Genomic DNA, 69633 nt, shown 5'->3' with positions numbered 1-69633 from the left:
AGAAGAACAAATCCCTAAGCTGAGGGTGGAGGGAAAAGACAAAAATAATGTGTCTGCTTGTATAGGGGAGGAGAGAAGATGAAAAGACATGGATCTTCTGTCACCTCTTTCATTGTGCTTTTGGATGCGTTCATTTTCCACCTGGGGCGGACCAAAAGCGATGTTCCTAGAGGAGGGAATCATTCGGTAGTAACTATCACCCACCTCATAGGAAGAAAAATCGAGAGGAAAGATGGGGTGGGGTGAAGTGTGTGCCTCCTAATAGAGGAAATTCTGCCCTATCGTAAAGAGTGAAAGGCACATCTGGGGACATCAAGTGTGGATGAGAGAACTTGTCTTCGTTGGTCCTCTTAGCTTCTCTTATCCCTAGAAAGAGAAATCTGAGCAACTGGCATGAAAGAGCTATAGAACCACCATAAACCCTTACTGAAGGGGGGGAGGAAAGGGGCATTAACTCAGAGCAGGGTACAACCATTCTCTCTCTGGGATCATTGCCTATGATCTCCCATGCTAGAGGTACAGAATAAAGAATAAAAGTCCTCTGCAGGGTTGGGCCTGAGAATCCTGGGTACACGGGATTGGAATAAAAAAGTGAGCTCCATATTGTAGAGACCCAAATCGGACTGCACACAATGGACCATACCGAATAAATTTCATTTTTAGTTCTATTATAGGATACATATCCTATAATGGATATGTCTTTCTGGACAGGCTACACTCAGAATCCGTTTCTAGGGTTCAACACATACATACATACATTTGGATGTGTGTCCCAATAATCCTACATCTGCAGCCTCTGCTCCTTCCATCACCATTTAATCGAGTGGAGCTTATTTGGAAATCAGTAGCTCCCAACAAGGAATGGGTGGAGGGGGAACTCCTTGAGCACTCTAGGAACAGGCCAGAATAAGGGGCACTGTGCCATTCTGTCCCAATGTCTAGACAGCAGGCATAGATAGGCATTGGTAAAGCAAAGGAGTTAGAGATAGCTTAGGGGACTAGGGGGCCTAGGGCGATGTGGCATTTTGGAGTTACGGGGAGACAAAGTAATCTTTGCAGATGAAAACCTCTGAAAAATAAAGCTTTAAAATTAAAAAAAAAAAACTAAGCAAAATTAAGACAATAATGGGAGATTTACTAAATGTTTGATTATAACATATAATGTAAAATTCAGTGTCTCAGCAGTTACATCTATGTAGCCATATATTATGTACGCATGCCATATATAATACATGTATGTAAATGTCTTGTGTATATGTGTATATATCGACATATATTATATGTAGTGCATTTGTATGTATAGATAACTAAATTGGTGGTGAATTAGTACAAAAGGAGATAAAGTAGATTAAATTCAAACGCATTTTTATCTTTAAATGTGTCTCCATCTTTTCCCCCAGGTCTTTAGACTTTTAAAATCCTTTAGAAGAACCAGGATTTAAAGGTTACTAATCGAGAGTATTGTTTGTTTAACCTATATTCAGGTATATACACAAAATTGTCTCTCGTGTATCTCTGACTGAATGGAAATTGATCTTATATAGAATGAGGTAGAAAACAGTAGACGATTAGTTTTTTTTTTTTAAGACATTATTGGGGGGTACGTTTCCTAGTGATTAAAAAAATTCTCTACTTGTGTAGAAAGACTTTTGCTGAGAGATCCGGAGGGAAAAAGAGGAAAAGAAAGAGAGGAGAGGAAAAGAAAGAGAGGAAGGAAGTGGAAAGAGAAGGAAAAGAAAAGGAGGGATAGAAAGAGAAGAAGCAGAAGAAAAGAGGGAAATGGGGGGAGGAGAGAAGACACTGAAGAAAGGGGGGAAGGTGAAAAAGAAAAAAGAAGAGAGAGGAGAGAATGGGGAAAGAGAAGCTATAAGGGAGGGAAGAAAGGAGAGACAGAGGAAAGTGGAAATGCTGGACTCCTGGATGTACTTGAGAAAAATCCCACTGACAAATACTTCAGTTTCTAGTGACCAAAGTCCTGATGCCACTGAGAATGTGGGAAAAGGGGCAAGACATGCCCAGAGTGAGATACGTGTGTCTGGGACTATACTGTATTTTGGTGAACTGAGAATGTTGGGGGTATGGGATGAGGGTACACAAAGATATGAATAGCTTTTGTTTTTATCGTTGAGTTCAGTGAAAACTGGAGAATTCTCTCATTTGATCCACAAACCGCATAGTTCAGGCTGCCAAGTGGATTTTGGAGGAGGGCATGAATACTTTGGCTTGGTCTTAGAATTAACTGGAGTGATGCCAGATTTGCCGACTTTTTGCTCTGTGGCGAGGAGACACAACTCTGGGGCTCCCATACCAGACGCCCCCCCATTTCTCCATCTGCAAACTCATCCTAGTTTCTAAAGAGCCCAGTTGAAATGAAGAAGGAGCTTTTTACAGGAAGCGGGAAAAAGGGCTGTTTTCTGTGGAGACCAAGACAATCCATTTGTGTTTTAAAAAGACAACCTTTCATCAAACCACTTCTTTCACAAAAATCTCTCAAAGGGTAGCTGTAACACTTAAAGAATGGGCTGCTCCAAGCTAAGCAGAAACTTGGTTGCAATTATTTGTGAATAATTATTTATCCAATCTACACACACAAAATGCTCCCCTTCTTCAACAGTAGCAATGTGTAGATGAGTTCCTATGCCAGTTTCTCCAATCATACAGCCAGCAATACTAATGTTGTGAATCTCAGGATGGAGATGGTTATTCATAGGGGAAAAAATTCATTAAATTAAGCAAGCCAGCTGATGCAAGGAAAAAGATATGTCGGATGTATGTTTTCCAAGCTGTTCAGCAATGTGCTAAAATTGGAGTTATGTAGACAGCTAAGTCATGTCCTTTTGATAGTCTACTCTTTACTTCCCATTCTTTCCTTTCCAGGGATTATTTTTTTTAATATTTTAGATAGTAACCCTACAGTAACCATCTAATCCCTGTAATACATAGGGCTTAAGTGACTATAGACAAGGGTTTGTGGGACTAGGAATGTGCCTTAGTGAGAAGAATAAGAGCCTGCTCTCCTGTGGAACTTTTCATGTCCTGCTCTTCTTACCAGAACTTTTGCCTACATTCCTGAGATCTATCTATATGGCAATAGAGTGGAGATACCTTGCCTTCCTGACTTATCCATTTCACAATACAATTCATCCTGAAATATCCACAAAATTGAATGCAAAAATTGGAGGGTTGTTTTTGATTATTGGGGGGAGGGGTTAGAGGATCTGAATGATTGCCCCAATTTTCCATTTCTTGTTGGAAGATCTTTAAGGCTTGTTGAAGGGCTGTGGGGTGTGGGTGGGGTGGGATGATTTGGTTTTGTGAGCTTGAAGAAAGGGAATATTGGGAGAATGGAAAGGGGTGTGTGTGTGTGTGTGTGTGTGTGTGTGTGTGTGTGTGTGTGTATGTGGACATGGAGTCTCTCAAACTGGGAAAGAGAAGGAGATTGAGTTAGGGTGCCTTAAAAAGAAGCCAGCACTTCTTTAATGATCTGTAGGGAGTTAGAAACAAAGTTTGGATCTTTAAGAAGCAAAAACTTGAAGAAAGAGCTGTTCCTCTGTCTTACCCAACAGGATGGGTTAGGGAGCTTCTTCTGACTCAGAAAAGCCATTGAAGACACGTGTTGAGTGGGGAGAGTATATCTGTGCCCCGGGAAACCTACTCAAAGAAGGCCACTCATGGGATGCCACAGCTGGGACTTTCTTACCTAAGACCAGTTTGTGGACCACCATTTATGGAAGGATTGTGTTCCTCTTCAATAATTTGCTTTATTTCCTCTTGCTAACAATACCTGTTTAATAAAAAGTACCCAATACCAGGAGGAGAAGGCAAAAGTGAACTTTCCCCATCATTATTTCAGAGTTTTAAGGCAGGAGTAGGAAAGTCTAATCTAGAAGGGGCAATGCAATAATAGTTTTTCCTTTCTTTCTTCCCCCCAGCTTTTGCCTTTTCCTTTGTCCTCCCTTCCCCCCCAAAAAATCAAAGAAAACATCAAGACTTCTTTTATTTTATTTGTCAGAATGAGGCAAAAATGTGTCAGGTTTGGGGCATGAATTTTCTAGCTCCTTGAGATAAATTCATGATTCTTGAATTACCCACATAATAAAAGCTAAAGTGAATTGGGGGGTTGAATTATTCAAATAATTGAGGTACAATGGGCTAGGAGAGAGCAGTTGAATTATTCAGATCACTTAAACCAAAAATTAGGGAAGGGGAAAGCTCTATGTGAATTACCCCATCATTAAGAGAGCTACATCTTTGGAGGGACTTTGTCCCAGATCTCAAGTTCCTGCCTCCTATACCTCAGCCATTTCCCACCGGGGAGGAGGTAAGTCTCGGGTGTTGACTTCATCTTACAGATTCTCTCCCGTGTTTCTCTCCAGACGTAGTCCCCCTGCAGCCCGAGGTCAGCAGCTACCGAAGGGGCCGAAAGAAGCGCGTGCCCTATACTAAGGTTCAGCTGAAGGAACTCGAGAAGGAGTATGCGGCCAGCAAGTTCATTACCAAAGAGAAGAGGCGGCGGATCTCAGCCACCACCAACCTCTCAGAACGCCAAGTCACCATCTGGTTCCAAAACCGCCGAGTCAAAGAGAAGAAGGTGGTCAGCAAAGCTAAGGCACCCCATCTCCACTCTACCTGACCTTGGAGCTCTGAGCCCCCTGTGCCTCCCCACCTATTTATATCCCGCTTTGTACCATAAAAAGAGCCCACCGATGGACACTTCGCCGGTGAACCGATTATTTAATATTAATACTAATAAGTAATATTAATGTGGAGAAAGAGGGGAAGGAAGGAAGAAAGGAAGGAAGGAAGGAAGGAAGGAAGGAAGGAAGGAAGGAAGGAAGGAAGGAAGGAAGGAAGGAAGGAAGGAAGGACAGACCCTGGCAGTGGGTGCAGAGAGGAGATGTGCACATTCTTCTTTCTCCACCTCACTACTGTTTCAGGTGAAAAGTAGAGCTTTGAATCCAGAAATATTTGGGCTCGTATAGGTTTTGGGGGCTGGATTCCAGTCAGTGGCTGGGGAGCAATTTAGGTACAATCTTCAAGAAGAAGATTGAACCTCCATTGTCCTCCTTTTCCTCACTGCGTCTTCCTTCCCAGCCATTCATAAATAGACCCTCACTTCCAGACCCCAGCAAAATATATGGAAGGTAGAGATGAAGTTTATAGTATCATTCCAGTAAAACCCAGGTTTTTGACTCTGCCCCCATATTTCTGGGAGCAATATAAACTCCCCCTAATGAAGGCTTGTGGGGTAGGATGTAGAGGGCTAACTTTCCCCTCTTGGATCTTCACCACTTCCTGTTGGGTGATTGTTTAGAAAGGTATCCCAATAAGTTGTGTGTGTATTTTAAAAGTCATATTAACATTAAGAATAATTATGAATTGGCCTGGGAAGTAGGGGGAGTCCAAGACCCAGTGTCTGGATCTGCCTTTTGTATCTATGTACTATATTCTTCCTTCCCAAGTTTCAAATCCTACTCCCTTGTGGGAGTACTTCATCCTGCTTCTGTGGCTCCCTCAAAAGTCCTAATCTGTAAGACCTTCAGATGTTAAGGCCCCAGCCCTGGATCACCCCATCGAGCTCTTGTTCTGAGCCTGTGTTAGACTATACACAATGCATTCTCTCCTCACTTTGCTAGTTCAAGAAAAACACAAAGATACCCAAGCTGCTAACATGTTTATTTCTCATTGAGAATTGGGGGAGGGGAGCCTAGGAATTCATTTTATCTTAAAGAAAAGAAAATAAAAATTTCACTTAAAAATAAACAAGAAAGAATTTCGTGCACCAGAGGTTTCCTTTCCTCTTTGCCTAGAAAGTTCAAGATGCTTTCCACCCCCAAGAAAACCATTTCTGATCCAAATCATTTTGTCCCCCTATACTTTCCTTGACCTCCTCCAAGATCCAGATTCTTCAAGCAAAATCAGTTTTCTTGGAGGGGGGTTGAATTAACCCTGCTTTATGGGACAAAGTAGACATGTCTTAATAATCCCTTCTATGATGATCAGCTCTGGGCTGTTGGGGTTCCAGACTTTTTCCCACTTTTCTCCCACCCCTCACTAGCACCTCACAAAACAGTGTTCTTTGGAAATGTCACTCTAAAATCTCTTTCTCTCTCTTTTTTAAAAAAAATGTCTTGTATCTGTATATAGTATTGTGGTGTCTGAATGACAATGTACTGAATGCAAAAAGAAAAAAGAATAACAAACCTGTTTTTAAAATAAAATATCTTTTTTTTTTGGCCTTGACCTCATTTCTCAGATTACTTAAAAATCCTGTGATGTCTCAGTAATGTCACTGAAGGCTCTTCCCTATCACTGCAATATCCACACAGTACAAAGACAGAAGCCTGGTTTCACTGGAACCCTGTTGGCAGCACATCTGACTGAATAGGGCCTAAACCTGCATTTCCTTTATAACAATAATCTAGGTTATTGTGGCTACGTGGACACAGTTTCTAAGATTAGAAATTGGAGAGTAAGGCAGGAAAAAGATATCAAGGGGGCATGATATGTGTTGAAGCAGTTTTGAGTACAATATAGTGGCTTTGTGGGATGATAAAAACCAGGAATCTTAAGTGATCAAGTGAGTGGTTATGAAAAGAACGTTTCAATTTGGATGTAGGTGGGGAAACTAAACTAGTTCGGATAGAAGTCTTCTCCAGGGTGAAGGAGAAGGCAAATATTCTGTTCGGGATTATATGGCTGTCAGAAGGCAATCATTGTCAACTGATTTCATGAAATTATCGGCAATCCCCATTTCTACACGTTTTCTCTTTCAATTAAGTATGGCTCCAAAGAGGATAGAGAGGAGGCCAGTGTCTGACAAATAGCCGGATTTCTTTCTGGAAATATCAGAGATCTCTCTCTCCAGTCCACATCCCCAAAACTAAGTGGAACTAAGAGCAGTGAGAGGACTTTTGAGACCCCTAGCCATTGGAGTCCTTCAGAACTCAAAAGCTGGTAAACTCTATCCATTTTCTCCCTGTAAATTCTTGAGGGGAGAGGAATCGGGGGACCAAATCACCGAATCAACCCACTCTTCTTTTACCTGTGTAGACGTGGCTGCTAATTTGTTTCTCTGGTCTCGTTCAGGTCCTATCTCCCTATCTAGCAGAGTTAATGAGATCGTTAAGTTGTCAGGTTAAAAGACTTTTAAAAAGCAATATAGCCTAAAACAATGTTATCTCAGATTAAATCTTTATTGCGGCAATTTTTATTTATATATAATATTTTCTTTTCTCCTGAGACGGCAGAAAGACCTGAGGCAACGGGTTGGAAATCGGAGAAGTTGACTTGACTCCTCATTGATTGCCGGGTGCCTCAAGGTTTTTCCAATTCAATTTAAATAAACGTGTCGGGGGTAACAAGATTCTTTTATCCCCAGCCTCAACCCCAAACCAAACATGCGAAATACCAACAGAATTATTTTCCTCCTTTTTACTTCCAGCACGTTCCTTTCCCCCCCATCCGGTCGGCGTTGTCTAAGTAGTCTCAACTTTCCGGAGGATTCGGAACTAGCTCTTTGCGTCTAAATGAACTGAGGAATTATAAAACTAAAAGCACGCTCCCCCAGGGAGAGAGTTTATTCTTACTATACTGTGTCCATCAGCCTACCTTTTCATCCAGAAATCATTTTGTTCTACTTTGAAGATAGAGATGATTGGGGGAAAGGAGCAAGTGAGTCCAATGGGGAGTTGGAGAGGCTTGTGAGGTCTTAAGCCCTGAAAGAGAGCATTCGATGAGGCTTTCCAATACTTTGAGAGCCCTCTCATTTTCTTTATCAAAAAAAGTATTGAAGACAGAGTAGAGTGATTTGTGAGAGGGCAAACTAGCAAATTGAGAATCTATGGAACAAGTAGTCCCTAGTTCCAGTAGAAGAGTTATCGTTCCATGAAATACAAGTATAGCCAGGGCTCATCCTGTAGCCCCTGCAAACGGTTAGGGAACCACTAAGTTGAGACTTTTAGTTTGGAAGAAACAGAGCGGTTCGTTGGAGTTTGTAGATATTCAAAGAGGCTGTGTCCCCTGCCTCCAAAAATGTATAATAGGAATGTATGGGGAGAAGGGGAAAAGGCAATGGAAAAATCTTATTTGGCTCCTAAGTTTGGGTGATTTTGCACTATAACTTTCCTCCCAAAAGGTACAATGGGTAATTTAGGAAGTATATGTGTGAATATATGTATGACTGGAAGACAAACAGACCAAGACACGTAGGGACTGGTGCTTTGTGGAAAAAATGTTTGTTTGTTACTGCATAGTGTTGTGAGAGGAAGTAGAAAAACACTTGCTTCCTCAATAACTTATGTTAGGGGTTTCTCCTCCGGCAAGTGTATGTGTTATTGTTGGGTAATTTAGATATATCCAAGTGTAAATTCATACAAATGTTCTTACGTGACTATGAGGAGTGTGTATAACCAAACCAGTATTCTTTCTTCATTTGATTCATACCTGAATGCCATATAGACATGTAAATTTCCGTGTGTGCCTGAAGTGAATGTATGAACGAATACTTATATTTTCTTCTAAATTACATCCACAAGTATTTTTCCCTCTCTCAGAAAGTTTCCATATTTGTGCTATAGCTTTTGTGTATGACGGTGTGGCTATATAGAAGTAAATCGTTGGTGTGGGTAAATGTGCTCAAGAATCTACTAAAGGTGTGGCTGTGAATATGTGAAATAAAGAAGACTGTATCTGAAAAAATGTAATATATGTAGTCACATAAAAATATCAAGGTAGGGGGAAATCTTTCTAGAAAATTGGGATCGTATTCATCCCCATCCTTTTTTCTTTTTAAATTCCTAACTCTTCAAATTCCAGGTGCTCTCAGCTTCGGCCTCTAAACCTTGCTCTCTTCATATCTGAGAGCCTTCCTTTATCCTCTATGATTAGCCTCCTTGAGAATGATTCCAGGACAAAGAAAGGGACATTCCTGGGAAAGTCTGGCATCCCTCACTCCACCGCACGATGCGGGATTTTGAGCAGAGTGCGCAGAGATATCCTGCAAAGGGAAATGGACGAACACACCTTGAGCCGATCAAGTCCACGACATTTTCCATGAGTTCGTTCCCTTCTTTGTCACTCTCTCCTCCACCCTACTCTCTCCGGTGGCCATTTTGCTGATCTATTGCTGCTAAAAGCAGGTTCAAGGGTGGGGAAGGAAGACTTCAGTACTCATTCAATTCAAAGGGAGCACAGCCTGTGTCCGAGGCTCACAGTAATCTTCCCAGCCTTCCCCTATTTATTGGGCTGTCTGCTCTGCCCAAGGGTCAGGTCCTGTGTGAAATTCATTCCTAAACTCTGTGAAAGAGGAAGTTAGGGAGAGAAAGGCGACAGACCCCCAATATTATTGTCCAGGACCCCGCCCCACATCCCTAGTTTAGTACTGAGCTCCTCCCTCTCCCCTCACCACATAGAGCAAAGTTCAGACATATGTGTCTGTTGACCACAATATCTAGGCACTTGGAGACACTTGGGAGGGAGAACTGGAGGCTTCAGAAGTGAAGGAACCGATGAGAAGGGGGAATTATGGGGGGAGAGAACCGGCAACCAACCAGGTCTTTTCCTCTTTTAGCCTTGACCGTGACTAGGTCTTTCTGACCTTGACATCACAGGGATCCGTGAGTGATGGAAAGGAGGAGGGCGGGGGGAAGGGGAGAAAGCCTTGATCTTCCGGTGGCCAGAGAGGGGGAGGGCCGACTCGCCGTCCCCCTTTTCTCTTCCATCCCCTCCTCTCTCCCCCCACCCTACCAGGGAACCCGCCCGCTTCTGTTTACAGATAGAGGAGGTGTCGTCTTCAGTCTAGACAGGGAAGCTAATAACACCAATAAAAGGAGGAGAGAAACTGTCCCTAAGTCTTCTTCCTATTCTTCAAGCCTTTGGCCCGGGCCCTTCCTCCCCCATCCTCCTCAGCCATCCCGGTTTTAACTTTCCAATTGGGATGGGGGGGGAGGGGGGCACGGGTGAAGAGAAAAGAGAATTCCGTGACGCTAACAGCATCCCCCCTCCCCCTCGGCGTTAATCACAGAGGTAAGTTCTCGCCGCGCTAGATCTGGGCCACACTCCAGGGTAACTGTCCATTTACTAGTCAGAGCGCAATTTGGGTTGTCTCTGCGGGTCTTGATCTCTCTTCCCCATTCCCATCCCGTCGTCAGCTTTCACCCCACCCCTCAACTTTCCCAGAAAAAGGAAGGATAAAGTTAGGATATCTACTCCTTCGATTGGAGTGAAAGGGAGAAGACTTGAGAGTCCACCATCCCAGGGGTTCCGAAATCAACCGAAGCCTGAAAGCTGGGCAAAAAAAGGGCGGATGTCTGGATGCTTTACCATAAGCCACGGTCATGGCCAGTCTGCTGAGACAGTAGTGTATAGGGCCAATCCTCCTCCACTATCAATACTACCACCATCACTTCATGCAGCTACCTTCATTCAGAAGGCAATGGTTCCCCATAGAAAAGAGCAAAGGGCAGAGGGGAGGGAAAGAGAGTGCCAGTGGCAGTGTGGCTATCAGAGAAGGGGGCAGTGGCTCGAGGATGGAGAGCTCTAGGAAGCACTAGTCTCTTATGGGGCCGTCTGTGATGGTGTGTGGGTGTGGTGTTCTGGAGTTTTTTTTTTTTTTTTTAAACCTGATCCCTGCACCTTTGTGGAGTCTCGGGCGTCCCTGACACTAATTCACTGGGCGGAGGAGATCCTCTACTGGCGATGGAGGGAAAAATGTAATACAACGAAAATATTTAACTGTTAGCTTGCCAATCCTGCTTCCTAGAGCAGGACTCCCATTTCTCTCTGGCATGAGAAGAGGGAGGGGGGGGAAATCGGATAATTTCTTTTCTATTCCTCTCTACTGAGAGGTGACCCTTGTAGTCTCTTGGACTGTGAAGATTCCCGCCCCCCCCCCCTGCCCATGCCCTCCCTTACTATCATTCTCTGAACAGTAGTCCGAAACTTTGAGGTGTGCCTCTGGGTTAGGGAGAGACTAAGACTAAGTCAGTTGATTTGTTGTTGAGTAGGATGGACTCCTAGGCCCTAAAGTCAAGTCCACACTGTCTCAGCCTTCCCTGGTTTTTCTCCCATTTAGGAGAGTCTCTCTCCATTCCATCTCCATCCCCATCTTAACCAATCTAGACCTGTAGAGATGAGTGAACCCATCAAATGATTGGCGTCATGAGTTCTCTCTGCCATTCTTCATTTGTACTCTCAGAGTCACCCACTTGATTTTCAAGACGATTTTTCCAAATGTGGGAGAACTGAGAGGAAAGAGAAAGGGATCCCTGATCCCCAGCTCCAGAAAAAACAAATGATACGTGAAGTGAGGCTCCTTAGAAGATTTCTCTTCTCCTACCTCCCCTTACCCTCACAGCACACACTCCTTCAATATCCACATCTCAAAAGTAAGTGCTATTTCCCCAGTTCCAAATATCCTAGCCTGGCATAACCAGGGAAGGATGGAGACTGAGGAGGTTCAGTTCAGGAGGGTCATCTCCATTTTCCATCCCTCATCCCAAATCCCCTTCCTCTTCTGCCCTCCTCCCTTTCCTCCCTAACTAACTTCCCTCCGGGGGTCTAAGTAAGTAGATCCATTTGCATAAATGGAAGACCTTGTTTTTTTTTTTTTTTTTTTTTTTTCCCCCTTTCCCCTCTGCAAACTAGACAGTGACCTTGAACTGAGCCTTCCAGGAAGCAAAAAATATAGCATCCCCAGTGATTCCAAACCGAAACCCAGCCGCAGGAAAGATGCGGTGGTGAGCAAACTGTGTCTGGGAAGCCCCTTTACCAATGGTAGGGGAGACGTAGGTCTGCTCGTAATGGTGAATGAAACACCTTCTGTAGAGTCCAGTGGGGCCAAGTGCCAGTGTGACTGCAAGCTGAGTCTAGAAAATGCGCCTCACACTGATTTAGGGCTGTGAATGGAAACAGAAACAAAAGGTGTGGTCATAGAGAGAGGCTCTGTGTGTGTGCGTGTGTGTGTCCCTTGAGTAGGTCCTCAGGAAGGTGTACAATCAAGATTTTTAAAAAAAAGATTTATCAGCAAGCATCCATTTCATCTATTTTAATTAATCCAGGAATTAATTAGTGAGGTAATTGCTGAATTTAGTTGAGCAAGGTTGAGAAGCTGATTTTTGTTTCTGCCTTTTATTGATTAATATCTCTCTGTATCTGTCGGCATCAGTCAATAAGTCCTGTAGGGTTCATGTTCTCAGTCCAAGGCTGTTTATCCATCTTTAAGGTTGAATGGCTTTTGTTTTACGCTTTAATCCTGCGTCGCGAAATTGGCTGAGGTAGAAGAATGATATTGTGTCTCTCGGTTTTCGGCTAGGGATCTAGCCTATGTGTGTCCTCGCTGTAGCTTCTCGGGAATGTGCTGCTCTGCGGCGTCTTTGGTGATGCCCGGAATCCGTGGCTTCTCTGCGTCTGTCACCACGATAACATGGGGCAAATCCGGGAATTTGAGTCGTATAAAGGGAGTGCTGCTTGGGTTCTGGGCAGATTGGGGGTAGATTGTCAAAGGCGTCTAGGGTCAACATAGATTGAACCTGGGTAGGAGCAAAGCAAAATAGGTTGGGGTGGGGGAGGGAACTTTGCGGAGATTGGGTGATTTGGGTTGCTTAGATCCGTAATTTCCACACAATGAAATATTCCATTTTCTGACATAAAGGGAAGAAAATGAAGGAAGAACTGAAGAGGCAGGCGTGAATTGAACCCAGACGAGGGGTATGGTATTCCCTACACTAAGTCCTTAGGCTCATTCTGCTTTCTGAGGAGGAAGAACGAAGAAAAAGGGAGGGGACGACATTCTCCAGTGTAGATGGAGATTTTTTTCTCCTTCTGGAGCGCTGATGACTTGGGAGATATGGCACATTTTGACTCCACCAATAATAATTGTATTCTTGTTAAGCCAACCCAGGGGGGAAAAATAGATCCCTGGGTGGAAAAAAAATCTTTCCCCTCCTCCGCCCCCCAACCCCATAATCTGTTTTCATCTATCAACAATTTATCCAGCTTTCTGCTTTGATTGGGTTCTGGTAGATCAGGAGAAAGGGGAGGGGGGGTTTCCAATTGCTTATTCAGAGGCAAAGAACCCTTCCTTATTCTCTACCTCGATGAAGAAAGGGAAGGGAAGAGAAAAGAAGGGAAGGAAGAATCTATTCCCTATATAGAAACTGCAATATGATTATACTAATAACTAATTTCTACGATAATATTATCAGAAACAAAAGCTTACTGCTAGGAATACTGTCTAACAAGGCCCTGTATGTCAGTGTGAATTTGCACCGGAGTCTCCTGATAAAAATAAAAATAATAATATATTGCTCACCTTACCAAAACAGCTTAAAATAAGAAGCGCCATTTAAAAGATTGACAGCAGTGTCTCTTGAAAGGAGAATGCTACCTTTAAAATAATGATATTAATTGTTATAGCAGGAACAGCTAACCACAATGATAATTGGAAATGGTAGGCTAGATGTGAAATTGGTTGTCCTGCGGACAGTTAGTAAAAAGACAGAGAATTGTCCCCGATTCTAGTCTCCTTTTCCTTAGGCTAGAAAAACGCTGTTGCCAATCGGAAAGGACTAATATTGAAATACAATCTTTCCATGGACCAGGCTTCTTCCCAAAGAGCTTCGATCTGAGGACTTCTGTAATCTCAGGGACAAAACGAGGATTTAACTGGGGATGGAAGGTGAGGTTGGGCAACCGAACTCGACCAACACCCCATCACTAGCCATAGGAGGACATGCATAAGGAAAAGAGTGAAATGGGTAGAAATGGTTCAAGAGTCGGATAGTTCGTCTGATCTAGTGGACAGACGGGCGGAATTTGGGGCAGGGGAGGGAGCACGTATTTCTGTCTGTCTCAGAGGCGACGGTTTTAGGATACGAAACCGTCCAGGGAACGGTGGAATTTGAGGAATCTGGATTTTTTTTTTTCGCCCATGAAATGTCCCTTTAGCAGAAAGACGACAAGGAGAATATTTACATATGAGTCTCCTTTTTCTTTTGCTAATTATCTAGTTATCAATTGGTGTGCATACGCGCGAGCACACGCGCCACACACACACACACACACACACACACACACACACACACACACAGAGCCTACAGATTTTTCTTTATCGATATGCTCAGTGTCTCTAGATTCTTCTGGGCCACTCTTTCTTTCTCACTTCCATTCTGCCTTTTGTCCCTTAATAGCTTGGGTCTACAGTATGCTAAGAATTTCAATGCTGCTTGAAATATTTAGCCCAAAGTATCCAAATACTTGGTATACACCGATTCTCAGCTCTAAGATATTATGAAATATCCAGATTTTTATTATGATTATTTTTAATCTGGAGTTTCAGTGCCCCGTAAACAAGGTCAAAATATATCTAATTTCCTGTTCCGCATTTAATTTCCCATTAGGTTAAAGCGGGAGCATATGTCCTTATTTGCAGTCAGCTAGGTGTTTAATTGGAACTATCAATACCCTTTTGGAGATAGAAACTGGTACAGATTTTTATTTTTATCCCCACTTTCACTTGAGGGTGCACAATGGTAGTTATTGGTATGGATTGGTGTGGGCTAGGATTGAATTCGGTACTACTCTTCAGCTCTACATCCGTACGAATCTTGGTCTCCCAGCTAAAAACCCTGAGCTCCAGCCGAAGCCGCGTCCTCTACTGGACTGGTTCCTTCTAGGGCATCCAATTGCCTCGATTCTTTGGGATCTTCTTGTCGCTCGCAAGCCTTCCTCCTCGTTTCTTCCCAGAGCAAGTCGAGAGCAAAGGAGGTAATCTGTTGCAAGCAATCTTTTAGGAAGCGGACCCTACTCAGTTTCGGGTAGAGGGAAGCATGTGGAGCCGGGTGTCCCCTTCCCTCCTGCCTTCCGCATTTGTCCTACGATACAGGGAGTGGAGGTAAATGAAAAAGGTGTGTTGTTGGAAAAGGGAGAGGAAAAGAGGTCTTGAGGTATCATTTCCCCTCCGGATGGGTTATTGAGTGGGAGGAACTCCCCTCTCCAAGAGTCTGTGGTGCCCTCTCCCAACTCTTGGAGTGAAACCAATGGAAAAGAAGCGAGAACAGGTCCCGGAGGCAGAATGGGAAAGAGAACCCAGAGAGAAACATGTTCTTACCCCTACTTCTCTCTACTGTAAATAAACCCTGTAGCCAAAGGGCTCATCCGTCTCCTTAAACAGCCAGTAAACTTTATATGACACAATATCTAATAGTAATTTATTGGGGAGATATTGTAAATTCCAACGGTTTTAGTTAATAAAGGAGCTAATTAAAGAAGGAAGGGCTGCGTACGGCCAGCTGTTGGCGAAAGGATACACGAGGGGGGGGAGGTAGGTGGAGAGGGTGTGGGGGTGTGCATATGTTATTGGTGTATGTATGATTTTTGTGTGTTCTTTTCCTATTCCTTCCTCGCCCCAGATTGAGTTACTGCTGCGTTCCTTGGGTTGGATTTTGTGTGATTTTTCTTTTTTAACAACTAGAATCTAATGAATTAGCTCCTTCCACAACGTAGAGTTCCCCGCCCCCCCCCCAAAAAAAAGAGAGAAAAGGGGAAGAGAAGTTGGTGTTGGCTGTGTGTATTGGGGGGGGGGGGTTGTCTCTTCATTCCCCACCCCCTCCTCCTCCTACCCCTCCTCCAGCAGGCACCCATGTGACCGTTCAGCGGCCAATGGGACGCGTCCGCAGGTTTAACTATGTTTAATGTCAGATAGCAATAAAGTAGAAGCTCTCGGTCGGGCCCCGCGGAAATGGGCGAACATAATCTCCTTAATCCCGGGTTTGTGGGGCCGTTGGTGAATATCCACACGGGGGACACCTTCTATTTCCCCAACTTCCGCGCCTCGGGGGGGCAGCTGCCCGGCCTGCCTTCCCTGTCCTATCCCCGGCGTGACAACGTCTGCTCCCTACCTTGGCCGTCTGCGGAGCCTTGCAATGGCTATCCCCAGCCCTACCTCGGCAGCCCGGTGTCGCTTAACCCATCCTTCGGCCGGACATGCGAGCTGGCCCGGGTGGAGGAGAGCAAGTGCTACTATCGCGAGGCGTGCGCCGAGGGCGGTGGGCTGAAGCGCGAGGAGCGAGGGCGGGAGGGGGGCGGGCTGCTGCAGCTCGAGCCGTCGGGGCCGCCGTCTATGGGCTTCAAGTACGACTACGCTGCAGGCGGCGGCGGCGGCGGCGGTGGCGGGGGGGACGGCACCGCGGGACCCCCCCACGATCCCCCCTCCTGCCAGTCACTCGAGTCCGATTCCAGCTCGTCCTTGCTCAACGAGGGAAACAAGGGCGGCGGCGCGGGCGATGGGGCCAGCCTGGTGTCGCCCCTAGGCCAGGGGAACGGGCTCTCTACCAGTGGTAAGGATCACACCTTCCATTTCAGCCAAGAACCTCTATTGCAACTAGCGGGCATTCTGTCGCGACAAGGGGGTTGGCGCGTGGGGAGTACAACTGACAGAATTCAGGAACTGGGTGTATTTTGAGAGGTTTGGGGTGGCAGAATGTTTCATTAGTGAGCGCTTCTTTCAAAAAAAGAAAAGAAAAGGGGAGGGGGGAGGCCTATAAACATGTAAATATCCCTATAAAATAAAATGAGAAATTCCCTTTCCGCCTGCCAGAGGATTGAAGGCCAGGAAGCTACAGGGGGTAGGAGTTAAGGGTTCATTTCCTCCCTCCCAATCTGTCCTCTTACACCCTATCCACACCACTCTTGCACCCTAAATGTTACTTCTCCTCTCTTTCTTTTTCTTCCTTCCTTCCTTTCTTTTTTTTTCCTCTTTCTTTTCTCCCTCTTTCCTCCTTTCGCTCTGTCTCAGAAAGCAAGTGGATATTATTTATTTTTTCTATTGATCCATGCAAGTCCATCCTGCCCAAGGCTCCCTGAGAGGGTTCCCCAGGAGAGGAGAGCAGAAGAGAATTGAGGAGAAGAAAGAAAGGGAAGGATTTGGGAGAAGAAGGAATGGGGAATGGGAAGGGCAGAAAGTATGGTTGGGAAAGAAGAGCAAAAGAATGAAGGGTTAAGAAAAGGAGAGGCAACAAACACCATGGAGAGTGTTGGGGAGCAGTAAAGAAAGGAAATAAGAGACATAGGGAAGAAGACAGGGGAGATTGAGGAAGGACTGAGGTTCTGTATTTTTTTTTCCTTTTCTGTATTGTCAACTCCTCACCTTCCAAAGCCAACTATCCTGTGCCCACTCCCTCCTCCCCAGGCGCCCCTTGGTATCCCATGCACACCCGGTCCCGGAAGAAGCGCAAACCCTACTCAAAGCTGCAGCTCGCGGAGCTGGAGGGAGAGTTCATGGTGAACGAATTCATCACCCGCCAGAGGAGGAGAGAACTCTCGGACCGCTTGAATCTTAGTGACCAGCAGGTCAAGATCTGGTTTCAAAACCGGAGGATGAAAAAGAAAAGACTTCTGCTCAGAGAGCAGGCCCTCTCCTTCTTTTAGGGGCATCAGAAGGAGGAGACATCAGACTTAAGCCGAGTCCCTGGTGAAGAGAGGGAGAGAGCCTCACTCCCTGACCGTCTGGCCACTTGACCGCCTGCATCAGACATTGTCACCCGCTTATAACGAGAGGCCCGGGGCTCTGCCCCGTCTGGGTATTTTTGTTATTGTCTGTTTTGATAATCAGTTCTTTTTCTACACATGCCATGCATCATTTTTGCCAGGCCAAGTGAGAGAAACAGAGAGAGGGAAAAATAGGAAGCCGATGGCTTCTGGTGGGGTGAAAGGAAGAAGTCAAAACTATTTCCAGAACGCTGATTTTCAGTTGTTGTTCCTATGTATGGAGGTGAGGGTGGAAACATTTTTGTGTACTACTCAATCTGATGCCTGAGTGAAGTGAAGGCATATTTCCTAGATATCAGGTTTTGACCCCCTTCCTTCTTCCACTATCTTCTGTCCTGTTGGACACTTCAACTAGAAATCCCTTGTCCCTGGTTCTTCTTTGGTGATAGATACTTAGGTGAGGATTGTTTAGGAAGCCTCTGAGACAAGGAGGCAACTAGAGTTTCCTCAAATTCTTAGACTGAAGGTCAAAGGGTGAGGCCACTTCAGCAAGAAAGGGGAATGGGGAGGATGAGAAAAATGGAGGAGATAGGTCCTAGGTGTGCTTGAAAGATGAGGAGAGCTGGCAGAAGGGGAAAGGAGAGACTTGGATCGGGTCTTCAACTCCCATATCTTCTCAATCAAGGCCTTCTCCTCTCTTTGGGTAGGGGTGACAACTGCTTTTGGCTTCAGTAAAAAATAACAACAACAACAACACACACACGCACACACACACACACAAACCCTAGTCTCCCCATCCCCCCCACCCCGTTTCTCAAAGACATGGGCAAGGCGGGCTTAATCGGAGGGATGGGGAAATCTGGTCTCCGATTGGATGACATACTTACCAGTGCATATTTAGATTGCATTCTACCTATCTCCAGTTTCCAATCTAGACCGTGGGACAAAGCAGAGTTTAGGATGTCTTGAGTTTGTTAGGTGAGAGCAAGAACCCCCTCCTTCCCCTACTCTTCCTATTTCTACTGAGGTATGTTATGGGGGGTCGGTGGGTGGAGGAAGGAGTACTTTGAAGATCAAAAGCTCTGCAGATGAGAATGGGCTGAGAAGTGGAAGAAAAATAGGTACCGAAGCTTAAATTTAGTAGCAAAAAGTGAAGACGTGAAGCTATGGGGTTTGGAAGGAAGAACCTGGTGATGTAGCTGGGACTAGGGAGGGAGGAGAAAGAATTTGAGGCGGGATTTCCCAACTATGGAGGCAGTCCAGTCTGGCTTTGCTTCTGGCGTTCATGGTCATGGCCGTAGGCTAGAACTTTGTAATTTATGAGGCTGGGAGGATTGTTCTTAAGGGAGCTACGGAGATACTGGAGCCTGTCTCCTCTCAACCCTAATTTCCCAGGCCTGTGACAATGAACTGGGGGCCCTAACGCCCTCCTCCTCTCCTCCTCCTCTTTACTTACCACTTTTCTTCTTCCCCCTTCTCTGGCTTTGCACTGTCCACCGCCCCCCCTTCTCACTCTCTCTCTCTCTCTCTCTCTCTCTTCTCTCTCTCTCTCTCTCTCTCTCTTCCCCCCCCTCCTTTCTTATTTCTTTTTTTCTCTCTCCATATTCTATTCTGTACTTCTCCTCTCTCCCCACAACCTCTGGCCCTCCAACGCTGCCCTTTGTCTCCATTTCTCTTTGCCTCCGCCCTCTCCCTAAGTGAACGTGATGGAGTAATGAAAGACAAGATCTCCCCCAGCAAGGGGGAGAACCTGGAAGAAGAGATGTCCTTGAAGAGACTAGGAAAGATTTTATATAATTTCCTCTTTGAAAGATTTCTATTAGAATGCCATTTTGATTCCATTAGAAAAAATTCCCTGTAAACAAACAAACTCAGAGCCCCAGCCTAAGGTCAGAATGAGTGAAATCTTAGATTGGCTTGAAAAAGTCTCCCATTTCTGGGTTGGATGAGGAGTTGTTTTTTGTTTTTTTAAATAAAGCTCCGTAGTTCAAGGAACAAGTCAATGGTTCAGGGTTTCTTCACCAAACTTTAGGGAAGTGTAAATCAATAGGCAAAGAGGAGGAAGGGAGAGTAACCAAGAGACATACCCAAGCAACTGTCCCCTTTCCAGAGAAAAAGACATTTTTTTCATCTGAGGTCTCCATCCATACCTCTATCAGTTTTTTTCAGGGCCAGGCAGTAACATCCACACTGGTATGTCTGACAACTTTCTACAGACTTACATATGCTTCCAAATAGATACGAATGCATTCATATGCACTCACCCTCAGATATATATATTCACAGAAAAGCCAAACACACACACACATACACACACACACACACACACACACCCTTTCTTACACCTGTTCTTTCTCCTTGTTGCATACAGATAAACACACACTTCTTTATACACATTGATTTACATACAGAAACACATGGAGAATATACACATTTATTTATACACACAATCATATTCTTACATGCACTTGCACCAGTACATTCACCCCCTGCACCCACAAACGGCTCTTTGCAATTAATCACCTCTCGAAAATCAAAACTTATCATCTGAGATTGGATTTCAAAACTAAATTTGTCCAAGAAACACAATTCCCAAATTGTGGAAATTGTGGGGAAGGGGCGGCATGCTGGTGGGAAGGACGACAAAGATATGCAATATCCTCTTCCCATTGCTTTAAATACTACTCTTCCGTGAGGTTCTGTCAGTCTGTGTCTCTGTTCTCGTGTCTGTCACCCCTATTCCTGCGTGTATTTCGTCTAGTTTTCTCGCTGTTGTTATTGCGCTCCCTGCTCCCCCTCCAATTCTCGCTAGTTCTCTGTAGGATCCCTATGCAAATGTCTGTCTCTAGCACGTTTCAGCTTTATATAGTCCTTGTACAAAGTCGCTTCACTATATTAATATTAATAATAATTAAACCATGAATGTATGACGATGTGATTTTCTGAGAACAATAAAAGTCACCGGCTCCTCTCCCCCCGTTGCCTCTCATCAGGGAGGGGGGAAGCCAGAAAACTCGCCTCCCGAGTCCGCTTCTTATTTCCACCTTTTTTTCTGACCAGGTAAATAATAAAAAAAAATAACGAATAATAAAAAAAATAACAGCGGCGGCATCAACAACAGAAAGAGCAAGCAGGCTAGATCTGTTGAAGCGTCTGTCATCTTTTGGCCCCAAATAATTAAAGGCAGAGATAAGATAGGAGCGGTAAACTCGTGTGTCCTAGGGGAAGAATGATGGCGATAAAAGGAAGACAGAAAATAGAATTAGGAAAGTGTCCAGGCAAGAGGGAGCATATGCTAGACTGGAAAGTGAAATCAGAGCCTGTAGAGATCCAAAGAAATCTATCACCTGCCGGAACGCCCTAAGGTGGGGGTTTTGTTGGAAAAAGGTGGAATTGTAAAGGGCAGGTTGGGAACAGTTCGATGTGTGTAATAGAATGGCTCTTGAACGGCTGATTCTGGAAAAAGAGGAGAAATTGCCGTTGGTAGTTGGAAAAACTTTTATTTACAGGATCCACATATTTTAAAAACACACACTTGTGAGTTTGTTAAATATACTTTATAGCCTTCTTTATAGCCTTCACCCGGGAAGAGCGAAAACTGAAGGCTGGAGTTTAATTCCTTAAGGGACTAATGCTCACAATTAGCCCAAAAGCTACTGGCCTCTTTCTCCAGTTTCCTTTGGACTGCCTCTGGGTTTCCTGCTGTCCTTTCTTCCTGAGCTCTAGGTTCTTTGATTTTCCTTCCTTATCCCAGCACTAGAGAGGTGTCCACTTTCCTACTACCCTATTCCTAAAGCAAAAACCATCTGTTCAAGGTTAGGACGTGGCCTACTGGTAGGGATAACTATTTTACAAAAATTCTCCGATAAGTGTATGAACATCCCAGTGTGTGTGTCCGTGTGTATGTAAAGTCAGGAGCAGGGGTGGGTGTGGAGGGAAAAATCTCTCTACTGCCCTCAACCTGCAATGGTCAAATCGTTTGGGTGGTTCTTTTATTGAAAACAAGACACATTTGGAAAAACAGCCGGTAGAGTTCAGGCCTGGTTGGGGAAAGTCCATCATACAGGGGAGTTTTGAGGGGAGGAGGTATGGGGCAGGAAAATGGAAATTATTTATTTATGGATCTTTGCCTTCAACAGGAGGATGCAAGACCTTCTCCTTACCTCCAAAGCTCTGAGCAAATGTCATTATTTTGATCATTAAAATAATACTTTGTTCTAATTCTTTTGGAGATTTAAGACCATTTCCCCTCTTTGTTTAAAATATCTGACTTACTGCCCCTATCTTTGAGTTATTTGATAACATTGTCGCCTAATTCTGGGGAACCAGGTGGAAGGAATAATGGGGATTTACAACAGCTAGGCTCTCCATAGGTTTGGGCTCCCTTGGAGGGACATTGCAGAATATCAGGAAAGGGTACAGACTTTTGTTTCCTCCCCACACCAAGCTCAGAAATAAGATTCCCCCATGAGCATCCTGGTGAGAGGGGGAAATTATTATTCTAGCCCCAAACAGATTTCTTTTGGGGACTCATTCTGAAAATTGCTTCTATTAGCGTCTCCTCATCATCAGAAAATATTACATTTACTGCAGAAAAAAAGTACAAATCTTTGTTCGGGATAGAGTTAAGCCTTGGAAGCCAAGGAAGTAAAGAGGAAAATTATTCAGAATATTCGGTGCAAAAATAATTCTATGCGTGGCGGTGGTGGGGGGGGGGGGTGGAGATAGGAGGAGGGGGAGAGAGAACGAGAATCACACTTTAGATGTAAATGATTCTGGTGAAACGATGAGATTTTGAAGCTAATAATTCTCACAACTGCTCATCTTTGTGTGAACAGCATTGGCCTCTGAGCTATTTAAGGAAGCCTAGTATTGAGCCGCCGCAGACAGGCCCCGGCGGCTCCACTGAGCCCAACCGATGCTAAAACACACGGCTTCCCGCTCGAAGCGGAGCCCGACAATCGATCCTTACTGATCCGGCTTCCAGGAGCTGGTACTTGGGGTCTTCATGCACACAACAAAAGAAAGTTCTCTCGTGTCTGTTTTATCTTCACTGCCCACTGCAGATTCCAGTATGAACTAGATTTAGATTAGAAAATATATTAGATTGTGTATTAGAAAATGCATTCCTTAACTCCACACCCCAACCAAAAAAAAACTGTCAATAGACTTGTCTATCTGGAAATGTTTCCGTATTCGTATGTCTATATGAATGTGTTTCTGAGCTCTAAGAGTGCTAGAATACGTACGCAAGTCTTTCGAGGTGTGTATGCAGATAAGTAGATAAATTTCCGCGAAATCTGGAAACATAAATCCTACGAGTGTAGGTTTTGTCATTCTCGGGAATCTTGCTATACCTTTGCCCAGTCGATTTTCTGATCCCCTAAACTCTCTTTCCAAGACGCCCCAGGGGCTCCACAGTGCCGCCCGCCGGCGCCCTACCCACTCAAGTGGCAGCTTCTTCCAGACAAAGGAAGTGTTGGGGCCGGTGATGGATGGGGCACCCAGAGGACGTTGAGAGCTGCTCTAGCCCCAGCAGCTATTTAGATTTCAGTCCCAGAGATTTAGACAGTAGCAGCTCCATCGAGGCGGGTGTGTTACCCACACAGTTCTTTGAGAGGCCAAAAAGCTATAATGTAGTCGAAGATGCGGGACTCTGGCTCTCTGTTCTCTACCTCGGCAGTCAGTCTGGTTCTCTGTTTTCTACCAGGCTGTCAGGTAATTTAATTCGACACATGCTTAAAATCGTGTGGAACGTAAGGACTAATCACAATTTATTCGCAGTGTAATGCATCACAATGCAAATTGATATGCTGTAATATGATAGCTAGGTATGGACTTCAAAGAGAAAGACACCGGAATCTTGTAGAAAAACTTAGTTTTAATCTTCAACAGAGAGAGAGAGAGAGAGAGAGAGAGAGAGAGGAGAGAGAGAGAGAGAGAGAGAGAGAACCTTTTGGGGCTGGCCTTGAGGGAGCACCTATTGAAGTCAGGAGGAGGGCTGGGAGGACCTATATTAACTAATAAGAATGTATATCTAGGCCATTGATAAATTCATCTTATTCTCCTAAAGCTCTGTAGATGGGAGATTTTAGATTTCTGATCATATCACAGGAATTTGCAATCAAATTCTAACCTCAGCTCAGCATTAAAGCTTTTAATGACCTGGAGAATCAATCGCTAGTCACCTTTCCCAGACTAGGAAATTACCTTGCAGGCTTTAGCCAAACCCAATTTGCCCCAGTTCCAAGTGTACTCGAATAGGATTGATATTTATTTCTCTCTGCTTGCATTTTTCATCATCCAGATATGCTTTTCCTTCTAATTCCAAAGACCAGTCCCTAGGCTCTGCCCAGGGAGTCCCAGAATTCAGAGTATCAATGGTATCACAAATCCCAGGACTCCTAGGTTGCCAGCACTGGGTTTTTGAGAAGGGAGATGGCTTGTAAGAATGTTTCCAATATATTTTGGAAGAGTAGAAATCATTTTCCTGACACCAGTTTCTAGCAGTCCATAAAGGAAGAAAAAAGCCTCGGGTCCCCGTGATATGTTATTTCTATCTACAATCATATAAGATTTTCCGGCTCTCTGTCTCTGACAGAGGCTTAGTAGAAGAACCAAGAATGGCCATGAGTAAGGCACTCTGTCCTGCTTAAGTTACCCTGGCCCTCACCAACAAGAGGGATAGATAAGAAAGCCTCTTTTTTCTGCTGAGAAAAAAAAAAAGAGGGGATGGTAGAGGAGAAAGGGGGAATCTCAGGGATAATCTCCCATTTTACATTAAGGTATTGAAATTTCATGCATCTCCACAAGTTAAATAAGATACTCTACCTTACATCTCTAATTAAATGTCATATACATGGATGGATGCAACATGCATTTTTCTGTATTTATAAAGTAGGGAATAAGGATGACCAGCGATTTATCTAATCTATTAGCATATCTGAGTCTTATTTCTGTATCTTACACCTCTTTTGATTGCCATAATTCTTATCTGCAGTTACTATGTCTTTTACACACACTATCTTTGTTTCTATGCTTAGTGCCTTTATCTTCTATCTTTGTTTTTTCTAAATCTTGTTTGCAGGTGTCAAAATGTATAATTATGTGGGCAAGTGTATTACATATAATTATATTCTGCTTGTATATTCATCATCACAACATTCTTGTCGAGGCCCAAGAATAGTAAATTATGGAAAGCTACGAAAAACGAGCAGAGGAACAGCCCCAGCTCCTTTCAGCCATTTTTCTCAACACAGGACAAATCTTGGCTCGGTGTCACTCACTGTTTTAACAAATACTGCACCATCCCACAATGTTCTCATAGATCAGGAAATGCCGAAGGGGTTTCCAGTGTTAGAAGAGGAGAAGAAAAAGCTTAAGCAGATGTATGGAATGTTTCAGGCCAGGCATCCAAAGTCTTTTACAATCCGATTCCAAAAGCTGCCGATTGATAGGCTTCCATTCCTGCACATGGGAATCAAGCAGCCCCAGTTTTTCTCAGACTTTGGATTAGGTCCTTGCCTGGAGGCGGGGGAGATCTACAAAAATAATTCACTCCTACCCCAAACCCGCTTCCAACGGTGATTTTTCTTTTATTACAGGATTTAATTAGATATTCAGTAAATTTTTAAATAAATAATCTTATTTGAATCCCCCAAATTATCCCACTTCATACATTCTCTTGAAGCAGTTAAAAATTGGGAATATATAAAATATGTGTATATATACCCATATATGCATATATGTATATATACCCATATAGAGAGATTATATATGGTATTATAACCAATCTTGCTATATACATATATAATATTACAGAAGTAAAATCAATATGGGGACATATATTTCATAATCGTTAAATTTATAAAGTATTTATTAAATATAAGAAGTATTTATTAAATACTTATAGACATATATGCATATTCTGGTGATATGTGTGTAAAGATATTTTTATGAGTTGGTGACTTTCTATGTAGACATGATGGTATTTTACTATCTGAGGGAATCAATTAATTAGTGCATTGGTAGTTACCTACAGCCGTCAGCTCCACGCCTGAGCAGGCTCAGCAGAGATATATATAGCCCGCTCGATGGTCTTGTTAACAAGCCTCATCATAAAGATGGAAAGGATAAGGGAGACAGGGAGAGACTGAGCGATTGGGAGGGAAGTTTAACGGGTCCCCAGCAATGATTGGGGGACAGGGAGGATGGGATGAATCTCTTTTGCTGGGAGGGAAATCAGGGAGCAGGACTCCAAAGTCTACTTGTCTGGGAACAGAAATATTAGTTGGAGATTTTGGTAGGCTTTTCCCCCTTCCTCTTCTGATTTTTTTCCTACTAATTTTGTTAAAGTCTTGTTTAGTAAAGTCTCCTCATTATTTCCTCTCCTTTCTGATGACTCAAAAATTCAAAATGTAAAAAATGAGATTAATAAATATATATACTCATATGTATATCTACATATAATTAGATGTCTTTCTAGCTCCATTTGCTCTCTCTTCTATTTGTGTATATTTTCTTCTTTCGGTATATCCCTATCTCTTTCTGAAGCTCATTTTTTTCCTCTTTCAGTTACCCTCTCTGATTCTCTTTTCATGTTGTTTTTGTTCACCTCTTTCTTTCTGTCTTAGTTTTAAGTTTTCTCTCAGAGCTAGGCACTGGCTCAGGTCCAAAGAGCTTGTAAAAAAAAAAAATCCCCCCTCCCATTGTAAAGTGAATACCCTCAGATAAACCTGGTTCAATGAAAATAATTTTTTTTAAAGTAGGTGTAATTTCAGCATTGGGCTAAAGCACTTAATTCTCTGTTTATTCTCGCCCATGATCGCACCTAATGGAGAGATATTGATATTAAAGGGCAGGGGGGAAATTAATTTTATTTTTATAGTCATCTATTAAGAGCAGGAGATGATCTGAGTCTCTTTTAAAGGACCAAAAAGGAGGGGGGCAGGGGGAAGGGAGAGTGAGAGTGAGAGAAAAAATATGACTAAAGGGAAACAAAAATCCTGGTCTGAAGAAACTGTAACACTAGATAGAATTTTAAAATCTGAGAATGTAAGATTGAAAATCTTGTTCAGTGTCTCCCATTTGAAATGCATTTTTCCTCTTCCCTTCCCCCTAAAAAAAAACACACTCTAGGGTTTCCTGGTTACATCCTGGAGTGTCTATATAGTCTTGTAAAATGTAGAATTCAGACAATTACCTGCATATTGATGTCTGCATATGTGTGTAGAGAAAACGTTTTTATTCCTATGGTCTGATCATTTCTTGGATATTTGCGGAGAGAGAGTAAGGAGCTAAGGAAGATATTAATATCTATGTGTATGAATTTATATGTGTGTATTATACATACATATACACACAAATACATACAACCTTTTGAAAATTTGAAATTTTTCCAACCCAAAATACAAATGTGTATTCAGAGGCAAACTGAAAAAAATACCAGTAATTCAAATCCTTCTAATCCCAAAATCTTCTCTTAAAGAAAGATGAGGGATTTGAGATCCAGGTAATCTCTAAATCCACTTTCCTCCCGCTCCATTCTCAATCTCTAGTTTGCCTTTGCCAGTGTAGACCTGGCCCCTGATGTTTTTTAATCATCACAATTAAGTGAATAATACATAATTATATGGGTGTTAATAATCTTATTTTATAGTTGCATAGGATATGATTAGAGTTTATTAGGCAAGAGATCTTCAAGATGAGGAGAGTATACAATCAAGCCAGAGAAACATAGCAGCCTTTCCCTTCTCTCTCTCTCTCTCTGTGTGTGTGTGTGTGTGTGTGTGTGTGTGTGTCTGTCTCTCTCTCTCTCTCTCTCTCTCTCTGTCTCTGTCTGTCTCTCTCTGTGTGTGTGTGGTTTCTGGAGGGGTTTCTGAAGAAACTCCTAATTCTCCACAATCCTTGGGAGTTGTAGGAAGAAGGAAAAGAGAATAAATATGCATCTAGGAAGCTGCTTTGGAATTTCTTCTCTCATATTTCCAAAGTTGGGGAGGGCAAATTGTGACAACAGAAAAAGGGAAAAGCTAATTCTGAGCCCCAAACTAAGAGGCTGCTGGTCTGGCAGGATTCATGTACAACTGCTTCCACTTCCTCATCTCTCTGTGTATACTTCTTTCCACCCCCACATCCCTCAAATGCTCCTCTATGTCTTGGTTCCAAGGCCTGAGTAGAAGGAATTCCCAGTTTAGGGAAGATAGGAGTGTAGGATAGGAGATAAAATGATCACATTATCGATAAGTTCATATCTATCCCCAGGTGGGTTTCTGGCCTCTGATTTTCCAGAAAAGTTCCTCTTCCTCAAATCTTTTTTTTTTTTTTTTTTTTTTTTTTTGGCACTTGACTCCCAAGTTAAGCCGCCCTCTGGGAACTTCTTTCCCCAAATGGGGATGGGAAAGGAGCATTGGAAATGTTTCTTCTTGTCTTTGAAATTGGAGAGTGAGGTGGAGATAAGGTGTGGGGTGGAGACAAAGACATAATAAACATGGATAAACAGGAAGGAAAGAGAGACAAGGGGAGAGAGAGATACAAAGAAAGAGAACAAAAGAATAAGGGAGAAAAAGAGGAAGAAGAAGACGAGGAGGAAGAGGAGAAGGAGGAGGAGGAGGAGGAGGAGGAGGAGGAGGAAGAAGAAGAAGAAGAAGAAGAAGAAGAGAAGAAGAAGAAGAAGAAGAAGAAGAAGAAGAAGAAGAAAAGAGGAAAAAGAGGAGGAGGAGAAGAAGAAGGAGGAAGAGGAGGAGGAGGAGGAAGAGGAGGAGGAGGAGGAGGAAGAGGAGGAGGAGGAGGAGGAGGAGGAGGAGAGGAGGAGAAGGAGTGTTTTAGTAGTTCTTTCTCAGCTGCCCCATTCCTCTCTCTCCTGTTTTGTCCAGCGACTTTGACTGCCCGCTGGCAGTCTGGGTGGGCGGGGGTGGGGGGTGGGGGGGAAGAGGGGAGGGGGCGCCATTACAAAGTGAAGGTCAAGTTAGCACCGTACCTTATAAGGAAGGCGTTAGTCCTCCATTTTCAGGGCTTTCTCTGGGCCAGGGACATGGCCGTGGCATTTCTGGTCGTGTAAACACTGGCCTCTTTGGGGCCTTTCCCCCTAAGGCCTCTCCCCTCCCTTTATTGGGGATGGGGGCACCGCAGTGCAGCCCCTAATCTCAGCGGAAGCGGCGGAAATGAAAGCAGAGGTAAAGAAGACTGAAAGACTGCCTGGAAACTTTTCTCTTTTTTCCCTTAGTGTCTCTTCCGTTCTGTCTCTTTCGGTAGCTCCTTCCTATTTCTCTTTCTCCTCCCTCCCTCCTCTCTCTCTCTCTCTCTCTCTCTCTTTCTCTTTCTCTTTCTCTCTCTCTCCCTCCCTCCCTCCCTTCCCTCCTCCCTCCCCTCCTCCCTCCGTCTTCTTTTCTCTCCTCCTTCTTTTCCTACTCCTCTCTCTTCCTCCCCCCCCCCCCTTTTGACTACAAAATCCATTCTATTCCTGCAAGATGCTGAGCAGGTCGTAAGAGTTGAAGAGGAAATTAAACGTCATAAAGAAAAGTCCATTTTCAGCTTAAATGTCTGAACATTACGATTTCCTTCAGAAAACAATGAAGCGCACTCGGTAAGGGGGAGAGGAAGAAGGGGAGGGAATGGAAGGGAGGAGATTTATTTATTTGTTTGTTCATTTATTAGCTCCGTAGTCTGGAAAGAAGGGAATGAGACCAAGAAAGAAGCATCTTAAACCTGAAATTAGCAAAGACTGGAAGACTGGGTGAATGGGGATGAAAGGAGAAAACCAAGGTCTCCGTCAAAATACCATGTATATATGGATCCCATTTCCTCGAGCCCGGATAAAGAAATAAAGAAGGGCTTAATGTGCTATCAAGGAGAGAGTAGATACTGGATTTAAGAGACAGAAGTGAGGAAGAAACAGAGAGGAGAGAATCTGAATCTGATTCAGGCTCATGAGAGACTAGATCGTAGCTCTTGAAATGGGCCTGTCGGGTGATGGCTACCGCGGTGGTTGGGAGGGAGGATAAGGAAGCAAAAGACTGAGCGTCCTCTGGGTAAAGAACAAGAGAGCATGGATGTTTTAAGGGAAGGAAAAGTGGGATTTCCTCTCTTGATCTTCTGAACTGAAGTTCTTTTCATTTTCTCCACATGGATATTTCCAACACCTTGCCTAAATATCTCCAACCTGCTCTTGGGCTCAAATCCAATTACATCTTTCAAAAATTATAATGAACCCACAGTGGAGAGGAAAAGAGAGATAACAAGGACAAGGGGGAGGAGGGGATTGGGGGGGGGGGGAGCGGAATGAAGAAAAGGCTCCTTGAATTGAAGCCAACTTTCTTCTGAAAATAACAGCGACATTTCTCCTTCCCTCCTCTCCACTTCTGAGATTTGACTTTCTTCCCCATACTCTTACCTCACTCCGGTATCCTCTCTTTCTTCCATTTATTCTCTTTACCTCCGTGTTTCCGCTGTGATTAGAAACTTAATCCCAAATTCAGGCCCCAGAGGCCAAGGAATAGACTGAGATCTCTGTTGTTCGGTCCCTATTTCCCTCAGTGCCCTCATCCTCCACGCACCACAAAGAAAACAAAGGAGAAGGATTTTATATTTCTTTGTTGTTCTTAAAGGCTCGTGACTTTAAAGCCAAGTTCCTGACTCCTTGGATATAAAGATAAACATGTCCCCCCAAGATGCCTCATCTAGGCAACAAGATCCCGACTTTCCGCAGCAGTCTCAGTTCCCCTTGCTTAACTGGAGGTGTGATTGAAAGAACTAAAGAGTTGAATAAGATAAATTTCACTTAAGAAACCCAGGACATCCATCCTCTTGGCTTCCATCCGTACCCATCTCTACCCTTTTGTAGGCATTCTGTAGTTTTCACAATCAGAAAGGACAAGTGTTGGGGTGAGGATGTGGGGAAGCCTTTTCTTTATCCTTCAGCCTTGGGACAAAGGAGAGTATCTGGGTGAGGGAATTTTGGCACCTTATCAGAATTAATGAGTCCTCACCTGTCCCCATTCTTTAAACTGACAGTGATATCATATTGAAACCTTAAATATTTCAGGAAGGCAGGATATCTCATCCTCAAACCAAAAGTTGAGGGAAAAAGTAGAGTGTAAAGGTGCAGATAAGCAAGAGATCAGGGAACTTCTGAGACTTACTTTTCCAGAGAAATCAAACTTATTACTGAGTGCGTACCCAGAAATAAGGATATACCATCCCTTCTGGGTACAAATACCTATACAAAGCACACACAAGCACACATGGATATAAAACATAGGAATATCCTGAAGAAGATCCTGCACTCTGATACAAATATCCCCATTTCAGACTTATTAAAAAAAGAATCATGCTCAAATCCTATTTTCCATGGACACAAATATATATTTAAGACACACAATAGAAGCACACACATCCATCAAAGCACATTAAACTATCCATTTATATATAACATATCCATGTTATTAGAAGATGTATAAGTCATACAAATAAATGCAGAAAACAAAATGATAAAATGATTAGGCGCACATACAAGCAAGTCTATTCACCATATTCATGCATACATGTACACATCATATACTCCCATGTACCCACTTCCATGCACATTAAGGTACAGAAGTCAAACATGCTCGCGAATACAACACTCACATACATAAGTACTTTCTCACCAACTTCAAATGTTCATGTACAAAGGTACACAACCATACTTACATGCAGCACATTCACACGGCCATACAAGAAGCCAGCACTCCCCTTTGCTTCTCAAACATATACGCTAAAAGTCTAAACAATGGACAGTCGTTTATGGCAACAAAGCTTTTAAAGTTTGGTGTCAGGAGATCAATCTCGGGGTATCTTCCTGATACAGAGCTTCTGAATGTAGTTACAAGAGACATAATGGAAAGTGCTCCAAAAGAGAAAAGTTGACTAAAATTAAAGAGGCTGGCTCAATAAGTAGTATATGATGGATGCAACACTCTTTCACACGCACTCACTCTTGCTCACAACCACACACACAGAGATTGAGTACCACAACTGGTACCTCTATATCATGCCTATGAATACAGGGTTTGTAGCTGTATCTCAGTATGTTCACCACCGCCACTTTGCAAAGAACAAGAAAATGAATTGTCACTTTGGAGATAGAGTCATTGGTGGAAGGATGGACTAACAGATTATTTCTTTCTAGAAACAGACAATTTGTAAACATTTTTGGTCACCAGAATTTTCTTGAAAAGTGTCCTGATTTTCCTCACTAAGTGACCTTACCACCACCACCTTTCTCATCTTTCTGGGGTTAGTTCTACCCTTCTCATTTTCGACCCAGGCGTTTGATTACACGTTAAGAGCCCCTGAAGTTGATCTCATAAAAATGCCGCCATCTCACTTTGATCATTGAGGACTGGGTAGGAGACTTAAGTGGGTGCTAAAAGCGGGGAATGGTATCCGGCCCTCACCTCTCCTCTTCTCCTCTTCCTACTCACCTCTCCCTCTCTCTGTCTCCTCTCTACCCCTTTCTTCCTCTCTCTGTGTCACTTTTATCTCCTCCACCCAGTCTGTCCTCATCTCTCCATTGGACTCTCCCTCATTTCCTTCAATCTCTTCTTGAATTAGGAGTTTCTGGATACTAATAAGGGCTACAGGCTGAGCTCAGGTGACACAGGAGAAAAGGGGAAGGGAAAGTCAGTTTTCCGTGCCAGTACAGCAAGTGATTCGGTCAGAGGAAGAATCATATATTCCTTCCTTCTGAAGTAGGAAGGCTTCTTTCTAAGCGACATGTTCCTATTTTCTTCATTTTAGGGCATTTGGCAAATGGGCCAATGAAATTAACTCGTAAAATGGGCTTTTTAAAATGGCAGATATGAACTTGCTCCACGCTTTTTGATCTCTCTCTCTCTCTCTCTCTCTCTCTCTCTCTCTCTCTCTCTCTCTCTCTCTCTTTCTTTCAACTAGGCATGTAGGCATGTGACATTGAGACTGAAAGAAGAAGTCGACTTTTCCAAACCCCAACTGTCCAGGCAATTCCTGATAGATTGGCTCCTTGCTGGCCACGGGGATGAAGCCTCGGCCCAGGTGGGGAGTGGGAGAACTAGAGTAATCTAAAGGAGAAACAAGAGTCTGAATAGTGTAGGCTCGGGTTGCTGTGCCACTTTATCTCGCTCTGTTCATTGCAGTTCCCCAGGGCCCCAAACTGACACTGAGACGGTCTCTGACCGGCCACTAGTCACTGGCCGCTGCATTAGATCTGGGCAGACTCTCTCTAAAAAGCCGAATAACTCACGTACAGAGAAATATAACCTTAACAGAAAAGACAGGATAAAATACCTCCACAAAGCAATGTAAAGAGAAAAGAAAACAAAGCAAAAGGAGGAAAAGAAAATAAATATAAACTAAATTACGGGTCCTTGCCATATTCGAAACAACTCCTCTGCATGATTCTAAGAGTATTCTCTCCTTTTATCTTTATTGATTCCACATGAAACTAAATTCATAGCTCAGATCTGAGGAAAGAAAGAAAGGGCTCCCTTTTCTTCTTGGAATTGTCCTCAATTAGTCCTCAGCTTAGTGTTATTCCAATGACACCGATCTCTGATAACTTGGGGCTGGCTCAGAGTATTCTCACACCAACACATACTCTTCTTACCTAAAGAAATTAGTCTGGGTTTTTCTCATCCCTAAAGAACCTGCGGGAATGATTTTGGGCAGAAGAAAGTGTTCTCCAACATATGGGAGAAACAAACACCACGGGGAAGGGGACTCGGAGAGCGAGAAGAGCCCCCTGAAATCATGGCCTCCCTGATTTCCTCAGACGTCGGATACATGGAAAGATCGTGAGAGGATCTTCTCCCCTCTTTTCTATAAAAGATGTCAGGGAAACAAGGGTGGGAGAGAAGAATCCGAGATGTTAGAAACCTGTTAAGAGATAGTCTAGACTAACCAAAGGAAACCGAAGAAATTGTAGCTGCCTGATTTGACATTTGCTGATAGAAGTCGACATCGTGAATGTGTGGTTCAGACAGGGAACTGAGGGTTGGGGCAGTACCTGTCCCAGGACTGGGAAGAATTTGCTTTTTATTTAATTGTTCAAGTTTTCCTGCATTATAACACCCTGCCTTCCCCTGTATGTGAGTGAGTGGAGGAAGAGGGAGGGTAAAGAAGGTTCTGGGGACATTGTCCCTCTTCTATCTCTGGAGGGAAAAGGTAAATCGGTTTATTCCCCAAGCCTGTCTCACTCCTGGTTCTGATACTTGGTTGTCGTGGTGGTGGAAGAGGAGGAAAAGGAAGAGGAGGAGGAGGAGGAGGAGGAGGAGGAGGAGGAGGAGGAGAGGAGGAGGAGGAGGAGGAGGAGGAAGAGAAGGAAGAGGTGCCCCCAGCAGAAATTTTCTGGAAGTTGAAATAAATGAACACTTTGGAACTCTCGGCTGTCCCCACTTCCTAGCCCCAAAACTAGAGACAGACACAGAGGGGCCATCGGCCAGGCCGGAGGGCTGCACTGGGAATTGCCTATGGACTGGATGGGAGGGGACATAGGAAGAACTTTCCGGTCTCTCTCCAGATGGCCCAGTCCCAGGACCAGGCTCCCAGGCAGGGCTCCCGAGCCAGAAAGAGAAGGCCAGGCCATTCCATGGGCATATTTGCCAATCAACGCCTCAGTGACCTCGGCTGCCTTAGCCATGTGTTTCTCACTCCCCTTCCCCTAAGTCTGAGAGATTGGGGCTGGAATGAAAGGAAAGGTTTTATTAATTTTTTTTATTATCATTTCCAACAAACAAAGATTAAATTTAAATAGGGAGATTTTAGCTAACTTTGGGAACTAATTTTTAGGGAAGATAGCAAGCAACCCTCTCCCTAAGCATTGAGTCGCCTGCTTCAGGCAAACTCGTAGTTTCATGGGGACAGACTCCTTTGACATTTTTTCCTCCTTTCTTTTCTCTCAAGGAAATGGAGCCGCCGGCAGCTCCCTCCAGTCGCTGGTCTCACTTTTATGGTGGCCCCGGAATAAACTTTGGTGGTCAAATTCAAGTGCTAAGCCTGCACAGCTGTCTCCTCACAGGAAGGCGGCAACTCCCCTCACCCCCCAAACACACACACTTTTACACTGGGTGTTCACAGCTATTTACTTCTTAGGCTATTGATCCTTAATTCGACCCATCTCTCTTTCCCCCTTCCCCCCTCCCCATCCACCTACACCAGTCCGCTCCCACCCTACCCCGACAGCCTAGGGGTCCTAGGATTGGGAAAGAAATTTGGCTAGGGGAAGGAAGGAGAGTCATAGCCTTGACCTATAGGAGCAACTCCCTTTGTCTCTCCTAAATTCCGTATTCGTAGAAGAGAGAGGAATCTCTAATCTTTTTCCCTACCCAAAGTCCTGTCCCAAAATGGAGAATCTTCTGATCTCCCATAGACAATAATATGGTGGGGTCCTAGTGGACCCTATAAAAGTTACAGTCTATACTTCTCTAACACGATAATTAAAAACTCTGACTCAAATCTCCCTATAAATGGGGCAGAGGGGAACACAGACAATATTTGGCTCCCTCTGAGCCATCTCTGACCTGTTCTTTCTTCTGAGGACTCCCTCACATTACCAATTTTATCATATATTTTAATTTATATATACATAAATGCGTATGCATATATATTTACACTGAATATGAAAATTCTCCCTTTCAACATATATTAGGAATTAAGGGGGGGAAATGTAATGAAAAGAGCATAAGAGAATGGGAAAGGGAATGATGGAAGCTGGGATTCTGGGTCTTGAATTATTCCTGGCTTAGAGAGCATATTAGGATATTAACAAAAACAATGGAATGCTGGTGTCCGAAGCAGCTTGCCCAGCCGCAAGGCTGGGACGGAGACCACCGCTGGCTCCAGATGTTGCTTTTAATGAAATACAAGTTTTTTTTTTTTTTCAAGCACCCACAAGCAGCAGCAGCAGCAGCAGCAGTCGGGCGCCAAAGAGTATATGAAGATTATTTAGTTTGTGAATAGAGACTGGAGTAAAGGGTCTCTAGATAGAGGCTAGAGAAATTCCTCTGACTATGGGTCTCCAATAAGTCCTGGATGGGCAAAACCTTGGGAAATGAAATAAAAATGAAAACAGAAGTTGCCTAGATAGAAACTCCGTATAGAAACGAAGATAACCCTGACAGCTTTTCCACCAGAAAAGGAAGCTAGTAAACGTCCTCTCCATCAATTAAGTCTGAATTGTTTTTAGGGATATTGCCATCTCTTTTCTTTAGGGGAAAAATGAAGAACACTGTTGGAAAAGTGTCATTTGCCATGTCCTTGTAGTGCCAAGCTGTGTTCTCTTCTCCCCGCCAAATGTATTGCTGACATTCTCTCAAATAAACTTCTTTTTTTTTCCTTGCTCAGTTGTGTCCAGTGTGATCAGAAAAAAAGGCAGATTTAAGAAGTGGTGGAATAGGGGAAAGTCCCACATTATAGCACCCCGATGCAGTTGTTGGTCCTTTCAGAAGATCAAAAATAAAAGAGAAGGGGGGTGGGGATCAATTCTGCCTGCCTGGGAGTGAGGGATAAACAACAACAACCAAAAAAAAAAATCAACCAAAAAAACTATTCTGTCCCCAAACCTTTCCCAACCCAGCAGCTCCTCCGAGGAAACGGGATGCGAGTCTGCAGCTGTCACCACCCTTGCCTTAGGAGATGGAATTTTTCCCTAAACGTGAGACCCGCCTACTCTAATGGAGTTGGGGGCCCCACCAGTCTAGATCAGCAGCTCTGATCAACCCCTGGCTGGCCTCGAAGCCTCTAATTTCCCAGCATTTCCAGGAAGAAGGAATTGGAGGAGAGGAGAACCCTAAAACTCAAGAAGTGGTCCCAGAACCCCAGCGTTTGCCCTCAGCGGGATCTGGATATGGGCGATGGGTCCAGAAAGGGGATAAGGAATTGGCAACGGATATGTGTGGGAGCCAGACTCAGAAAGGCAGGCGGGAGGGAGGGAAATATAAGATAAATGGCTTGGAGCAGTCTTTTTCTTTGGGGTTTGGGGGTTTGAATCCACAGTGGATCTAGCTTTCTCGGCATTGATTGACAATAAAGGCGGGTATGAAATATTCACCAGGGCCACTCTCTCTCACTAAATATTTAACACAACATTAGAAGAGGTTTTTCCCAGACTTAGCCAGGCACCGGCTGGACTCGTTGGCTGGCCCCTTTGATAAATGACTAATACCATAGCCCAAAGCCCTCGAGAAGGGAGCAAAGGAGTGAGAGAAAGTTAGGATGCTCAGAGCCGCTCAAGGACCTTTTGGAAACTTCTCCCATGTTGCTGTCCACCCAAAGAGAAAGAATAGGACTCTCCCCCTATTTTAGACCCCAGATCTCCAGGAATAAGAAGTTACCAAACTCTTTTTCAATCTGCCAAACAGGTTACTGTGTATAGTTGGGGGTGAAGGAGTAAATCATTAAAACCCTGAGGGAGAAAGAGGAATAAATCCACTTCTTCCCACATGGATTGAGGTAGAAATGAATGTCAACTCTTTCCCCCCTACCCCCTCACACACATCTAGTCCCTGTCTGAACAGAGGCAGAGGGAGCAAGACCCCTTCCCCATATGTGAGAACTTCCCTCCCCTTCCCCCAATCCTGAGGGGGGAAAGCGGTGGGGATAAGAAAATATAACTAGCCCCCCAAGCTCCCCCTCTCCACCCGCCCCCAGCCCACCCCCACCCTCTCTCCCATTTTGCTCGCTCCCTGGAATGGAGAGGAGGGGAGTGACGAGAGAACAGGAATACAAATCTGCAATTGATTTTCATAATGTTTCTGCGGTGTTCTCAAACCAATCGCCTGAACCTCCCCGGTCTTACCTAAGAGAGAACCCCTCCTACGTCTCTGAAGTGCTCCGAACTGATATATGACAATATCTACTTTGGATCACGTGCTCGGGGAGAGAGACTAAGACGGATAACGCGTCATCTCGCCTTCCCAAATTTTTCCCCCCTCGCTAGACTGGGTCCAAAACCTCCATCTAGAGCAAGCAGAAAAGGAGAACGATGTTTAACTCGGTTAACCTGGGTAACTTCTGCTCGCCGTCGCGCAAAGAGAGGGGCGCTGATTTCGGCGAAAGAGGGAGCTGCGCCTCCAATCTCTATCTGCCCAGCTGCACTTACTACGTGCCCGAGTTCTCCACCGTCTCTTCTTTCCTGCCCCAGGCCCCCTCTCGCCAGATCTCCTACCCTTACTCCACCCAAGTGCCCCCAGTGCGGGAGGTCTCCTATGGCCTGGAGACCTCGGGGAAATGGCATCACAGAAACAGCTACTCTTCCTGCTACGCTGCGGACGAGCTCATGCACAGGGAATGCCTCCCTCCTTCCACCGTGACCGAGATCCTCATGAAAAACGAAGGCTCCTACGGCAGCCACCACCACCCCAGCGCCCCCCACCCGGGCCCCGGCTTCTATTCGTCAGTCAACAAGAACAGCGTCCTGCCCCAAGCCTTCGACCGATTCTTCGACAATGCCTACTGTGGGAGCGACGGGCCGGCCGAACCCCCGTGCGTGGGCAAGGGAGAAGGCAAAGGGGAACCCGATCCCCCCCAGCCCGGGGTCCTAGCTCCCCGGCCCGAGTCCGGCGGAGACCCGGAGGACGAGGAGGAGAACACTAACCCCAGCTCATCCGGCTCGTCCCACTCAACCAGCAAAGAGGCTAGCAAGGGAACCAGTTCCAGTAGGTAGCGAGTCTCCTAGCCAGTAAACTGGGGGAGGTTAAGGGCGGAGGGGGGAAGCAGGCGGGGGGTGTTGACTCGTGTTTTGGGTCGGTCTGATTTTATGTGGAGTTTTATAAGCATTCAAAGGATTTTATTATAACCTACAAAGCCCTCTCTCCCAACGACTCGACTTTTTACGATGGAGAAAGGGTGGGGAGAGAGGGAAAAGGGCTCTTTGGAAATGCTCTGTGAACCCCCACCCCACCCCCGCCCCTTATCTCCCTTAGTCTGTGAAATTTTTAAAAGCGCCACCATCGCCGGCGATATTAACTTTGATCGTGAACTTAGAGGAGCATTTAAGGAAGGAAGGATCGGGGAGCTGGACTACTGAGGGGGGTGGGAGGGAGGGGAGGAGTGGAGGGAGAGAAAGGGGAGGGCGAGAGGGAGACAGAGGAAAGAGGGCTGGGGGGGCTAGAGAGGCAATTGAGCAGAACATTAAACAAGAGAAGCAATCGAGGTCTAGTTTGCGTCGTCTCCTTTTAGGTTTTCTTTAAAAATTGAAACGAAATGTCTGGGGGTCCTTAAGGCTAGGGCTAGGGGTAGGGCAGTCCATTGGTGGAAAGTAATGGTGAGGGGACAGTTATAGGAGGCTGTATTTTATCTTACTTCTGCGGGGTCTGGAGAAAATAATGGCGGCCCCCCACCCCTCCTGTCAGCAGCTCCAAGGCTTTACTGAACTGCAAAATTCAATAACTAAAAACCCAGGCTTCTGGAAAGAGGTGGCCTCATTGAAAAGAGTTCATTATAGCTTCCCACCGATCAGTTCCAGGGCCTGGATCGCTGGAGTGAGTTGAGCTCCTGAACCTAACAGTTTCCCCGCTTTCCGTTCCACTTCCTTTGGTCAGGAGGATGGCATGAAGGAACACCCGACAGGTCTATAGGAAATAGGCAACACAGAAGAGCTTAAACGGTAGAGAAGGCCCTTGGGTGGAGAGGATTTAGGGGAACACTAAGGGACGAAATAGGTAGGCAAATGTAAAGATGGTCACTGGTTTTCTTTCAGTCCCTCCTTTTAACCTCTGCCTGTGCCTCCCTGTTTCCACTCTTAATAATAGCTTACATTCAGGACATGCAAGCAAATATAGATGAGCCCTAGTAGTAACATAAGCAGGTCGAGCAATTCTGGGGGAAATGCACTTGCACAGCCTCTCGGTCCATATAAGCTGGAACCAGTGGGGTCGGGAGGCTGCCTGTGCCCTGCTTCCCTTGGATGCCCTGTCAGGATGGAAGGAAGAAGCCGGAGGTCAGAGCTAGGGCGGGTGGAGGGAGGCTCCTCCCCAGGTTTCTGGGGTCTTTGGCTTCTGACTTGTTTCTTCCCCTCTCCTTGTACTTCTCCCCCCTCCCTCCAGACGCCCCCCGCACCCGAAAGAAGCGCTGCCCTTATTCGAAATTCCAGATCCGGGAACTAGAGAGAGAATTTTTCTTCAATGTCTATATCAACAAAGAGAAGCGGCTGCAGCTGTCCCGGATGCTGAATCTGACAGATCGACAAGTGAAGATTTGGTTTCAGAACAGAAGAATGAAAGAGAAAAAACTGAGCAGAGATCGGCTGCAATATTTTTCTGGGAACCCTCTACTGTAAACCTTGGACTGGGCTCTACTGTAAACCTTGGACTGGGAGGGGGAGGTCAGGGGAGAGAGGAAGGTGTGAGGTTATTTTATTTTATTTTATTTTTATTTTATTATTTTTTTCTAACTCGCCTTCTCTCTGCGGGTGGAAAACTGGACTGTGTCAACTGGTGGGAGGCTATGGGGTTCCCCAGTTCTCCCATCCCTCCTTTCAGTCTCTCCCCAGAACTATCTGTCTCCACATTTCGTCTGTGACTGTCGCTGTGGATGTCAGGGATTTTGTGTATGGGGGAGTGGGGTGATCAATCGCCATTGGAAATCTTCTCTGGCCAAGATGAAAACTCTTTATTTAAAAAACACAAGCAAAGCAAAACCACACCACACAACAATTTATTCTAATAGTTGGATTTGGATGGGGAGCAGGAAAGGGGTAGTGGGCATTTGAGTCCAACCTGATACCAGTAATAATGCCTTTCCCCATTTCCAGTGAGAAAAAAAACCTGATAACGTCCCCTGTCTGAGAACTAGAGAGCCTCCAAACCTCCTCCAGCCCCTCCCCAATTTCTTTCCATCTCCTGACAAGAGTGGAATGGGGGGGAGCAGCAATTCGACCCTGCCATGTGTGAAATTCATGTACCTTCAATTTGGTGTTAGGTGTGCAAAGTCTGTGTCCTACCTCCGTCTGCACCTAGGTGCACAGCTGTGAACCTATGGAGCTGTCTTCTCCTGTACAGATGTTGAGCCCTCTTTTCTGGTGCGATATTCCTGACATTTTCTCCCAACCTTTCCTTTCTTCCTTACCAGGTCTTTTACATCTATATATCTATAGTCTATGCAGTTGTTACTTCTTTTTTTTTTTTTTTAAGAAAAAAAGAAAAAGAAAAATGGGGAGGTGTAGGAGGGAAGGAAAAAAAAAAAGGAAGGCTGGGGAGGGTAAGTTTACCACTTTCCTCACATTTTCCCTGCCATTTTTGTAAATACATTTCACAAGTATTTTTCCTCTCCTTCCCCCCTCCCCTTCTCATCTATGTCGAGGAGAGGAAAAAGAAAAAATGAAAAGTCTAAGAACTCATCTCTTCGTATGTGTGCGTGTGTGTGTGAGTACGTGTGTGTGCAATTCCCACCCATCCCCATCCTTCCAGGGGGATTTCTGTGAATTTTTGTGGAAAATAAAAAGATTCCATTCTGTTCAAAATTATTATTTCATTTAACCTTTTCATTAGATTTTCCTTTTCTCCAAATCCTCAGTGTAGCAACCATTCTATATATGGCATGACAGACATTATAGATAGATATGGACATTTCTGGATGGGAAAAGCAAAGCAAGACTCTAAAAGGTGGAAAACTAGAGGAGAGAAACAAGGGAGCAGGAAGACAAGAGAGATGCATGTGACATGTAATCTTTGTATACTTATGGAATACTATATGCCCTCTGTGCTCGTGTGTGGATGAATGTATGCGTGTAGCTTCCTCTTCAGGGTGAGGAAACGGAGACTCCATTTTCCCTCCTAATCCTCTCCTTTCTCATGTGTAGTTGGGGCCTGGTCCAAACTACCAGCAACGTTGTGCTTTTAAGCACATGTTTGTTGTGGAGTTAATTGTAACCATCATCGAATTGAAATTTATAGGAATTTTCTTGGCTCCGCCGCCCTCCCTCCAGATGTCTCCGTCTGTCGCACTTAAATTTGCAGGATTTCCTTCACCCTCTTCACGAGAAGACTGTATTGGAATTTTTATATATGGTGATTATTGGGAGAGGGAAGGAGAGAGGAGGAGGGAAGAGTCTTGGGGCCCTGAGATGGGGGAAAGGAGACATGGGGCACATTAATAATTACCCACAGCACCCCCTCCCACCCAAAGCACTATTGGAATACAAAGTCAAAGGCCAGTACACTCTCCTTCCTTCTCTACCTCCGTCTCTCCTTCTCTTCTCCCCATTTCTCCCCATTCCAACATAAAAGGCAAGGACACCTCATGGTTCTTTAGACATAACAAGTGAGAGCTAGGGCTGTCGGACCATCCATTGAGACCTTGTCTGCCTCCAACATTACTTGAGCCAGTGTATAAAATCAGCAAGATTTGTTTTATGAAGAGGGACATCGAAGTGAGGAGGGGGGTTAGGGCTGCCAGGGAGATGACTGGAATGAAGCAGGGAGAGAAGTTTCAACACCCAACTGTATTTGCATGTGAGGTTCTTGAAGATAGATGGTGGATTTCTCCCATGTGTCTTTTCACCTTCTCAGGCACTGATTCATGGGAGAGGGTCTCTCTAATTTGTGATATTACTATTCTACTCAATTTAATTAATATATTGGGGGGGTAATTAGGAGGATTCCTATCCCTCCTTCAAGCATTCTCTGTATTCCCACTTGTTTTTGTTCAATTCACAAAAAAACATTTTTCGATACAAGAATATTGAGAGCAAAGAGTTGTTTGGCTGACTTGGGAAGGGTGGTGTGTTTCCGATAAAATAAGATAGGGACAAATATGTGAAATACAGACAAAGAAAGAAAATAAATGAAACCTAGTGATTCGCGGGCACTCGACTGACTTTGGGAAAAATACAATTGAAACCCTAGGAAAATGATCGAAATCTCCTAGGAATTGAATGTAGGAGAATTGGTTGGGTTGGGGCAAGGATGGGGAGGGGGAGAGAAACGGGTACATTGGGGATTGCTGGTTTCAGTGTAAGGAGAAAACAATTCTTTCTGAAAATCCTAATGCTTCCCTCGTCGGAATCTACTACATAATACTGGCTCTTACTATTCTTAGTTATCTTACTCCCTGAGCCCCCCAAAAAAGAGAGAAAAAAAGGTTATTTCTCCACCTTTTAAGAAAATCCACCTTTGATTCCGTAAGTGCTGGACCAAATCAGAGCTGCTCGAACTGGAGCCCGCTCCGGAGTTTTGTAGCTTTGGTTAATCCCCTCGAACAGCGGCGCTTCTCGGGAACAAAAGATACTAGTCTAGACGCCGCCATAAAGCGCCCCCCGCGCCTCTAAAACCGACTTCATTTTGGCCTTAACGACCCAGTCTGGCCTGTGGGAGAAAGCTTCCGCACTAAACAGTAAACAAATCTGAGAGGGAATTTTCCTGAATCTTCCCTCCCCGATATCGACACACCCCAACCCCCTTTCCTTCCTTTTTTCCCGGCCTCCTTCCTTTCTCAGTTCTTCGTCTCCCCAAACCTTGTCCTCACTCTTCCCTCTCTCCCTCCCCCTACCCCCCCCCCCCCCCCCCCAGTAAATAAACCCGAGGCCTAGTTCAAAGTTTCCTGGAGCTAAAGAGGAATGCTGGTCGTAAAATCCAAGTTTATAGCGCACGTGGGAGTTTACAAGGGTATTAAGTGGTGTGGCCCAGGAGGGAGAGCCCGCTGGGCCCCTTGCCCTGTCCGGGTTCCTCCCCCTACCTTTTTTGGGAGAGAGGGCAAGGGAGACTCGGGGGGCTTGAAAATATAGGGGGGTGAAAAAGAAAGAGTGAGGATATATGTGTGGGGGGAAGAATCTTGCAAGTCCGGATGTCTATCCCAGGACACAGAAGAATTCGTAAAATATGCTTAATCTGAACTCTAGTTCTTCATCCCTCCCATTCCTCCCAAAGCGCATTTTTGGAGAAGAAACGTAGAGCACAGAGAGAGGTGGGAGCATCGGATAAATGGGACATTTTGGAAAGAGGCGAAAAGGGTGTAGCTATTAGGTTCTACTGCCAGCACAAGCCCGGAATATAGATAACCCTCCCCAGACTGAAGGAAAGACTAAGGGTGATTTTTCACGTGGGGAGTTCTGGGTTTTTCTCACCAAGGAAAGGAAGAACTTTGAACTTCAAGGGAGTCAAGGGCAAAACGTCTAACCCCTCCCCTCTTAGAGAAGAGTCCGAAAGACTAGGCCTGCTCAGGCCTGGGGTGGGGAGTGGTGTATCCTTCCTGGGGGCAGTCGTTCTCGGTGTCTGGAGAGAATATTCCCGTTCATTCTCATATCTTTCTATCCCTTAACCAACCTCCCATCAGTCCACACCAGTCCACGCGACAACACTTCTTTATTATTCTTATAAACCTTTTGAAAAGGCAACACTGGGGAAGTTTTCAAAACTTTGTTTGGTATAAAAGTTTTACAAGATTTTCCCCTCCCCTTTTTTCCCCCCTCCCTTTTATTTCTGTCCACGCCCAGAGTTAGATCCTGGATCCATGCCCGATGTTTCCCTAAGGGATAGGGCGTCAGTGCTGGTTGGGGGGCCTAGATTTTACTCCCTTTCAGCTCATAACCCCAGAGCACTCCCTAGAGCAAAGGTGGAGGAGGTTGTAATGAATATATCACAGAGTTCCCACCTTGGTCCTGCGTTCCCAGACAGGACTCAGAAGTCCAATGTAATTTTCTTTTTCTGTTCTCAAGATACCCTCCCTCAAAGTTTTACAAAATGAAGATATCTTCTAGGATTACCTCGAAGAGGAGAAATCTATATAAGTGGGACAATCTTATCCCTACACTCACCCACACCCACCCACCCACCACAAAGCAATTGTGCTCATGGTCTCACTTAGGCGGTATATTTCTCTCTCTCTCTCTCTCTCTCTCTCTCTCTCTCACACACACACACACACACACACACACACACACACACACACACCCCACACATATACACACACACAATCACTCACTCATTCACTCACTCACTCGCAGCCCTGAAGTAGAGAAACATAACCTTGACTCCAATCCAGGAAGCGATTTGGGTAGGGTCGAAGTACAGAGATCTTACCAGCCGGGAGCCCCAGGCTGGGGAGCAGGGCCAACAATGGCTTTGAAGAGGCTTTGAGAGGAGAGACAGAGAGACTGAGAAATCAAGAAACACAGGGTCCTCAGCAGTCGCTTCTGGAGAGTTGTCGACCTCAGGACCCGGCGGAGAACTGAGAACAAAGGCTCCAAGCGTTGGGAAATGGACTTGAAACTGCAAACCTAGGAGCTCTCTCTCTGCCCGTAGGTCTTTGGGTGAATTATCTGATCCAGTTCGCCACTAACTTTCAGGATGCCAGAACGAGAGGGAAAGGGGAGAAATGATAGTAAGATAGCCACCTACTTCTATTGCCCAACCAGCTAAATCTTTCTTTTCCATCTCCCAGTTCTACTGACTTTGGGCAAAGTGTCCCTAAATTCATATCTGTCCTAGGGTGACCACCAGGTTGAGAATGCTAAATATGGTGTGACCTGGGGGCGGGGGGGGGGGGGGAGCCATTTAGAGCTGGTAGAGAGTATTAGAATCAGTTATCAACTTTTTTGGAGATTATTTAAACATAGAGTGGGGGATCTATAAAGCCCTTCTAAAGATGAAGAAACTTTCTTGTTTTCTACATTCTTTATGTCAAATGGCCTTTTCTGGGGCCTGGATGATGGCACCCCTGCCCTTTACCTTTTTTCGAAGGAGAGCTCTCAGTCTTCCCTGGTGCCACCCTCTGGGAGCAACCTGAGAAGGTCAACAGCAAATCTACTGGGCTTGGGGTGTTTGGTGGGGAGCCCCAGAGCTTCCATAAAAATACTACAGTTTTTTCCCCTTAGAGAGAAGCAGACAGAAAGGAGAGGTAAGAGCTGCTGCAACATTGACTTTGTCAAGGAAAATTATAGAGGATGATTAAAAAGGAAGAAAAATGCAAAAGGAAATAAGGAAAGAGAAATAAAGAAACAAATGAGAAAGGGAAAGAATGAAAGAAAGAGACAAGAAAAAGATAATTGAAAGGAAAGAGTAAAAAGTTAATTTTCTAAATTACTCTTGCTCTGGGCTGGAGAAGCAGTGGATTAAGAAACTTTGGGATTCATTTCTAGAAGAGGAATTAAGATGAAAGAAAACCGACTTTCTGACTTTTCTGTTTCCAAAATCCTAGCCCTCCTGCCCCACTCAACCTTAACTCAGGCCTCCCAGAAGCCAGGGATGGTTGGAGAAACAAATTCAGGAATTGAGAGACAGGGGCTTTAGGGAAATAAACCATAAAAACCAAAGGGCTGGGGTGACTTGTGGTCCTCACCCCCTCCTCCCCAATTGCTTGCTTTCTGCTGTTTTTCTTCGAAGCTTTTTGTTGGGGGGTGGGGGGAAGAATTCAAGTAAGAAGTAAGAAAGTAATTGGCAGCATTAGCTTTTCATACTGAGAAGGAGCTGCTGTTCCTGTGAACCTAGTAAGAAACGGAGGGTGTTTATCTGTATACATTAGAAGAATATCAGACCGGTGTGTAGTGATCTTTTGATCGCTACTCTCTCCTAAAGGTTTCTTTGCTCTGTGTGTATTTGTGTTTTCATCTGTGTTATCAGATACAAACATGTGCATTGTAAATAGCCAAATACCTATGTGTGTATGAAATATAATACATAAATGTGTATATATATAAATACACATTCAAATATGTAGTGAAGTTTGCTGTTTATTTTACATATATTGAAACACGGCAGCTAAATACATAAGTGATTGGATTTCTTTATAACCAAATAGATTTCAAAAGCTGTATTAGTGTATACACTCATGTTTAAGGCCTCCAAAAATATCTATTTTACTTTTCAGTCTTTCTCCGGTTAGTCAGTTTTTCTTAGATTTCACTAAAGATCCTCATGGCCGGCAGCTATACCCAGGACTGAGCGAAGAGAACAAAATCTTTTTTTTCCCCCCAGAATGAGGGGATGGGAAGAGAAAGTTGGATTTTTATATGATTGCAAATTTGGGGAACTCAAAAATACTGTAATTTAGATCCCTGGATACCGCCTGTGCCCTACGATCTTCCTTTCGTTGGAAGCGATTCCAACACATTCACAGGCATAAATTCACGTGCTTGCAAGAGCAAGTTTGGGAGCGGAATAACCTTATATTTTAAAACTTTCTCTGAAATTAAAAAAAAAAAAGGAATTCCTGTCCTTGTGGAAAGTCTCTCCCCCCTTTACCCCCCGAGGAGTAAATGGAAATATCCTTCAGTCTCTTTTTGAGGTCTCCTGACCCTATATATTTTTCAGTCTTTTCATCTCATTCCCTGCTTTAAAATTAAGGAATTTTAAACTGCTCTGGCCCAGTCCCCGGACCCTAGTTCTTTCTATCCACATGGTCAGACCTAGTCTACACAGAAAAGCTATATTCCCCACCATAGAGCAGAGTCCTCCCAATTAGTGGAGTCCGGTTTTAGTGAATATAGCGTTGATAAGGAATTTCCTTGCTGGAGAGCAGGATCCCTTAACAAGCAACTCTGAGAAAGGTTTAGACGAATGATCCAGAGCTACCTCAAGAAAAAGGTCTCCTTTTTGGCCCTATAATTATGGGGGAAGGGGAAACAACGAAATAAATCAGGAAACTGGAAAGGATTATTGTTATATGTGCAAAGAAGCAGCCGGGCCTATGCCCAGATGAGGCACATGGATCTCTTAGATAGCTGAAAGATTTTCCCCCACACACCCCCAATTTTTACCCGCACCAAATCAAGGGGAATCCCTGGCTTTACAGGTCTTACAGGGAACGAACGTAAAGTAGCAACTAAAAGAAAAAAAAAAGGAGAACAATTTCTGAAAAGAAAAATGTAGAGGGCATTGATGGGATATATACCATAGTAAAATTCCTTCTCTTTCCCCCTCCCTTTGAATATTTATTCAAAGTAAACTTTTGAAATTCCGGAAAGGGATTTGTCCCGGTTCGACTGACTGAGCAAGCGGACAGAAACCCCGGGGAAGGGAGTAGAACGACTTGGAGTGTGTGATCGAGAACTTCCATTCCCTCAAGACAAGGGCCTAGGACCTAAGTCGAGAGCCCTTAGGCAGGGGGGACGCGACCGCCGCTTTCTGGGTGTCTTTGAACGCCAGGGCCGGGACAATAGGATGGAATCTGTCTTTGCTCATGGCCTAGAGAAAGGGAGAGTCAGGAAAGAGAGGGCGGAGGCCCAGGGAAAATCTTGAATTTTCTCCAAATTTCAAACTCTAAAAAGATAATGCCTCCAGGCGCACTTCCCCTTTCCCCCCACCCAGTTATTTAATTCTTTTCCTATTCCCGGGGCACTCTGAGGTCCGTGTTCCTCACCCATGTCCTCTCCCTGAAGTCTGTGACTCCCCCCCAATAAGTTATTAAAGTCCTCCTTGCTCGCTGTCTCCTGCTTTAATAGAGCCGCGTTCGCTTTTATCCTGCGTAATTAGAGGAGAACATTTGTCCCACCGGGGGTCCCACTTAAGCTGATGAATTTGATTTCTTTTTTCATTAATGGACCGTGTTTATCATACTTCTAATTATTTCAACTTTAAACACTATTTGTTCTGGTGAGGAGGTGGGAGGCAAAGGCAAAGTCTCCACCTTCTTCTAAGGGGTATTCTTAATGACTCTAAAGAACTTTTTAATGAACAACGCTCCCTCCCCCTCCCCCCTTCCCCAAACTCTGAGGTAAGGGTAGAAGTAGGGATGGATATTTTTATGGGGAAGGCAGGATAGAAGGAAGAAAATTGTAAAGCGGGAACTTTACTCCCTTTGCTTTTTTTTTTTTAAATCCAGGTTGGGTCTGGATGGAGTTTTTGTTTGGCTTTGAGGGGGAATCTGGATTTTCTCTCCAGCCCTTCTGCTCCCCCCACCCAGACACTTTTCCAAGAGAGCTTTGGGTCCAAGTGGCTGCTGACTCAGCACAACCACGTAGTCCAGGGGTCTCACGGATGTAGTGGCAGAAAGGGCTCGGTTTCCCTTCAGTTCGGAGGCCCAGGGAACCGCCAAGCCCCAGACAAGCCCGAAAGGATAATGGGACTGGGGAGCTGGGATGGAGGGGGTGAGACACAAATTCCTAGGCGAATTTGGGGGCCGTGGATGATAAAGACAGGGGAGAGGGCCCGGAAGGAAGGAAAATAAAAGTTCAGCCAAAGAGGGGGAGGAAGAGCCCCCCAAAGCCATATAATTCTCAATTGCTTTGGTCTTTAATTTCATCGCCCTATAAATGAGGAAATATCAGTTCCCATACTAAATTTTTATCCTCCGCTGATAAATATGACGGGGGAATTTTCGTTGGGTCCTCGTAAAAGCGAACGGTTTCGATCAAACTGGTGGGAAAGGACTATGCAGATAATACAAACAGACTGGCCGTAAAGCGTCGGGTCGCTTTCGAAGGGGGGAGGGGATGGGGAAGGCTTGAGGTGGGGGGACAAATGGTTCTTTGCTTGAAGCCGGCTAAGGCTCTTCTGCTGCCTAAAGCCTTTAACCTTGTCCAAGAAAAAGGCGCGACATGGCTCGGCTGGCCACAGAGCTATTTTCTCGGCCAAGCAAGTCCAGAGACGCCTGTAGAAAAGTCTTGGCCCAAACCATTTCCAAACCAATTCCACCTCTGGGAATTGGGGGCCGGGAAGGAGGGAGACCAGTCACCCCTCCTCGTTTTCCGCTGGGTCGGAGCCTTTTGCCGCAAAGCATTCCGAATCTTGTTTCTTTCTGACCTGGAGGACGGAAAATTAAATTTATTTTCTCAAACCCCGCCACCCTTCACGTTTCCTTAGTTGACCCCAGGATCTGGGCACTACTCTTGTTAGGCAGGGCCGGGCTGCCTTTCTGGCCCGGCTTGCTCCTTCAAACACCAGCGGATGGCGTTCAGCCCTACTGCTTTCTTTTGCCCCAGCCCAGCGGGTTCGGGCCAAGAGTGAACCGTTGGGGAAGCAGGAACCCAGGAAAAGGATCAGATAGCCAGGGAAAAAATGTGGGGCTACCGGAATGACCAGTTATTCTTCGGTCCCGTTTCTAAAGGTGGGGGGGAGGAGAAACAGGGGGAGAATTGTATGTAGTTCGCTTTGGGAGAAAAGCAAGCGGAAAATGGAAAAATAATTACTTCCAACTTGTATGGCTCCTGTTTCTCTCCTTTGTATTCATGATCCACACTGCCCTACATCCAACCCCCTAAAAAATATCCTTAGGCCTTCGTTTCAATTCCTACATTAGACTGTCCTGAACTAGGTTCTGTTTCTTAGACTTGTCTCCTTGGGTTTCTGTCTCGGCCGTTGGCTCCTGAGGAGCAGTACTATTTTCGTGGTTTTTTTTTTTTTTTCCCCATTCTTTCTTTTTTCCAGGTATATATCTCCATACTTTGGGAAAGGGTAGGGAGAGCAAGTTCACGAATCATATAGAGAATTTTCCTCCCCACCTTGCAAGTGGAGACGAACCCGGATATAAGGCGAGCCTCCTAGAGAATGACATTTACAAACTCATCCGGCTAGGATAGAGAAGTGAAAAGGGGGTGGGGGGAAGAATGAGAGGCAATAATAATGAGATTCAAACAGTATTGGTGGGGAAAGGAAAGGAAGAAAATACTTTCTTGTTCTGGGAGTGCCTGATCTCCTATCAGAAAGTCTTTCGGGTGGAGCCACCAAGTTACGGTAACTCTCCTTTCCCCCCAAAATGGATGGGAATCCCAGCTGGAACCTGACCTCATCTGTTCTCTGATAAACATTACTCTTAGTCTGTCCCAATCTCAAATTACCACCCGGAGAGATCTAGAAGAGAAGAGGAGGAAAGGAGAAAAGTTTAATTTATTTTGAGGTCCTTTTTGGGTCCCCCCATGACTCAAAGCTTCTCAGACACCGTCCCTCATACACACATACGCTGAGAAAAAGAATGAGGTTGGGGAAGAAGAGAAAAGGAAAAGGGGGAAAGAAATAAGTACCTGAAGCATATCTTGACCTTTTAATTTGAATTTGACTTTGTTTTTATTTCCAGTTGTCTTTCTCTTTCTCCCTCACTCCCTTCCCTCCCCCTATTCCCAGCAAATACACTTTAACTATTGGTAAATAAATCCACTCTCCCCTCTACCCTACATCCCCTTCAACCCTATATCCTTCACCTTCTCCCCTCCCTCCCCGCTCCTCCCCGCCCGCCCCCGCCCTTTGGTCCACCAGTACTCAGGTCTCTTCCTTTGTTCAACGTGAAGGTCTCTGACGTTCTTACCCAGCGGTGACTGCTAGGTGGCGCTGTTACTCCACGATGCGCTCTCTCTCTGCCTACAACTTGACCCCGCTGACGTCACGGCCGTCTGAATCGTCAAGGCCATTTTCAAATCCCATTGGTCTAGCGGTCACATGGTGAGGACCGGGTGCTTGGATAATTATGGAGCTGATATTTTCTCCGAGGCCCTCCCCCCTCCCTCTCTGGTCGCTCCCTGCACTCCCCCTCCACCCCCCACCCCCGGATGGGGAAAAAAAAAAAAAGATGTCAGCTCCTCGGCTGTAGTATTGCTCCTTAAAAACCCCTCTCTCTGAAAATGACATGCCCTCGCCATGTAACTCCTAACTCGTATTTGGAGCCCCTGGCTGCGTCTTGCAGAGCGGAGACCTATACGTCCAACCCAGGGATGTACATGCAATCCGGGAGTGACTTCAACTGTGGGGTGATGAGGAACTGTGGGATTGTGCCCTCTCTCTCCAAGAGAGACGAGGGCGGCAGCCCCAGCCTCTCTCTCAACACCTACCCGTCTTACCTTTCGCAGCTGGACTCGTGGTGCGATCCCAAAACCGCGTACCGTATAGAACAACCTGTTGGCAGACAGCTGTCGTCCTGCTCCTACCCAACTAGTGTCAAGGAGGAGAATGTGTGTTGCATGTATAGCGCCGAGAAAAGGGCAAAAAATGGTCCTGAGACAGCCCTTTACCCTAACCCCTTACCCGAGTCCTGCCTCGGGGAGCACGAAGTCCCTGTCCCCAGCTATTATAGAGCCAGCCAGAGCTACCCCACCCTGGAGAAACCGCCCCATTGCTCTGGAGCGACCGAGTTCGAGGCGAGTTTCGAACCCCGGGCTAGCCTCCATTCCCGGAGTGAACATCTGGAATCGCCTCAGCTTGGGGGGAAAGTGAGTTTCCCCGAGACTCCCAAGTCGGACAGCCAGACCCCGAGCCCCAACGAAATCAAAACGGAGAAGAGCCTGGTGGGACCCAAAACTAGCCCTTCGGAAAGCGAGAAGGAGCTGAGTAAGACTACCGACACAAGTACCGATAATTCTGATAACGAAGCAAAAGGTAAGTCCGGGCTAGAGGGAAAGGGGTCCCGGCTGGGACCAGTAGGAACTTGGTCTTCGTAACCTTGGTGGGGGGGAGGGGGAGAGATGAGGAGTGGATCAAAAACTCTGTGGCAGGAAGCGGATTCTTCCCCCCATCCCGAAATTAATAATAACAGCACTAATATTAATAAGACTGTACTGGACTATGTGGCTTGTTATTATTAATATCGGATAGGACATTGCGGAACCGGAACGGGCTAGGTTGAAAAGCGCAGGGTTGGGCGTCTGCCCGCAGAATGGTTGGGGGTGGGGTGCTCCTTTCTATTGGGGGCTAACTGTTAGTTACCCAGTGTTTTCGTTTCCGCTTCTTTGGGGCTGTCGATGTGGAAGCTTATTAATTTTATTTATTTATTCTCCCCACCCCCCTAAAGTCAGAGGCTTGAAAATAGCTTAAAATGGCGATCTGCAGGCAGTGAGTGGCCCGGCAGAGCACTTAGGGAAGAGAACGAGAATTTAGTTGGTTGCGTCCTCCGGATTGAAAGTTGTTTCCGTGGTTGTTTTCGTTAGAATATCTGGTGCATATTTCTGACTGGTTTTTATACTGGCTTTCTGGGCTGCGAGGGTTCTGGGGGAGAGAGGCTACTATGGGCTGAAGGTGCTCTCAGACTCTCTTTCCTCGATGCTCCAGTTCAGCTACTGCTAGGATTTGGGACTGAGAATTGAGCTTGGTTATCTTTTGGTTTGGAGTTTGAGATTTTCTTTTTCTTTCTTATTCCTATTATTATTATTATTATTATTATTATTATTATTATTATTTGAATTTTGGCTTCTAGGATAAATTGCAAGTGAGGGCTTGAGAGCTATGTGGGCGTGTAGCTTGTCGAGAGCGATTTCCTTTTTGTCCGAGGTGAATGTGGCTTTGACTGGGTATGATTGTGATTTTGGTTGGAGGGCCAGAAGCTTCCTTGCGCTGGAGCGCAGGGTTCAAGATTCACTTGTGTTGAAGGAATCTGCATCTCTTTGATCATAATCATTCTCTGGCTCCCTAGAAATGATTCGGAGGAAATGGAGCTGGAATGAAGGGGGAGGGGGGCTAGATGAGTGGGGGAAATGAATTTCTCAGAAAAGTTGGAAAGAAATGCATTGGAATAGGACAACAGGGAGGAATAAACCCGCTCCCCACGCCGCTAGTGAGCTTGAGGATGTATATAAGGGGTACTCATTTGGGTATAAAGGCTGATGAAATATTGAGTGCCCAAGGAGCCATGGTGGTTATGTTGCTTTGTATATGAATGAAAGCTATACATGTATGTCTGGAGAACCGTATGTGTTTTACACAGATACACACACAGAGAGACACACACTCCCTCAAACATATGCTTTTTGGAGGGTTATGGTAAGAGACTTTCAACCTTCCCGTCCCACTATGCAAAGACATTCTAACATCACCTTGTGAATTGGCCTTTACAAAGCCCAACTCTCCAAGGCTACAGAATCCATCCCTTATCCCCAAAGGAAGAGAGTGTGAAGGATTTGTGCGTGTTTGCGTTATTCACGCAATATATAGGTTTGGGGAGTCGATATAATATTTACGCGCTTGTTAAATACAGTTCACAGATACACACATGCATTTGAACACACTGGAAGATGTACTTTGTTGGGAGATGCATCGAAACTCTACACAATGCAAAGTCAAGGTTAACAAAAACCAAAATCAAAAGCAATACCCCTCTCCCCTCCTCCTTCTCCACCTACTCTAAAGGCTCCCCTTTCCTTTTTAGCTCATGATTGTGTGGATATATTCCTTGCAATCAATTGGTTTTTTATCTGTAGACATTTCCTTTATTCCAGCTTCTTCACCTGGATTGTGGTAGAGGGCAGAAAAGGCCATTCTCTTGTTTTAATCATTCCCCCCCCAAACAAAAACAAAAACAAACACCCTCCAATATCGAAATTAAAATAGCCAGGATATTGGTTGGGCTTGGTGGCCCTCTTTCTCGTGAAACAGGTCGAGGTGGCAAAGTACAGGGGATAAATGATTTTTGGTCTTCGGCTCTTTTCCCTGCATATTCAAGTTTGCATTTCCCCCCCCCCCTTATGACTAGTCATTCTCCTCAATTCCTTCAAACAATGGCAGAGCTGATATGAGCTCTACTAGGTGCAATGAGGGAGTCCAGAACATGTAACTTATGGAAGCCGATACCTTAGCAATAGACATCCTTTCCAGAAAACTACTTCTGAATTTGCCAATAGCCAAGCTAAAGAGCCAAGTTTTCTCCCAAACCTTCTCTTCCTTTTTGTTAGGCAATATATTAAGGAATAAGATGTGTATGGATGTGTATGTACATGCACATATATACATATGCATATATGCACATATCCATATATCTGTATATTTTGTATTTACACACACATGCAGGAGAAGGATTTGGAGATTTGATTGGTGAGGAAGCTCCATAAATTCAGTTATAGTGGATTAATAATGATCTATTTTGTTAAGATGTATATGGCTAAGGTACAATGTTCTCTAAACTGCAGATTCCCTTCACTGAATCAAATAAAGCTCATAAAAGATATATATTGTCCTGTTATGGAGCCACAAACACATACATTTTAATCTAATCTAAATTACTAAATATGCACAGCATATTTTGAAACATAATGTATATAAATATAATCATTTAATCGAATTAAAGTACATAATACATTCATATATAACTTTTAATGTAAACATATATATAATTCATGTAAATATAACTTAATGAATCTATGTTGTAGACACAACAATTTTTTTCTTTATATGTATAAAAATTTATGTTTGTTAAGTATTTCTATTGCATAAATATATATTTACACATTATACATATACACATATATCTGTACACACATTTTAATATGTGTATTGTGTGTGCCGTTTGTATATATGGGCATACACACATGTGTGTGTACATATACATACATATAGTTTCTGGGACTATAAATTTGAGCTTGTTTTTAAGCCAAATTTTCCTCTTCCTCTACCTTAGATCCTCTCAGTTAAGGACGTTTGTAAACGAATGTTTCTTGTTTAACACAGAGGTGTTAATATGTGGGACTCAATAGTCTCCATTCCCTCTTTCTCCTCCAACACACCTTTGGGGGGGGTGTAGCTGGAGAAGAGTTAAGAAAGTGTTGTTGAAGAAAGTCAGGGTGCTATATGAGGCTGCTGGGGGGCTCACAGGAGAAAGGGAGGGTAATGGAGGATTAGTGGAGAAAAGTGATCTGGAGGTAACCAACCCGAAAGTACTCGGGCAAGTTCCCTTGTTAGAGTCTGAAAAGGCCACTGGAGGCCAAAAACTCATTGCAGTTAGTTGTCTCTTGGATTTTAGCAAACCAGACCTCCTCAGCTCAAACCAGGACAGGACTTTTTTTTTTTTCCTTTCTTTTCTTTTTGTTTTTTCTTTTAGTAATTTTCCCCAAGTGAAATAGGGCCAAGGGAAAGTTACACAGCTAGGGGTGACCCATAATCAGTCTTAGAAGAAAACATTTAGAAAAATCTAGTTCTCTTGGGTTCTTCTAGTTGATTTGGTGTCCTAAAAATGAGAACGAATTAACCCACCGGAAACTCGAAATCGTCCCCTTCCCCTCGGTCCTCTCACGAAAAGGGACAAAACCCTAAGGATACTGTTCAATCCTAAAGTCAGAGCCACGGACACCTTATCTTTGGGAGGGGGAGGGGGGTAGGGAGCAATTCCTCTCCCCTCTTAGTTCCTACTCCCCACCGCAGTCCATGTAACTCTATAGTGAGCTGCGATGTTTTGAGTCTTAGTGGGATACTTATATCAATAATGTTATTTTTAACAGAGGATATAAAGGCAGAAAACACGACAGGAAATTGGCTGACAGCAAAGAGCGGAAGGAAGAAGAGGTGCCCCTATACTAAACACCAGACGTTGGAACTGGAGAAAGAGTTTCTGTTCAATATGTATTTGACCCGAGAGCGCCGCCTGGAGATTAGCAAGACGATTAACCTTACAGACAGACAAGTCAAAATCTGGTTTCAAAATCGCAGAATGAAACTCAAGAAAATGAACCGAGAGAATCGAATTCGCGAACTGACCTCCAATTTTAATTTCACCTGAGCGCGCAGGCTCCCCGCCCTCTCCCGCCCCCCTCTCTGTCCCCGCCCCCTCCTTCCCCTTTGTGCGGGCTGAGTTTTTTCCTCGAGTATAAATGCACTGTGTATGCAAAAAGAAAAAAAAAAGATCTCAGACTCTCCTTCGGAGGGACTTCTTGTTGGTGCAGCGAAGAAGCCTCAATATAAGCAAGAGAAGATCTATATCTATACCTGTGACTATATATGTGTGTGCATACACTCATTTAGCATCCTTGTAATCCATGTAGCGTTAAGATTAAATCCATTCAGATCGCTCAAAGAGAGAAAACCCCACCAAATTATATATCTATATCTATATCTATGTCTATAGATATAGGTATATAGATATAGGTTAGTATCCCCAGAAGCACGATAAGTATCGCTCCTTCTTCTGCATTGTATATTTAGGGTAATAGACGTTTTGGAAAGTTTGACTAGTGTTGTGTGTTTGCTGTAGCCACCCAGCGCTTCCGACTCCCCCCACTCCAATTCCTACCCCACCCATGAGTGTAGCGCTAAGTCAAGCTGAGAAATCTGCTCCATGTCTTGTACTTGTAAAGCTTTTGTCCCCCACCTCCCCCCAGTCCCCAGCCCGACACCCCCATCTCCATCCCTACTCTGAGAAATGACATCTCAGAGAGTCTCTTCAGAGGAATAATTCTGAAGAAAAGCAAAGGGGTATAGATAGAATTACTGTCCCCCCCCCACACTCCCCAAGACTGAATAAGTCCAGCTCTGATCGTCGTGTTATTTAAAGATATTCTGTATGTTGTATCTTTTGCATGTAGCTTCCTTAATGGAGAAAAAAAAATCCTAATAAATTTCCAGAATCTTACTCCTCAAATGGGTATATTTTTTAAAAGTGATTTTCAGCTCCATTTTCCTCCTCCCAGGGAGCTTGTGTGTGTGTGTGTGTGTGTGTTTGTGTTTTGTGTGTTAGGCTCATCTTTTAAAGGCTTTCTAGAACGTCTCTTGGCGGGTTTAATATAAGTGAGAGGCCATAACGCTGATTTAAATATTATCCAGGTGACCACAATAAGTCAAGGTCATAAAACAGTAATGTCAGGACGGTCTTGGTACGCGCGAGAGGTGGATTTTATGATCTGCAAATATAATGTGGTGCCGCAGTAAAAGATGCATTTAAAGGTGACTGGAGGAGGGAAAGAGAGGCAGAGACGAAGCTGCAATCTTGAGAGGCAGACGGATCTGCTTGCCTGGGGTGCTGGGACTGGGAGCCGTTCCCCAGTGCTCCTGGGGGGGGACCCGGAGAGGCACCCCCCCCGCACCCACCCACCTAAGGAGAGGAATAAACTTAACCGCCTGAGGGGGGTGAGGAAGCCAGTCTCCCCCCCCCCCACACCCACCCTCGCCTTCCTCCACCTCGACACCACTAGCAGAAGGCACCAAGGTAAGAGAAGAGATTTCTTTCTCTCCTTTTCGAAGCTGAGTGGGGGGACTCGCCGAGCTCCCCAGGTGAAGGAGCAAGGTGGGAAGGGAAGAGGCTAAGGTGTCTCGATTGAGCTGTGTAAGGGCGCCATCGGAGGACTTTTCTATCCGCTTCTACCAGCGAAGGGGGAATACGGTGAGCAGCTGAGTTTCCACCTTTCCTCCTCTCGTCGGAAGAGCAATGAATGGGGGGTTAGGAGGCAAGGACTGGACAGCTTTGGGAACAGATTGTTCGGGTTTCTCGAGGGCATGAGGGGTTTCCTCTGTCTCGCTATTCTCTCTGTCTAGGTGTTTGCTGGGTCTGATCGCCTGTTGAGGATGGACTGAAGGAGTAGAGAGTGTGGCAGAACGGTTTAAGATTTAGTGTTTGGGTATCTTTTGGTCGACTTGGTGTTTCCTGACGTTTTCCCTTTCCCTCTGTCCTCACTCCTGTGGCCGCTGTGGTTTGGAAACCGAGTGGCTAGAGGGTTGGAGCGGCCCTGGGCGCTTTGGTCTCCAGCCCACGCGCCTGCAATTGAACAGCAAAATGAGGACAAATCAGTGTGTGTGCCCTGAAGGAAAAAAAGATAGAGGGGGAAAAGAAGCCAAAGGTAGAGAGGGAAGAGTGGGGGGAAGGGAGACAGGCGGACAGACAGATGGAAGAGCAGACAAGCAGAAGATCAGACAGACAACTCTAGGTACTGGGTTCTGTGGATGAAGAGAAGACAACTGTCCACCTCTTCTTATGGATGGCTAGAGACAGACAGAACAATCTCTCCACTGCAATGTGTGTGTCTTGGGGCCGTTGGGGGTAGAAAGGAAGCTATTTTCTCCCCATTATTTTCTCGGGGATATTTTCTTATATCGGGAATTTTGTCTTATATCAGGATGCTCGGACCCCCCCACCCCCAAACTAGTCTTTCTTCTCCACAAAAGGATAAGGATAGGGAGGTTATTGGGGGGGTGGAAAGGGGGGACCGGGGGCGAATTTCTTCCTTTTTTCCCCCTTCCCTTCTTCTCCTCCGGAGAGCCGAGTCTCCCGCCCTACTCGCTCAGCTGATCTGTGGCTTAGGTAGTTTCATGTTGTTGGGATTGAGTTTTGAACTCGGCAACAAGAAACTGCCTGAGTTACATCAGTCGGTTTTCGTCGAGGGCCCCCACCCCCATTCCCGCCCCCTACCTTCCCTAGGGGCTCACCCCCATACCACCAATCCACCAGGGCTCAAGCTGGTGGAAACTGAGGAGGATGAGGCATAAACGGGGGAGAAGCCCAGGACGGCAGATGGAGGTCTTGGGGAACCCCTCTTTTATACCAGTCCCTCCCCAGGCTTACCCAATCCTAGTTGTTTAGGTAGATGAATCCCCCCCAGCTATTGTCTCCAGTCCCCCATATGATCTAACAAGACAAAGAAACTCTTGCTGAATTTCTATGAAATTGTAGAGACTGGTGCCCAGTTTAGCTCAGATGGGGAGGGGGGCAAAGGGGGAGAATAAGATAGGGAAATAAGGAGTAGAGTTTCTCCTGCATGGTTTCTCTCTCTCTCTCTCTCTCTCTCTCTCTCTCTCTCTCTCTCTCTCTCTCTCTCTCTCTCTCTCTCTCTCTCTCTCTCTCTCTCTCTCCCTCCCTCCTCCCCTCCAATCTATGTTCCTAGGTAAGCATCTGTTTGAAGAGAAGAAAGGATTTTGATATAATTATACAGGGAAGGATCCTTTAGAAAGTTGGGGGTGACTTGGGGGAAAAACAGATGAGAGCTCTGGATTCTAGCCAAACTACTCCCCCCTCTTTCTGTTTGATCTCTGAATCAAAGAATGTGGGTTGATTTGGGGAATGTTGCATTCGAAGGAAGCCATCAAGTCCAAGTAGAAGTAACAGCGACCTTCTCCAATCCTACTGGACAGTAAGGGCCAATGTTTCCTGGAAATTGGCTGTCTTCTGTCTCTTTGAAACTGAGAGTCCATCTGACCCACTTTCCTAAAAGAAATGTCTAGGCAATAAATGCTTCTTCATCTATTAACCATCCAGATAATGGAAAGTGGTGGGGAAAAGGGCACTGAAAGATATAAAAACTTTGCAAAGACTCCTCCTCAAGTCACTTGCCTCTATCTCCCCCAGTTTGGCTTGGAGCCCCTAGGTCACTTCCGAGGCCTCAAAGCAATAGACTCCCTGTTAAGCAGTAGAGTAGGCAGAGAAAATGAGGCTGATGAACCCCCTTTTCCCAGGGAGATAGGGACAAAATCAAGAAAGGGAAGCTCAATTAATTAATTTAATTTTTTACATGCTATATAAACTTCCCAGTGAGAAAGAGAAAAGATATAAAATTTTTTACATGCTATATAAACTTCCCAGTGAGGAAGAGAAAAGATATAAAACTAGGTTTCTCCTCAATACACACATATAATGCAGATACTCATATATTGATCTATATATACACATCTGTATGTATGTGGGGGGAATGTGTGTTTGAGTGTGTGTGTGTGGGTGCTATTTACATCTTATAGGTCTTCTTTGTGTATATGCGTGTAAATGTATTAATGAAACACATACATATATTTCTTGTGATGCACCTACACATTTATTTTTATCGCTAAATTACAAAGGGATCTATTATGAAACTCCTAAGAAACCAAATGGAAGCTGGAGAGGAAAATAAAAGTCTTTCCTTTCACAGCCTGAGCTTGCCTGTCTGTCTGTCTGTCTCCTCTTCCTGCCCAGGAATCCCACTTCCCTTTTTGGAATTTGGGGGATCACCTCTGGCATTTGGATGGATTCTTAGGAAGGAAGTGGGGGCAGGGAGGAATTTTGGAAAGTGAACAGAAGCCCGCCTCAGCCTGGGGGGAATCGAGGGGCTCTCCTGGCCTGAGAGTTTTGCATGCTGACTCTGCTAGTTCTGTCAATCCTACTGCTTGTTCGTTTTGCTGTGATGTTGGGCTGAGAACTGGACAGGAGATGGGCAGCTTCTAGTTTTTTTAAGAGAACAGATCCTGTGGGCTTTTCCTGGAGGAGGGCCCCAATCCCGGACAGCAGGAGAATGAGATTTTCCCAGATGGACCGAAATGCTTAAACGACTTGCTTGATTTCGGGCCTTGGAGCTCCCCATTTCACCCGTCCTTCTCTTGGGGTTAGGGAGGGGATGGCTATGGGGGTGATCTAAAGGAATGTCTCCTCCAAGATCCCTAGAAATTCGCCAGGAGAAGTTCCAGAGCCCAGGCGAGGGCCAAGTTTCGCCTCCTGAGTTGGTGACTCTCTGGCCTTGGTTCGGGAGGTATTCTCTAAGATGGTGATTATTATTTATTCGCTTCGCTCGAAGGGAGTCTTGCGAAAGAACAGCGTGAAGAGGAAGAAAAAAATTATCTCTCTCGTCTGCGGATATTAAGATGGATTTTTATTTCTTAAAGGACCCTCCCCGCCGAGAGCGCATAAGCGTAAACTTAATATATGCTCCTCAGCCCAACTCCAGAAATCGCAATAAAAGTTAAAACCTCCCCTACTGGTTTTTTTTAATTATGATATGGGAAAGAGGAGCTAGGATTTATAGAGCTGAACTCTCGGCGTGTGTGTTTGAGACTTGCGGGGGGAAGGAAGCAAGGAGAGAGGGAGAGGGAGAGGCTTGGTCATAGAGACACACAGCCAGCCACAGTGGGCTCTTTTGCTTCGACCTTTCCTTTCTAAATTGGCGCTTCCTTTCTGGCTTCTGATGGGCCCCGACTCTGGTACCCTCGACTCGTCTCTATCTCTTGGGATTGACAGACGATCTCTTGAACAGGTGAAAACGGCAGTGCTGGCTCTAATAGGGAGGGGGAGGTGAGGGTGAGAATAGGAGTAAAGGAAAAACTAGGTCTGGGGTCTTTGTGCCTTTTTTTTTTTGTGGGGAAGAGGTTAGGGTCCTTAGAAGGATTGTCCAGAGGGTAGGGAGAACGGCAGAGGCCGATAGTGGAGCAGTAGCTGAAGGGGAGGAAAGGCAAAGGACTAATGGGACACAAGTGGTTGAAGGAGAAGGTGAGCAGAGCTTTGCTTTTGAACTCAGGTAAGACTCCCCTCAATGAGATGGGGAGAGAAGGCTACCTTCCTATTTGTCTAAGAGAACTTTAGGTAGATTTAGTGGTAGATTTAGTGAACTGTGGAAAATCAGGGGGTAAAAAGATATATTTGTGCTTTTGCATTTTAATGTATATATTATATATATTTATATGTGTGCTTTGCTTATTTAATATGTGATATATAGCATAGCATATCCTCTAGATTTCTCTCTCTTGTGAACGCTGGCTGAAATCTTGTGCTCTGGTGACTGGGTAATTTCCAGGAGGTTCCACCGACATGGACCAATGGCCAGAGAATGGAAAATAAATAAAAGTTAGGGTTTTCTTTCTCCTTTTTTTTAAAGGGCTAGGTTTTTTTTTTCTCTCTCTCTCCTCGTTGGAGCTACCTGGACAGGGTCCAGAGCAGGTCGCCCGCGGGAGGGCCCAGAGAGGAGCGGGAGGGAGGGAGGGAGGGAGGGAGGGAGGGAGGCTGCGGCTTGCTGGGGGCTTCTCCTCTCCCCGGCGGCGGGCGGGGAGGGGAGCCGCCTCTGGAGGAGCCGACCCGGCAGCTGCGGCCGCCGCGGGGAGACAGACCAGCAGGTAAAGAAGGCTCTTCCAAGGGGCAAAATGGGCCCATGGAAGGGGAAACCATGGCGTCCCGGTCCTTGGCATGGGAGGCCACAGAAAAAGAAGAAAAGGTAGGGAAATGTGCCTGCGGCGTCTTAAGGCCCCATGTAATGTTGAACCTGTATTTGATTTTATACACACACTGATGAGTGTGTGTATGTCTGGGTGCTTAATGTCTCTGTTGATGCAAGGTTCACCACCGACACAGTCATCGCTGTCGGTTTTAAATCGCTTGGTAAAATCTTTTTAAAAGCAAGATGAAAAAAATTTTTTATTCCTTTGCACTGTGCACGATTGAGCCTAAATATAAGAAGTTTGAGGGCTTTTTTCCCCCCCTTCTTCCTTCGTGGGTGATCGGAGGTCTTCGGTTGAGCTTGGGGCTCCTGTGTCGCCTGGAGATTTCGGGCTGGCAGGCAGGCTTCCATCCAGGGGAGGGGGTGGGGTAGGTGTAGGCGGGAGGGAGGGGGAGAGAACAGCAGCTCAGGCTCCTTAATTGTACTTCGGGTTGGTTGTATTGTCTCTCCTCTCGCCTCCTCGACTCCCTAGTCTAGAATCCAAAGTCACTGCAAAATCCTTTGCAACACAAACACGACACAAAGAGGCAGGTAACACAACTCGATGGAAGGGTTGTAGACTAGGCTGGGGCGGCCGGATACCTCCAGCCCTGGGGCCAGCTCCCCAGTTATTTTCCTCTGTTTCTGGTTCCCCACACCACCCCCAGCCCACGCTTAGCTTCGTTCCATGGAAAATAGGCCCTACGTGGGGACCTTGGAACAAGTTCCTTAGAATCATAGGCTCCTGGGCCGGCTGGGAAATGTCTGTTAATCCGAAGGCAATCAGTCAGTTTGCTCTGATTTGGTGTGTGTGTGTGTGTGTGTGTGTGTGTGTGTGTGTGTGTGTGTGTGGTGGTGGTGGTGGTGGTAGTGGTGGTGGTGGTGTGTTTATGGATGTTTGATAGTACTGGTGTGCATTTTGCTCCGTTTTCTCTTTGGAGATCTGAATTCTTGTATTGATAGATCGTAGATACTGACCTGAATCTGAAAAACCAATGTTTTTCATGCAGCCAGGACGCCTGGGTTCCCTCTCTAGTCAGACCTGCTGCTCCAGACTCAGTTTCTTCTTTCAAACCAGGCTTTAGAACGAGCCTTTCCTCTCGAAACAAAGAGGGAGAAATGAGGAATAAGGGGAGAAAGTGGAGGGGGAGCATGAAAGGGATTGGGAGAAAGGTAGGGGGAAAGAATGTACCCGAGTACATTAAACGAGCCTACATCTGGAGCAGAAGAGAATGAAAGCAGATGGACCGAGGACAGGAAGGGAGAGTCAGGACTGGGTAGTGGGTGGGAGGGGAGCTCCGGGTGGAATGAGGGAGACGGGCTGAAGGCGCCCGCCGCTACGGAGAGGAATCGGGCAGGGAGGGGCGACGGGACTGACGATAGAGAAAAGTCTATTTTAGTTTTAATCCGAACTTGACGGTGTGGATTGAACTGGAGTAAATTCAAAGCATGAGGGAAGAAGTGGGGAGTGAGGGGGGGCGGGGAACAGGACTCGGGGGGCGGGCGACAACTCTCTTGCCTTTCTGTCGGTACCCCAGCGCTAGGTCGCAGCTGCCCAGGCCGGCGTGGGTGGGGGAGTGGTAAGGAATAATCAAGTCTCCTCCTTCTCCAAGACCTCCAGCGATCTGGGGGTGTGCATCATATGCCAGGAGAGGAATTATTGGGGGAGAGAGACCCCTAGGCAGAAAAGGGAAGGCCAGCGAACGAAAACTAAAAATAAAACAAACTGGTGAATGTTTTCCCCTCCTTACATGGGGATTCTCCGTGGCCTCGGATTGTCTGTCCTCTCCAGATCTCACTCAGAGAGAAATTGAAAGGAAGGGTGGGGGTGCAGAATCAGGCAGGAAATTCAAATAACTAAGCACAAGCCAGGAAAAATGGTCTAGTCTTTTTAAGTAATCCTCTCCCCTTCTTCCTCTGAGCTTCTTGGGTCCCTGAAGCCTAGCTTGTTTCAAAAGAATCTGTCCCATCTCTCAGGCCTTCTACTCCACCCCAAAACACGGGACCTCAGAGGTTGGGGGCAGGCAGCAAAATCAATGGGAAGTTGCTTGAAGAAAGAGGCATCACAGTGGAAGGGTCTGTGAGATAAAATTTGGACTTAATGGATTTGCACCCTACCCTCCTTCCAGTCCTCAAAGGGATATCTCAGCAGCGAGTTTAAGGAACTAAATATGCCATTTAAAAACTGAGGTTTTGGTGGTGGTGAGAGTCTGCCTTCTACACTTGGGTTAGAAGCAGAGGAGGAAGTACTCAAGTTAAAGCCCCCAAAGAAGGAGGCGAAAATCCCCTCTCAGTTTCATGGGGGATTTAGCGTCTGAAGAAATCCGGAGGCCAGAAGAGAAGTCAAGGGAATTGGACTGTCATGGAATAATTAGCAAAGTCAGGAGATCGGAAGACAGCTGTATGAAGTTGAAAAGGGATGGGGGTAGCAAGAAGGAAGGAGACAACAATTTAAAGAAACACTTTATATTTCGGGGAGACTCTTTCCTTCCACCCGTTACATCATAACCCCCTTCCCAATAGAGAAGAAAGCTTCCGGATATCTTTTTTCCTTGTGAAAAATCCTGATTGAAAGGGTATCAGTAAATCTGAGACTGAGGGGTGAGGTAGACTCGACTTGAGGCTGACTAGGATGCAGGAGTGGGGAGGAATGGGACTTGGGGAAGGTGGTGGTGAATTTTCTCCTTTTCTCCATATTTTTCATGAATAGAAAGTGGCTTGGACCCTAGCTGGACTCCCCAGGTTTCCAGGAGGGATGAATTTGATTCACTTGCTCCCCATTCCTCAATTTGATTTGCAGTAGCTGCTCAGACTAGAGCAGGGCACCCCTCGGCCTGAGCAGAGAGGAAGCCCCCTATCCGCCGTTCCCTCCTTTGTGTCCTTCCATCCGGATGGAATTATACGCCCTGCATCCGGGGAGGGGGCCGGGCTGGGCCGGGCGGCCAACAAGCCAGGTCCCTGCCGGCTGCGGGGCTGGACATGCCTGTCTGCACAATGGCATTTCTCCTCGGAGCAGCTCTTCCGCTATCCTAGCCCATCCTTCTTTCCTCCTCCCTTTTTCTTCTCCAGCTTCCATTCTTTCCTATTTCTCTTCTTTTCTTTCTTTTTCTCTCTCATTATCTTACCCTCCTTCCTCTTTTCCTTCTTCCTCATTCTTCTTCTCTTTCTTCTCCTCTCTCTTCCTTCCCTCTTTTTTTTCCCCTCTCTTCCTATTCCCGCCTATGTCTCCGAGTCTGTCCCCAAGATGCCCCCCTCTCTGTGGCTGCTTCCTAGTTCTCTCATTGTAAAGGACATTTTCATATCCCATTGCTGTCACCATTTTCGGGACAGAGCAAGGGTTGTCGACCTGCTCCCCACCGAGGCTGAGGACAATCGCCAGGGCGAAGTTGTTGGATAGCATGGAATTTTGAGGAAGCCGCAGCCTAAGGGACTAGGATCTGGTCTTTTCCTTGAACTAGCCGGTGGATATTTTTGATTGACAGCTAAACACCACACTCCATCAAGGCCAAAGGGATATTTATATTTCTTACTGAGGTTTTTCTGATTTTCCACTCCCCCCACCGTCACTCTCCTACCGAGTTTCATTTCCATTCACCCCATTAGAAGGGAAAGGGAAGGAGAGCCGAGAGATCGCAGCTCGGATTGAGGGATTCGGCTGCATAGCCAGTGTGAGAGCTCATTCTAACCCCCCATGCGTCGAAAATCAAGCCCCGTTCCACCGAAATTGAGAACTCCTTGGAACTGGGGGGAAGTTGTAGGAAAGGGGAAGAGTAGCAGAGAGTGGGCCTACAGACCTGGGATTCCTTCTAAGGTCTTCTTTCTCCTTCTTTGTCCCCACTAACTTTCTTGTTCCCTCAACACTCTCTTTTCCCCCTTCTCACTCCTCTTTCCTTTCTTCCCCCCTCCTTTTCCTCCTCCTCCTTCTCTCTCTCTCTCTTCTCTCTCTCTCTCTCTTCTCTCTCTCTCTCTCTCTCTCTCTCTCTCTGTATGTCTCTGTCTCTGTCTCTGTCTCTCATCTTCTCCTTCCTTCCTTTTCCCCCTTCTTTTTCCCTCTCTCATTCCCAACACAGAAGGGTCATCAAAAAAAAAAAAAAAACCATCCCCCTCCCCTGTTTGGTCCTATCCTGGGGGAGACAGAGGAGAGACAGTCTAAGATGTTACTCTTATTTGGGAATTTCACTTTCCCTATTTCTGTTCAAAGACTCATCAAACTCAATCTCTTTTGCTCCCCTCCCCTCCCCCCTCCAATAGATCCTGGGTCTCTTCCACCGTGACCCTGAAATGTTACCCTCCTTTCTCTCCTAAGTCGTTCTATATAATTTTCTCTGTGCCAGACTCGATTTGCTCTTGAGGGCATTGCTCCAATCTAGATTTCTCTCCCTTCCCCCTTCTTCCATCCCTGGTTCCCCACACATCGAATTTTCTATGCTTGTCTAGATGTCCCCTTACCTATTTTTCTCGACAGTCTGACAGAAAGACAGACACCAACAGACACATTGAAGTAGCATGCAAAAGGGTCACGAGGCTGTGGATATGAGCATCTAGTTCAAATCACAAAAGAACAGGGATTGGGGAAAATCAACTTCTCCATTGGATGTAAATAAAGTTGCCTACCTTTCCCACGCAACCATATTACCCCCTCTCCTGGACTTCTGTTTATACCCCTTGAAGAAATTGCCTTCTCCCAACACAGCATTGCCTTTCTCTCGTTCCAAAAACAGCCTACACTTTTATTTAATGAAAGACACATTTATGAACAATCAAATGATCCTCATAAAATTTTTATTGACGGACGTAAAAACAAGCTACTTGCCGACGACCAAGGGCTCTCTCCGTGTATCTCTCTGTCTTCTTGTGTGCAGACAGACAGAGTGACTTTTCTTGGGGAGGGGGGAAAGAGGAAGATTGGGGAGAAAGAAAACAGAGCAGAAATGCTGGATTAGGCGAATGCACTCAAGTTATGTAGGCTTCTCCTCCACTTCTTGAAGCTGGGAAAGAAAGATAGATACAGACAATAAATTAAAAAATACTCCTATTTGTCTATGGCAGAGGCAAAGGATTTCCGAGGCTACACAATCAAGATTGATATAGCTGGATGCATAGTTTCTATCTTCTTCCATTGCTGTACCCCCTTCTCTCTCCTTTCTGCCACAATTTTGGGGTGTGCAGCTCGGGCTAAGAAAAAACCCCCTACTTCTTGTCCCATCTCACTGGGTCTCCTCATTCCTCCTTAGAATGATGATAATATTGAAATAGACACAGATGTATATGCTATTAAAAAAAAATAAAACATGTTTAAAACCCCACGTTAAGAACTGACAATCGCCTGATCTCTGCTCGCACTCAGACTGCGGGAGCATTGGAGCCGACAGAGATAGATTACGTCAAGAAATAGTTCCTCAGTCTTACCTCTCCCATCTCCTCCCCCTTCAGGGCACCCCTATTCCTGGCCTGAAGCGAGGAAGGGACTGGGATGAACTGACTCGGGAGACGTCGTGAAATTTTTTCACCTGGTTAAAAATTATGGGGGGATAGGACGTCTTAGGGGGTAGCCTTGAAGAAGTGGTGGGGTATCTCTGACGAGATACGCTTTCCTGAAAAAGAGAATGGGGGGATCCCATTATTTACAGAGGTTCTCCCCCTCAGTAAAACGCAGGTCCGGGGGATCAGCTGAGGGCGGGGGGGAGGGTGGGTACGAGAGGGGGGAAAAGCTGGGGAAAAAAGCCCCTGCGCATTGATCCGCGCCGTATTTTTGGGTAAATACGATCACGTGGGGGCCGAAGAGCCAATAGGATGCGGGGAAAAGGCTGGAAAAATAATTACCTGCCTTGATTGTTCTGTGAGCAGATAAAAAGTACATATACAGTTCATACAATAATCTTATGTATGTAAAACCCTCTAACGATGTCGGCGACGGGACCCATCAGTAACTATTACGTGGACTCCCTGATCAGCCATGAGAATGAAGATCTCCTAGCGTCCAGGTTCCCTGCCACTGGGGCTCACCCCGCAGCGGCCAGACCCACCGGCTTAGTCCCGGACTGTAGCGATTTTCCGTCCTGTAGCTTTGCCCCTAAGCCGGCAGTGTTCACCACGTCCTGGGCTCCGGTCCATTCCCAGTCTTCTGTCGTCTACCACCCCTACACCCACCAGCCCCACCTTGGAGCGGACACGCGGTATATGCGGACTTGGCTGGAGCCTCTGTCCGGGGCCGTCTCCTTCCCCAGTTTTCCAGCTGGGGGCCGCCACTACGCCCTCAAACCCGATGCCTATCCGGGCCGCCGGGCGGACTGTGGCCCGGGGGACGGGCGGAGTTACCCAGACTACATGTATGGCTCTCCCGGGGAGCTTCGGGACCGGACTCCGCAGGCTCTCCCCTCCCCGGAGTCGGACGCGCTGGCCAGCAGCAAGCACAAAGAGGAGAAGACAGAACTGGACCCGAGTAAGTTGGGAGGAATTTTCCTTTACAACCCGCACAGGAGGGGAGGGGGTGTGTAAAAGAGCCAGATTACAACCTCTGGGAGTGGGGGGGGGGGAAGAGAAGAAGACTCAATAAAAATGAATTACCTTGGGGGGCTTTCAAGAACCGGAATGTCTGGGGAAATGTGGGGAGACAGACCAGGGTGAGTGTAGGAGAGGGGAAAAGGGGCAACTCCTCACTTGCTTTGGCTTTCATGAAAGTCTTTTCCTGACCACCACTTCCTTCCCACCCTAAGCTTTTTGGCTCTATCTTCACTTTCTAAGAAACAGAGGCAGGGCCAAAGATTGGATCGAGGGCAAGGTTCATTTTTTAGTTTGAAGTAGGGAGGGGGAAGAGGTGAGGAGGATGGAGTGAGATGAGAGGAAAACCCACAAGGGAAAAAAAAATTAAAGCCCCCTCCTACCCCAGTTACCCCTAGGCTCCCTTCTCCACATGAGGTTCATAAAACAGAAAATTTTATTCACTTCCTTACTACCACCATCACCATCAAGCGAAGCAGAGATAAGGGATCTGAAATGGGATGGGGGGTGGGGAAGAATAGGAAGTTGGAGGTGTCAGGGTAGCAAGAGTTGTGAAATAGGAGATAGATGGAGCAAGGGTGTATGCCACCTTAGCCTTGAAGAAGTGTGGGCTGAAGGAAAGCTGGATGGGACAGAAACTAGGGGGTGCGCTATGGAAAAGCATCCCCTTGTGTTATCAATGGATTGACTACCCCTCTTCAAGAATAGTTGGGCTATTGAAAGTATAGAATGAGACGGAAGGAAAGACAAACTGGATTTGAGGTTGGAGAGAAGCCTGCAGGACAAACAGGGCCAAAGTAGGGAGAATGAATGAGTTCAGTGCCTGAGGAAGCAGTAGTAAGGTTATCCAAATTGTCCCTGGGGTAGGATCAGCATGTGGGGAGATATGGGAAGGAGGCAGCAAGACTCTCTTCCTACAGACTCACAGAGGTTTAGTGATGGCTCCAACCTAGGGCCTAATTATAGCTCTCTGAAACATTTCCCCTTGTACCTCCCCCAGCCATCTCAATAAACCTGAAACTGTAGGCAAGCCTTTCTGGGGTTGGAAAAAAGTAAGTGGGGAAGATGATAAAACCAAAATTGGGGAAGATAGTAAAATTGGGTTGCTTCTTTTCCCTTCTCAGCCAGGGTGGGGAAGGGCTATGGTACTCTCTAAGAAT

General features: G+C 45.5%; 5 protein-coding genes and 1 long non-coding RNA gene across 6 annotated transcripts in view; all 6 read left to right on the top strand.

Annotated features, from left to right (window-relative positions):
• Positions 1 to 4715, top strand: part of HOXC13 (homeobox C13) — a 6212-nt gene extending 1497 nt beyond the window's left edge. Inside the window, exon 2 of the mRNA XM_052001477.1 lies at positions 4377 to 4715. Within this exon, the coding sequence (XP_051857437.1) occupies positions 4377 to 4633 (257 nt within the window). The 3' untranslated portion in view covers positions 4634 to 4715. The remainder of the gene's footprint in view (positions 1 to 4376) is intronic.
• Positions 4716 to 15739: 11024 nt separating this feature from the next.
• HOXC12 (homeobox C12) lies at positions 15740 to 17427 on the top strand. The gene is made up of 2 exons (XM_051961752.1): positions 15740 to 16337; positions 17189 to 17427. The coding sequence occupies exons 1-2, from the start codon at positions 15740 to 15742 to the stop codon at positions 17425 to 17427; spliced, it is 837 nt and encodes a 278-aa protein (XP_051817712.1).
• An 11006-nt stretch (positions 17428 to 28433) lies between these two features.
• LOC127564103 (uncharacterized) lies at positions 28434 to 35836 on the top strand. Its single transcript, XR_007954190.1, has 4 exons — positions 28434 to 28658; positions 28953 to 29068; positions 32416 to 32535; positions 34402 to 35836. It is a non-coding gene; the product is annotated as an uncharacterized LOC127564103 (long non-coding RNA).
• Positions 35837 to 37442: 1606 nt separating this feature from the next.
• HOXC11 (homeobox C11) lies at positions 37443 to 40957 on the top strand. Its single transcript, XM_052000428.1, has 2 exons — positions 37443 to 38153; positions 39543 to 40957. The coding sequence occupies exons 1-2, from the start codon at positions 37481 to 37483 to the stop codon at positions 39773 to 39775; spliced, it is 906 nt and encodes a 301-aa protein (XP_051856388.1). The 5' UTR covers positions 37443 to 37480; the 3' UTR covers positions 39776 to 40957.
• Positions 40958 to 50855: 9898 nt separating this feature from the next.
• On the top strand, positions 50856 to 56694 carry HOXC10 (homeobox C10). Its single transcript, XM_052001539.1, has 2 exons — positions 50856 to 51734; positions 55559 to 56694. The coding sequence occupies exons 1-2, from the start codon at positions 50984 to 50986 to the stop codon at positions 55834 to 55836; spliced, it is 1029 nt and encodes a 342-aa protein (XP_051857499.1). The 5' UTR covers positions 50856 to 50983; the 3' UTR covers positions 55837 to 56694.
• An 11090-nt stretch (positions 56695 to 67784) lies between these two features.
• The window catches only part of HOXC9 (homeobox C9), a 3910-nt gene continuing 2061 nt past the window's right edge, over positions 67785 to 69633 (top strand). Inside the window, exon 1 of the mRNA XM_052001105.1 lies at positions 67785 to 68414. Coding sequence (XP_051857065.1) covers positions 67877 to 68414 — 538 coding nt within the window. The 5' untranslated portion in view covers positions 67785 to 67876. The remainder of the gene's footprint in view (positions 68415 to 69633) is intronic.

This window comes from Antechinus flavipes, chromosome 5 (genome assembly GCF_016432865.1).
Source record: "Antechinus flavipes isolate AdamAnt ecotype Samford, QLD, Australia chromosome 5, AdamAnt_v2, whole genome shotgun sequence".
In the NCBI taxonomy this organism is placed as follows: domain Eukaryota; kingdom Metazoa; phylum Chordata; class Mammalia; order Dasyuromorphia; family Dasyuridae; genus Antechinus; species Antechinus flavipes.
The sequence above is the reverse complement of the archived record's forward strand: the minus strand, read 5'-3'. Positions and strand labels throughout refer to the sequence as shown.

What these genes read in the sequence shown, in the direction of transcription:
- HOXC10 (XM_052001539.1), top strand. Translation starts at nt 50,984, where the DNA reads ATGACATGCCCTCGCCATGTAACTCCTAACTCGTATTTGGAGCCCCTG. An exon ending in TTCTGATAACGAAGCAAAAG is followed by an intron (nt 51,735 to 55,558) that starts GTAAGTCCGGGC and finishes TATTTTTAACAG; the next exon opens with AGGATATAAAGGCAGAAAAC.
- HOXC12 (XM_051961752.1), top strand. Translation starts at nt 15,740, where the DNA reads ATGGGCGAACATAATCTCCTTAATCCCGGGTTTGTGGGGCCGTTGGTG. An exon ending in GAACGGGCTCTCTACCAGTG is followed by an intron (nt 16,338 to 17,188) that starts GTAAGGATCACA and finishes CCTCCTCCCCAG; the next exon opens with GCGCCCCTTGGTATCCCATG.
- HOXC11 (XM_052000428.1), top strand. Translation starts at nt 37,481, where the DNA reads ATGTTTAACTCGGTTAACCTGGGTAACTTCTGCTCGCCGTCGCGCAAA. An exon ending in TAGCAAGGGAACCAGTTCCA is followed by an intron (nt 38,154 to 39,542) that starts GTAGGTAGCGAG and finishes CCCTCCCTCCAG; the next exon opens with ACGCCCCCCGCACCCGAAAG.